General features: G+C 32.4%; 4 protein-coding genes, 1 long non-coding RNA gene and 1 other non-coding gene across 10 annotated transcripts; 5 read left to right on the forward strand and 1 right to left on the reverse strand.

The window, feature by feature from the left end:
- Positions 1-5,142: 5,142 nt before the first annotated feature.
- Positions 5,143-8,762, forward strand: Nup58 (nuclear pore complex protein Nup58). Of its 3 annotated transcripts, XM_035870574.2 has the most exons (8): positions 5,143-5,335; positions 5,446-5,762; positions 5,840-6,047; positions 6,128-6,501; positions 6,579-6,803; positions 6,873-6,947; positions 7,272-7,304; positions 7,900-8,040. In XM_035870574.2, exons 1-7 carry the CDS (start codon positions 5,265-5,267, stop codon positions 7,280-7,282), a joined length of 1,281 nt encoding a protein of 426 aa, XP_035726467.1. In that variant the 5' UTR covers positions 5,143-5,264; the 3' UTR covers positions 7,283-7,304; positions 7,900-8,040. The 3 variants fall into 3 exon arrangements, with proteins under 3 accessions (XP_035726467.1, XP_035726465.1, XP_035726466.1); XM_035870572.2 differs by lacking the exon at positions 7,272-7,304 and having other exon boundaries at positions 7,900-8,762; XM_035870573.2 differs by lacking the exons at positions 7,272-7,304; positions 7,900-8,040 and adding an exon at positions 7,075-7,158.
- LOC118443483 (protein FAM114A2) lies at positions 8,280-11,470 on the reverse strand. Of its 2 annotated transcripts, none has more exons than XM_035870548.2 (5): positions 9,973-11,243; positions 9,287-9,885; positions 8,902-9,225; positions 8,680-8,757; positions 8,280-8,411 (listed from the first exon to the last, which is right to left on the reverse strand). In XM_035870548.2, exons 1-4 carry the CDS (start codon positions 10,985-10,987, stop codon positions 8,683-8,685), a joined length of 2,013 nt encoding a protein of 670 aa, XP_035726441.2. In that variant the 5' UTR covers positions 10,988-11,243; the 3' UTR covers positions 8,280-8,411; positions 8,680-8,682. The 2 variants fall into 2 exon arrangements, with proteins under 2 accessions (XP_035726441.2, XP_035726440.2); XM_035870547.2 differs by lacking the exon at positions 8,280-8,411 and adding an exon at positions 11,308-11,470 and having other exon boundaries at positions 8,618-8,757; positions 9,973-11,100.
- A 375-nt stretch (positions 11,471-11,845) lies between these two features.
- LOC118443498 (uncharacterized) lies at positions 11,846-14,752 on the forward strand. 2 transcript variants are annotated; one of them, XR_014983131.1, is made up of 5 exons: positions 11,846-12,073; positions 12,160-12,253; positions 12,516-13,250; positions 13,344-13,609; positions 13,930-14,752. It is a non-coding gene; the product is annotated as an uncharacterized LOC118443498 (long non-coding RNA). The 2 variants fall into 2 exon arrangements; XR_004838700.2 differs by having other exon boundaries at positions 12,787-13,250.
- Positions 14,753-15,664: 912 nt separating this feature from the next.
- Positions 15,665-15,827, forward strand: LOC118443619 (U1 spliceosomal RNA). The gene has a single exon (XR_004838751.1). It is a non-coding gene; the product is annotated as a U1 spliceosomal RNA (small nuclear RNA).
- A 7,589-nt stretch (positions 15,828-23,416) lies between these two features.
- On the forward strand, positions 23,417-33,991 carry LOC118443494 (uncharacterized). Its single transcript, XM_085662191.1, has 6 exons — positions 23,417-23,824; positions 23,960-24,372; positions 27,955-28,158; positions 28,454-28,532; positions 31,272-31,345; positions 32,796-33,991. The coding sequence occupies exons 2-6, from the start codon at positions 24,084-24,086 to the stop codon at positions 33,311-33,313; spliced, it is 1,164 nt and encodes a 387-aa protein (XP_085518317.1). The 5' UTR covers positions 23,417-23,824; positions 23,960-24,083; the 3' UTR covers positions 33,314-33,991.
- An 850-nt stretch (positions 33,992-34,841) lies between these two features.
- PPO (phenoloxidase subunit A3) lies at positions 34,842-40,156 on the forward strand. The gene is made up of 9 exons (XM_035870546.2): positions 34,842-35,112; positions 35,238-35,430; positions 35,515-35,738; positions 35,926-36,128; positions 36,480-36,897; positions 36,974-37,102; positions 37,535-37,862; positions 38,040-38,272; positions 39,265-40,156. Exons 1-9 carry the CDS (start codon positions 34,996-34,998, stop codon positions 39,508-39,510), a joined length of 2,091 nt encoding a protein of 696 aa, XP_035726439.1. The 5' UTR covers positions 34,842-34,995; the 3' UTR covers positions 39,511-40,156.
- The last annotated feature ends 31,933 nt before the right edge of the window (positions 40,157-72,089 follow it).

Below are 72,089 nucleotides of genomic sequence, written 5' to 3' on the forward strand. Positions count from 1 at the left end.
TTTCTACATACATATATACATATGTATAAATGTATGTATGTATGTATGCATCTGTGCATGTATGTATGTATGTATGTACGTACTTCGAATATAGAAAAATTGTCAAAAGCTCTCTCTAACGTAGTGAATGTGACAATATAGTAATCGCTGTGATCAAACATCGACGACGACGACGACGACGACGATGACAATTTAGTTACGAAAGAATGTGTCTAAACGAGGGATCTTCGACGAAAAACAGGCAGCAGTTCTTCCGAAAAATTAAAAAAAGAAAAAAAAAATAGAAGAAAAAATAAAAAAAAAACAAAAAGAAAAGAAATTAAATAAAAATAATTAAAAAAGAAAAGAAAAAAAATAGTACAAAATGCTAACTTGCTATGCAGAAATTCGCTTAAACTTTTTTTTTACCGCGAACGAGGAATACATTTCAAGATAAAGTATGATGATGATGATGATGATGATGATGATGATGATGATGATGATGATGATGATGATAATAATGAATGCTAATAAGCGATTTGGAAAAATGTCGAACATATTAGAATTATTTCTAATTGCCAAGCCTTTTTCGAGTACCCAGATTATTAGAGTGTATGTAGCGAAAAAAATGATGAGCTCGAATTACAAAAAATAATTTAATAAATAAATGTCTTTGTTGTATACTTCGGTAGAATTCCGGTGCTAAATAAAATTAATTAATTATAGGCTCGTTTACACACGTGTACACTCCAATTGTCATATAAATACATACTATTTTGGCCGATGTTTATAGAGGAAAAAAAAAAAAAAAAAAAAAAAACAAGGAGAAATGTTTTATTTGAATTAATGATCTCAAAGATGTGAATCTAATGGATCCTAAACTGGCCTAACAATTAATGATTATTTAATTATTTATGAATGTGAAAAAAATTCAATGGAATATACCATTCGATATTATAATTGGCCTTAGAGTTGGAGTGTTAATTATATGTAAAAATATAGTTAACAACAACAAAAATTTCTTTTTATTATTTTCTTATTTATTTATTTATTTTTTTTTTCTTTATATACTCATGAAAATCTTTGTTTTTAACACGTGATCTCTCTCTCTAACACCATATATATCGTACGATTTGTTATTAAATTATAAAGAACACTGCAATTCTAATTTCTAAGAAACGTGTGTGATAAAAAGAAGCAAGAAAAAAATGAATAAATTGAGTGCAAAGGTAATAGTAGATAATTAAAGCATATATTATAAGAGTGGCCTAAAAGAGAGCGAATATGAATTTATAAAAATTCAATAATTCGATTATATAGATCTAAATTATAATGAAGAAAATTTTGAAAAAAGTATATGCTTTAATCTACTTTCATAATCACATTGATTCATGTAAAATATATACATAGATATATATATATATATATATATGTATGTATATGTATATGAATTATCAAAAGACATTTAATTATTAACATAATATGAATAAATAATAAACAATATTATAATTGGAGCTAGACGTTTTAAATTAAAAAGTTGAAGTTGCAAAAAAAAAAAAGAAAATCATAGGCTCGTTCCACCGAAGTGTACAGCAGTTTTATTGCATATACACACAAAATATATACATAAGAGCACGCATACACAGACACACATATTACACATAGGGAGGAGCAGAAGTATGAAACTTTAATCCAGTAACAGATAATACGATTTTTAAACAAAGTAACAAAAATACGATAATAGATCTGATTCTTTCGTTTCGCTATTGTAAAAGCTGACCTTTAGTGCCATGAATTAAATCGCGATTGAAGATGATGTTGCTGAGAATAATGAGGAGGAAGAAGAGATTCATAAAAAAAGAAAAAAAAAAAGAAAAAAAAACAAAAGGGGGAGAAAGTAATAAACAAATAAAATGAGAGCGATTTTTAATATTACAATCGCACCCACCAATCTGTCATGGTATAATATTTTCTAATGACGATTTTTCTTTTTCTAACCGAGCGAAAGAAAATGAAGAAAAAATATACTATATATTTTACATATTGCATATAGTATCGAGCGACGATATTGTACGTAGATTCTCGATAATTCATTACAACAACAAAAAAATGAATAATAATAATAATAATAATAATAATATTAATAATAATAATAATAATAATAATAATAATAATAATAATAATAATAATAATAATAGTAACGATCCAACTGACAGAGAAGAAAACTCGACATTGTTCGTTTTTCTCGAAAATATTAAAAAAACAACAAAAAATGAAAAAAAGATAAACATTCTTTGGCAGACGTAATTTATTAAGATTCGTAAATAATATTAAGAGAAAAAAAGAGAGAGGGATAAAAAAAAATAAGAAATATAAAAAAGAGATGGGCGTAAGACAGAAAAATAAAAGAAATTAAATAAATAAATAAATGAATAATTAAAAGAACGCGTGCATTTGCTGGATATAATCCTCGACAAATTATCTTAACGTTCGAACGGATTTAAACGTTTTAGAAAAGAACAAATTCTGTATGTAAATATACGTCGAAGAAAATATAAAAAAAAAAAAAAGAAAAAGAAAAAAGAGCGAAAAAAGAACTAAAAGAAGAAAACAAAAACAAAAAAATTACGAGAAGAAAAAAGAAAAGGTATTTATTCTATTTCGCGAAGCGAAAGAAGGAAACGGGAGGAGATGAAAATTCGATATAAAGAAGCAAAAAAAAAAGTTAATATTTATACAGCTTGCGTTTTCGCACACACGTACATATGTATGCGTACGAATGTTTATTTGTATGCGCTTTAATTAAACCCCGTTATTTTTATTTGCAGTTTTACGACGACGTTCAATAACGTATAAAATGCAGAGAGCACGCAGTGATATATATATTACAGATGTCGATATATATACGCTGTATATATACGTGGTGTATATATATGAAAAATTTATATATATATATATATATCGTCTACATACGACGGTGACGTGCGAATTAAAATTATTTCTATAAATCCCCTTTTTCAAAATTATTTTTAATATGCAGTGATAATTAAGAAAAAAAAAAAACAATACTGCATCGTTATTATTCGTTAATCGAAAGGAAAGTTAGAGATAGATAGTGGGGGGAGGGAAAGAGAAAGAGAGAATGAGAGAGAGAGAGAGAGAGAGAGAGAGAAAGAGAGAGAGAGAGAGAGAGAAAGAGAAGGAAAATAATTTGTTGGAAAAAAATCGAAACTTAAACGTAAAAATATTATAAGCCTATATCGTTGGTATTAATATTAGCACGGCATTGTTGATATCTTTACATCCAATTAAATATTTAGAATAATCGCACGGCATCGCAAAAGTACCTAGGAATAATATATTCTTTAATATATGAGAGAGAAAGAGAGAGAGAGAGAGAGAGAGAGAAAGAGAGAGAGAAATGAACCCCATAAAAAAAGGACACAAGTACATAAAAAAAAAAAAAAAACACAGGACATGCATAAACATATAACATACATTAATATTAATACATACATAAAATTCGCGCACACGCTGTCTCATTGTATTTGTATGATAGAGAGAATAATATTGTCGTATCAATCATATTTCGTGATCACCGGAGCGACTCATTTTACTCTGTAAAAATGTTTTACAGCGTAAACATTATACCGGGTGTCTTCTAAAACTGCGTAAAAGTCTTTCCTGTTTTTTGTTTCTTTCAAACTGAATCGGATTATATGCTTTTATTTCTTGGGGTACGATAAAGGAATGAAAAAAAGAAAAAAATGAAAAAGAATAATGAAAGAGAGAAAGGAAACAGAAAGAGTTATGTGCGAGATGTGTTGAATGAAAGTGATTTATAATGGTTTGTACTGTAGATTGTATAATATAAACAAGTTGGAAACGATTTTATTAGTGGTCAGAGAGCCCGGAATGTTACAATAATGTATAAGTCTAAAAAAAAAAAAAAAAAAAAAAAAAAAAAAGAAAAAAAAAAGTCTATCGGATATAATCTGGCGAAATTCTTTTTGAAAAGAATAAAAAAAAAAGAGGAATAGAAAGAAAGAGAGAGCTCTTTTAGTCTTGTTCAACACACGACTGTGATCATTTTAGAAACGCCCACGTACGAACTCAACGCCACGTACGAAATCGAACCAGCAATCAACTTTGTGATAGTCTACTATGTACCGATCTGGTAAACTTCGTTGAAATAACCCCATTTCCTATAGATAAGCTGTATAATTAATTAGAACTTTGTCACGTACACGCAAGAAAGAAAAAGAAAAAAAAGAAAAAAGGAAAAGAAAAAAAAACATATTTAATACATTTAAAGATGATAATATGAAATTGTGTTGTCCCCTGATTTGTATCACGTAGGCACGTTTAATAATAAATCGAAATATTATCTATATTTTTTTATATTATCGTATATCTCCCTTACGTTTAATCAACTCTTAATGGTATACTATATATATATAAAATTGTGTACATGTATGTACATATATATATATGTATCTAACTGATTATAATTATTATAAATCGTTTTTCTCTTTTTCTAATCATCGTATATAATGTCGAAGAAAGGTAGATAGGGATATTAGATTATTTTAATTACCTCTAATTATGATGAAAACATTAACTTGTAACTGCTTTATAATTTGTTGTATCTAACTGCGTAATAATGGCGTCCAGGACAAACCGCCAAAAGATCTGATGATCGTTCGCTTCTGTAATCGTTGTTACGTTTATTTTACCTTTTTTATACTTCATTGAGACTAGACTTATGCATTTATTTATTATATAGAAATATTATATGGGATAATCTTTTTATACCTTTTACAATCGGGAGAAGAAAAAATTAAAATCATTCACCTGTATGTTTTCCGTACGTATTAAACGACTCAACTGATTCTCGAATTGAAAATAGTTCCTCGATAAAATTGTATTATTGCGCAAAAGAAAAAAGCTGATTGGCTCTTTGCAAAATTTCGCGAATAACAAGTAAAAATATATATAATGATCATATTATTTCGAAATTATTGTAATCGTATTGTTTCCGTATATACAAATAATTTATTATAATTAATCTTTTCTTTAAAATCGTAGATAATATGTATTTAGTATGTAGTAACATTTAAAATTTTATTTCTATGAATTTCCTATAGAGGGCAATACTGTAGACTAATGAAAGTACACATGATTTCAAAGAATTCAAACTACTCGAAGTGACAAAGTGTTTTGTATTATAGATTTATAAGAAAGATTAATTATTTATACATTATATGTAAGTTTAATATTTTAAAATGTCTTCGTTTACATTTGGAACGCCTACTATAACATCGAGCAGTTCAGGTTTTGGATTAGGAACTCAGAGGTATATGATTTAACTAACCTCTTAATATTATAACCTTTTACATTCTTATGTATTATCGTATAAATTAATGATATTACGATTTATATCGGTGATGATGTTGGCTTAAATAGCACGTCCTTTACTTCAACGACTCCAGCAACTGGGTTAACATTTGGAGCATCAACTCCAGCTACTACTACTGGCCTAAACTTTGGTTTTGGGGCAACACCAGCAACTTCTGCACCTAGTCAACCAGCTACCACTTTGTTAGGAACTGGAACAGCCACAACAACGGCAGCATCTAATCTATTTTCAACTCCAACCACTTCTGCCCCTTTATTTACAGGGCGTAATTTTGGAACACCTGCTCAAAATACAACATTAAAGGGACCTTTAAATACTACACCTGCAACGGGAGGTTTAATGTTTGGGAATCCTACCAGTACACGTAATATTGCATAATAAATTAGGGCATAATAATTAAACAAAAAATAACCGTACTTTATTGGCAAATAATATTTACAGCATCCTTATTTGGTTCTATTAGTAGTGGTGGTTTAGCTGGTACAAAATTAACAACCACTACGACTACAACCTCGACCACAAGTAGAGGATTAGGTGGATTAGATGTTTCTGTTAATAATAAAGGTCTTTCCCAAGGAAGCAATAGTCCAACAGCTGCAAAGGAAAATTTATTACCAAATGAACTGATGCAAACCATAGATAAATTCAAGTAATTAGAAATGAATTATCTGATTGATTATATTACTATAGGGAAATGTATATAACCTTAAATTTTTCTATTTTAATCAGAGAATTTGTAAAAACTCAGAAGGTTTTATCTTCTGATATAGCAAGGGGTTCTGCAAGACCATTAAACCGTTGTGCAGAGGATACTGCATCATTAATGGAAATTTTAACTACATTAGCAGGATCCGTTCAACGAGATCGTGCTTTTGCCGATAAGTTAAAACAAGATACGGCAAAGGCATTACAAAATGCGGAAATAGCTCAGAGAACAAACGACACACCACCTGGCTTGCAATATGAAAATAATGCTCCTCTTTTATTTTTCATGGAATTAACTGAAAATTTTGAACATGACTTAATGTTATTTAGATCTCAAATTGAAACAACAGAAAAACATATTCAAACTATGATGACACCAAAGACCTTAACTCCGCAAGGTATAATAATATTTATTAATAGTCTAAAAGTAACATTGTTTATAATACAACATAAAAATCATACAATTACTTTGTAGAATTAACTATGGCTATGAGTAAACTTCATGAGTCTTTAGTTGCTGTTGCTGGAAAATTACAAGGTGTACATTCAAAAGTACAACAACAAAAGGAACAATATTTAAATTTTAGAAAATATGTGTTAAAAGATAATACAAATGTTTTTGATGATGTTAAAACAAATGAAAAGTCATTGCGAAATACTATAGGAAGAATTACTAGTGGGCCAACACCTTTTAGTCCAGGTTAGAATGTTATTTTTATAATAAGAAATACGTATTATATTAGAAATTTTAATGATTTAATTTTGATAGGCAATAGAAGTTTCCTATCTTCAACAGCATTGAATTCTACTCAAGCAACCAGTTATGACGCGCGAAATCCTCTAGGTAACTAATTAAATGATTGATTTATAATATATTGCAATACTAATTTAATTTCACGCTAAAGACAAACTCCCAAGACAACGTGTGTTCTCGTTGTTACAACTTTCCCATAAACATGTCCTACCTTCAGGTCTTGCGTGGATCTAGTGTAAGGTAGAAATTACTAACATTTAACGTCCTTATTAAGTACTGTAGAAGTAATGTATAAAAGACATGAATCTGCTCTGTGATTTGTCTTCTTTATATATGATACATATATATATATATATTTTTTTTTTGTTTGTTTCTACATATTTTTATTATTTGATTTTAATTTTGCGTTTGCAGGGGAAAAGTAGAGGCTGTATTTTAGTTATTGAGGTATTGAATTTTACTTTCTTTTTTGTGTTATAAACTATGGGAAAAATTATGGAGCTTTTCTATTTAATATTTTGGGAGCAAACTTGTGTTTGTCAAATATAAAATATTATATTTGGGTATATATATATATTAACTAAGTGAAAGAAATGAAAAGTTTTGTCTTTTGCTTCTTAAGGAATGGCTGTGTATTTTATGTATGCTTTGAGTGCTCCTGCTTTATCATCGAAGTTGATATAATAATACTTGCATTATTCAAGAAGTGGTGGTAAAATTTGTATGTAAAGATAATATTTCTGCTAGTATCTTTTAGCTAGCAGAATCTTTAGCGTAAGTGCAACTATGGGTAAGATGTAGTTTATGTCATTCAGGAATTATTCAAGTCTAGGAAAAAATTGTAGTAGTTACATTAGCAATTTTTGCTGATTATTTCTATTACATATCAATTATGGATTAAAGCTGCAGATAATGTGTAACACTCATTAATGATTCTATGAATTCATGGAAAACATCCGTCAGCTTCAACTAATGTACGTGCATTTAAGTTTACCATGATCTTTCAATGAATTCATTTTCATTAGTAATTATGTTGTTGCAGTTTGGGGTAGTACAACACCAGTCCCTTCTGCTATAAATACAACCATAGATTCGTCTGTCAAACCACCAACAGCAAGCTTGAACTTCAACGCGCCGACAAATCTTACTGCACCTTTGTCAACAATTGAATCAAATTCGAGTTTCCAACTACAGAAACCACCGATCGGAAATAAAAGAGGGAAACATTAATTTTATTTTTTTATTTTTTCTTTTTTATTTTCATAATTCATAAAAATATTAAATATAAGATAAATTTTCAGATATCTTTTTCATTATTGGAATATGAGTTTCATACATGATTATCTTTGTTAATAATGAATACAAAGTGCATAAGAAGATCTAAAAAATAATATACATATTTATAAACCATCACCTTAATGCTGATATATCAAATAATTGAAATAGATATTTTATATAAATTCTCATTATATTATATTTACAATTAAAAATCAATGCTTATATACGAATCTGCATTGATTTATTTAAACAAATCATTATCACAAGATAATCATCCTGAAAATGAAAATATTTTTATTGCTTTTTAATATAATATATAATTACTACTTATTAATCATTAATAGGTTAAACACAATACAATTTATAAAGTTAGAAAATTAGATAATGAAAAAAAAAAAAGATCAAATTTAGAATTCACCAATGAATTCATAATTTTGATCCATGTTATTTGATAAAATCATTACATTAATTTATTGATTCTTTGTGTACTTTATAGTTCTCTTTTATTACATACTTTTTATTTAGTAACAAATACTGCATTTACCATTTAAAGAGCACCAACTTGTAAAATTGGAATTAGCAATTTAAAAGCATCTTGAATGTACGAACTTGCATTCTCAGCCTGAACGAATAAAAAATAAATATTAATAATGATAATATAAAATGAAGTATTTTATAATAAATAAGTGAATAAATAAATAAATAAATATATAAATAAATATATATATATATATATATGTATACATATATACATATACACACTTACTTCAAAAAAGACTGTTGTTATATTAGCATTAATATCGTCTGCACTGTTAGACATTTTAATAAATTCTTTTAATACGTCGGAGAAATGTGTAGCTAATAAACTAATTTCATCTGTTAAGATATGTGTTAGACGAACAAGTGCTTCTGCTTCACTTGCGGTACTACGTCTTTCTTTAATTAAAAGTAATTCTGCAGTTTTATGAAACCTTTCCATACTAACTGCTGTAAACTTTGCTATAGTAGAAATAGCACACTGAAAGATCTCCAGATTTGTATGAGACATGGGAGAGGTAACAAATGAACTAGATCTAACTTCTTTCCAAATCTACAAAAGATATTCTTACTAAGTACATAACAATTTTTATATTATAATAATATATACTTACATCTTCGAGTTTTTCATATGTAATAATAATTTCTAATTCTTGGCAAGCATCGGCCAAACGACTTTTGAGATCTCTTTTATTTTCTGATTTATTTTCTTCATCATCCAAGTCACATAATTCTTTAACTTCTTCTAATGTTTCTTGCAGAGAAATCAAATCTTCTGCATCAAGATTTATCAGACATCCTTGAATCTTTATATTGCACTGCTTTGACAACATTTCTAATGCTTCTAGATGAACCAGGCCTTGATAATCATCAAACAAAGATTCAAAATGAATCTTCCTTGCCAATTGTTTCTCTTCGATCGTTTTTTCTTCAGATTCAGCTTTATCTTTTGCTTCTCTAAGTATTTGAGATAAATTTGGCTTGTTTTCTTCTGGCATAAAAAATGCTCTCTTTTTTTTTAAACCAGGATCACCTTCTTGCAAAACTTCCATGGTCTTTTTACCTATCGCTTCTAAAGTATCCAAACCACCGCTCATAACTTTGCTACCAGTTGATTCAACTAGTTTTGTAATGGATGAAACTCCAAGTAGAAAACTACTTAAACCAAAAGATCCTTGCGATAAACTAGATACATTTTCTGTAAGCTCTTTTTCTATAAACACAAATATACATTAGAAATTTATTAACTTATAATATAATACGTGTGATATAAAAGTAATGTAATAATAATATATAGTACCAGGAATTATAACTTCTTCTTCCTGTGTAGTATCTTGTATCATTTGTAACTGTGAGTTATCCGGTAAATTTATTGTCTCTTCCAAAAGCGATAATCCTTGACTAACATGAGTTGTCAAAGTAGATACTCCAGCAGTAGCGGTGTTAATCAAGGAACTTACGCCCCAACTACCCCAATTGGCCCACAAAGAATTTTCAGTATCTTTATCGTCTATGGATAATCTATCTAATACTGGTTGTATTTTTTGTTCCGTTAGATCTTCATCTAATTCTATATTATTACCAATTTTTTCCCATCCTTGAGGTTTGAATATCTCTTTAAATTTTTTATTTGATTTCAATTCTTCAGGCATATCAACTTCTGAAAGATCTGCATTAGAAGATATATCAGGGACAACATCTATCTCCATTGTAGATTCTTTAGAGATTACATTCTTCGTAGATATATTTTCTTTTACATTATCAATCGTATTAGATGTAATATCAGACTCTTTTTCTATCTTTGTTCCTAGCTTTCGAGCACCAAGTTTTCTAGAACCATCACTTGATTTTTTAGGTCTAATCAATCTTTCCTCTTTAGTACCAATGGCTGTTATACTTTTAGAAATAACTTCTGTAGAATTTTCTTGATTCATAGTAGAAGTTTGTAATGTATTGTCTTTGACTATTGTCGTTTCTGTTGCTGTATCTGTCGAGGGAACAATTTCTTGAATTTTTTCAGTAGATACTTTACTTTCTTCATCGTTACACTCTTTAGTAGATATATCCTTTAAGGTAATAAGCTTTTCCTCATCGCTAGCAACTTCTCCTCGAAAGGAACGGAATCTAGGCTTCTCATAAATTAATATATTTTTTCTTGGTAACTGTGGAATGCATTCGGTATCGTCGTCCGATTCAGAATCAACGACCGATTGCATACCAGACCATCTCGTATCTTCTACATTAGTTTTCGAAGTTACATTATGAGCCAATTCCTCGTCAGCACTCTCAAAATCATCACTTTCTGACGTTGCCATATTAATTTTTCATCGAGACATTTACTATTTATTTTTCATATATCCTCTTAATTTGATCTGTCGTTAGATATCACATATCCGTCACAGCAGAGACACACACACGTGCACGTATACTGAAATGCAATATTTAAGTTTTTAATTGATCACGTGGACGAATGAAAATTTTCATAAATATCTATATAGAGGATCATAAAACGCGAAATAACGTCTTCGTGGCAGTAACAAGTTCATTAAATTCAACTGCGCATGCGAGAAGCAAATTATTCAAGCTCCATTAGAGCCAATGAGAAAAATAGTTCGTTCATTTAACATATTCTTACCTATTTCATATTTTGTTAGCTTCGTTAATTGTTCTTTAACATATTAATTAGTATATTTATTTATAAATAGTATATAAAAAGTAGAAAATAATTGGTTTTTCTTTTTTGTTCTTTTTTCTTTTTTTTTTCTCCCCAAAATTGTACAATTAAATATTTTTCGTATCGTATAAAGTTAATATTAAGGTTAGTCTTCAATCAGCCAATCAACAACGTCTTCCTCGCGCATTAATACCAATTATATACTTTCTCGAACTATTTTCACTTTGATGATTTATATTATAAGAAAAAGAAAATTTATCACAATAAACTTTTATACAATCTCGTAATTATCCTTATTATTAACAATAGCAAAGAAATATTACATGTATTATTACTTTTGATATTAATTATCGTCGAAAATGATTCATTATAGAAAAGTATTAATGAAACGTTGGTATTACATCGTTGGGCGCATGCGTGCGTGCTCGTCTTTTGTTTCGGCTTCCCGCCGTACGTTGTTGCCGTGCAATTCATCAAGCGGGACAATGTACTCGACAAGTTTAACAAATTTGCAAATGATTATCTCATTTTTGTATTGTTTTCTCTTTTCGGAATTATAAATATGATTTAACTATTGTCAAAGACGGTGATTTATCTGTATTCATATGTTATATTTTAATTTACGTGTAATCCAATGATCATCATTGTGACTGTTTCGTTCTTTAGAATCTAATTCGAGAAATTTTCTATTCAACGTTTAAAAAATGTTCGAAAACAAAAAAAGAATGTACGTTAAACTTATTCTCTTTTATTTGAATGTAAAATCAAATCGAAAATAGGATATTTTTGTAATTACATTTATTTCTTTTATAGAAAAAAATTTGCCACTTGAAATCAGGGATGGCGATAGCAGATTCGAGGCCCTACGATCAAATATATCTTTTACATCGAAAATTTTTAATCAAAGGTAAATTATTTTCTTTTATTATTTATCTTATATTAATTGATCTATCGCGCATTTTAATAATTATCGTTGGATACATCATAAGTATATAGTGGAATTAATCGATTTTACACTTTATTATATTCCACGTAAATTGAATTTCTTATATTCAGACATACAACGATCGATAATCAATTAAAAAGAAACATTCGGATATAATTAGTAAGAAATTTGCATTCGATTGTTATGGTTCCATTAATTTCGCAAATATTATTATTTTGATTAGAGTTAGACCGAAGATAAGATAATATAACGAAAGACCCCAATGAGGAACGAGATGGCGTAGATAGAAATGAATGCAGTTTTAAACGGAAACCATTGGACCATGTCAATATCGTTATAGACTAACTGTGAAACCTCTTGGGACAGTTAGAATAGAGTAAATTAATTGCCGTCGTCGTTGTTGTTGTATGCGTCGTCGTCATCGTCATCCTCGTCGTTTGCGTCCTCGGTGCCAGAATGTCTTCAATCTTTGAAATGCTTCTGTGTGTTAGCAGTATGGAAGAGGTACATTACAAACACTGCTTGTTCTGACAGAAGCAAGATTAATCAACGATACCAACGATCCGGTTGTTCCGAGTTGAGCAAGAATTCAATTCGACTCGTCTCGTCTTTGTCACTGTCTCTTTCTCTTTCTCTTTCTCCCTCTCTTTCTCTTTCTCCCTCTCTTTCTCTTTCTCCCTCTCTTTCTCTTTCTCCCTCTCTTTCTCTTTCTCTTTCTCCCTCTCTTTCTCTTTCTCTTCCTCTTCTTCTTCCTCAACCTCTACTCACTCACTTTCTCTCTCTCTTTCTCGTTTACACCTCGCATTCACACGCAAGGGAGATAACTCTTCCCACCAACCTTCTATTTTCTCCTCGACGAATCCTTTACGAGCTACCGACGAATTTACTCAGAACTATTCAACAATGGCACGCAAAATTCAAATTGCTTTGGAGCAATTTGTTCGGAGTAAATACATGAGTATGATTTTGAAATAATATGAATAAATTATATTAATATATTATTATGAACAGACAGGAATTTTTGATATATATATATATTTTTTTTTTTTAGTTGAACGAGTAAGAAGGGAATTCGTGAATAAGAATATTCAGAAAATAATGGTGAACAAAGAATGCGTTAGCTTAACGATGTGGCTTTAGTAGACGAATCTCTGGTTAAATATATGAATAAGGGAGAGAGATTAGTTTCATGAAATATCGTATGTAATTTCGACTAGGAAGATGTCCTTGGTAAGCCTGCCACTTCGTGTTACAACTTAATGAGACCTCTCCAAAGGAAGCATCTGTCCTTTTCATTTCGCGACAATGTATATATATGTACGTATAATCTTTTCCATCGTTTCTCCGTTAACAGTGAGCAATACTTTGAAATTATTTCCTCTTTATTACTCGTGAGAAAACATTAAAGTTTTCATCCAAGGAACATTAACTTTTTTCATTTTTACTTATTAGAAATTTTTGGAAACAATTTTCGCTTGGAAATTATTGTATAAAATTATTTCAATTAAATAATTCATAACTTTACTTTTATTTTTGTTGTTGTAACAGATATACGAAAGAGTTTCAAAGTTTTATTGTATATTTGAAATGAAATTTTGGAAGTAAAATCGCGTGATATTAATAAAATTAACTTTTAGGAATATACATATCTATATACATAAACGATGCCATTACGAGGATGAGAAGAAAGTAGAGAATAACGAGCAACTTTTTCCACCATACATATAACGTCAGGAAATTACTATAGTATTATTATTATGATTTTGAAAGCATGTAGAAAATTTATGAAACTATTTCATACGATAGGCGAGTATCAAAGGACAAATGAATTTTCTCGTAACTCTTTAATCGACATTTTGATTATCGATTCCCGCGTTATCTCTCTTAATGATCGTTAGTCAACGTATACGTACATATATACGTTGATCGATCGAAGTAACGAAGCATGGCATTTAGAGTTCGTTAAAATTTAACGATTCCAATGTGTGGAATGATAGGGAACTTTCATAAGTCATTTTTCATAGCTCGTTTTACTTTATGTTGACGAGGACATTTTGCCTAGCTATAATAAACGCTGTAATAAATAATACTTTTGATTATTTTATAATTATTCAAATAATCTATAAGTACACGGAATATACTAAATTATCATTTTAATAATAGTACAATCTAATATTACATTCGCGTAATATTAGATATCTTGTAACACGTATTACATATAAATTAATTTTAATATAATTTATCCTATTTGATGAGTAATGATTATTAATTGTTTCATAAATAAAACTATAGAAAAAATTGCAAAATGAAACAAATTACTCTTGAACAATGAGAAATTAGAATTGCGAAATAACAGTATGACGGGGTAGAGGAGTAAGGGAAAAGTAAGATTATATCGTTTGTGATTATGAAGTACTCTGAAACTTTTGCAATATCTGCCTTACAAACCAGCTTCTTAGAATATTGTCCTATGTTAGTTTGTAACTTTTTCTTTCTTTCTTCCTTTCTTTCTTTTTTCCTTTACTTTTCCTTTTTCTTTTTCCTTTTTAATAACTTCTTCTTTTCTACTACATATACTTATAAATATATATATATATATGTATACATAAGATAAAAAAAGTATATATATACACATTTTTCACTGAGTATACACATTTATATCAAATATATCAAGGAAATATTGCTCTAAACTCCCATGACATTGCACATTTTCATTGTCTACTAGATGATAATTGGACGTATACTCATGGGAATAACATTTATTTATTCGGCAAAAAGAAATTAACTCGTATAATTATCAATGGACATTACTACGCTTGGCTCTCTTTCTCTCTCTTTCTTTTTCTTTCTTTTTTGTGTTCTCTTTCTCCAAATATTATTAAAAATGTAACACTTGGAACATACTTAATCTGATGAAACGTTACGCCTATTATGTTCATATATAATTATTTCATATGTAATTTAATTTCTTTAGATGTACATACGTACACATACATATGAACACATAGATATAGCATTATATATATAATAATGAAAAACATCGTTGGCAATTTTTGTTTTAATATTCTAATGTACTTTATTGTTTAATTAAATAATCTAATAATAATAATAATAATAATAATAGTCACTTCATAAAGGATTCTATAACTATGTTACATCACATATGTATGATGTACATATATATATGTATATATATATATATATATATATATATATATATATATATATATATACGTATATATATCACTTGCTCGTATACGTTAGTTGTTAGTACTAGAAACCGTCGCTAGTTTACGCATAGGGGTTTGATGTTTCCCGCTTGCGATACGGCACTGTTACGATTTTATCTATGTTGCAGGGACGGCGAAAAGCATACTTACCTGGCGCAGAGGTTACCGTGATCACAAAGGCGGTTCCTCCAGGGTGAGGCTCTTCCATTGCACTTCGGTTGAGCTGACCCTTGCGAATATCCCTAATGCGGATATCTCGGGCGTAAAATTTTTGATAGTTGGGACTGCGTTCGCGCTATCCCAAATAAATTTATTTTCAAAAATTAATTTCTTATCACGACAATATATTAATATATATATATATTAAACAATGTTGAAAGGGAAGAAAACGAAAATAATATTGGACTTTTTATAATTAATTTGCCATTTTAGTCCTTTTATTTTATTTTTATGTAAATTTTAAGAGAAGACTTAAAAAGATCTCTCTCTGATTTTCCATTCATCATATTTTATATCCTTTCTTGTTTAAAGGACAAATAATTATATTATAATAATATTTCTCTATTTTGATGCGTTTTAAGAAAATGGAAATAAATAAACTAATTGATAATAATTTTATCCTTATGAAATTTTTCAAACGGGACCTTATTTACCGCTTTTTATCGAGAAAGGGAAATGATCGATTCTGATTAGTGGATTTATTTACATATTACGCTTTTACGTATTTACATTTCTTATGTCTTCCTAATAGAGAAGTAATGACATTTTCTATTCAATGGTTCCTAAAAGTGTGTTTTCTATGATATATTATTCGTGAATCGTGACAACGGTACTGAAAAAGAAATAACAATGAAAATAAAAGTGGTGATTGTATATTGTTTTTTCTTTCTTCTTTTTTTCATACTTTTTGGCATTATTTATTTATAGATCTTCCTTTTCTCTTCTGATTAATTGATTCTAATATATTTATGATGTATTTCGATGATTCGTATAATCTTATATCGTATTTATAAAAATTTTTTATTTTCGATTATTAGATCGAGAAATTATATTTATTCCAGACGACATTAATCAAGATGACGTAATGTACGTGCAGGATGAGAATCTTTTTACCACCGAAGTCAGTTATCAACTAGTGACAGAATATACATCGTTCTTCTTTTAATTACAGGTAATAAGAATTTATTTTTTAAGATATATTTTCTTTCGATATATCAATCGATTCTTAAAAGTGTGTTTTTTATGGTGTATTATTCGTAAATCGTGACAACTGAACTGAAAATGAAATATTAATGAAAATAAAAGTGGTGATCGTATATATAGCGTCTTTTCTTTCTTTCGTATTTTTTGGCATTATTTCTCTACGTATCTTACTTTTCTCTTCTAATTATTTGATTCTAGTATATTTGTAATGTATTCCGACGATTCGTATAATTTTATATCGTATTTATAAAAATTTTATATTATCGATTATTAGATCGAAACATATCGTATTAATGGACTAGCAACGTATCTGCGCATGCGCGGCGCGAATTGTTTAATCGCCTTGCCGGTGTATATGACGCCATTTTGTGTTCGGTGATCATTAGTTAGACAGGGAAGCCGTATCGTCCTCATTAATTTCAGGTAATTAGTATATTTTTTCTAACGTACATCCTCTTCCTATATATCAATCGATTGCGAAAAACACGATTTTCATGGGTGAATGTTCGCAAGTCGGGGCATTGTCGCGTTTAAAAGATATTCGCGAAAATAAAATATGCGTCTTGGCGTCCTTTTGGAAGCTATTGCGTCATACCTTTTTTTCGAATTTTTTACTCTTATTTTTACGATATCGATATTTCTCTCGTTTTTTAATGATGCTTTTAATAATAATTTATCATTAATTAATCATCATTAATCGTATTTCGCGTTATATTCGATTTTTGTATTTATATATATATATATATAATATGTATATATATATATATCATCGCATATTCATATATGTATATATGTACGTGCATGCTTGGATATCCCCTTACTTATATATGTATATATGTACACACACACAATGTATTTTTTTTCTTACCAATCGATCTTGTATTGTCCAGGTTTCCAAGAATTCTATGGACTGAAACAGACGGAATATTTTGGCTTTTCTTTTTCTACACACACTTTCTCGTCGTCCTGTGTTAGGTAAGTCTCTTTTTCTTTTTAAAAACAAAACGAGAGTGAGTGAGAGAGAGAGAGAGAGAGAGAAAGAGAGAGAGAGAGAGAGAGAGAGAAAGAGAGAGAGAGAGAGAGAGAGCATGCTTTCGGTAAAGTACACAATCGTAGATCTGCGAATTTCCAAGAAAGTCTCCGATCGAGCGCGTGACGAAAACAGTCGAACGTTCGAGCTCGTCCAAGGACAATAGTACAAGCATTAGTCTTATAGAATCTTTCGGTATGTACGTTCGTACGTAATTAAGAGAACGTCGATTAAAATTTTCCTCCTTAAATTTATTTTATTCCAGAATAGTTTTATTTCTATTTATTTGATGTCATAGGAAATTTTATTATAGCACAACAAACTATAGAAATTTATATACTTTATAATTTAGTCTATTGGTCCACTTATTATTTTATTTGAAATGTATTTTAGGATACAAGCGTGTCTCACCATCGGCTATGTATTTTGATACATCTTTAAAGACTTTATTTAACTTTGAATAATTTTATTTCAAACATTAATTACATGTCATTAATTTAATAATAATTTTTAAATATTATACTTTTTAATTTGCAAAATCAAAAATGATTCACAGGACATGTGCTTTGTAAATGTTGTGTTTTATATATATTTATATATATATATATGTATATAAAGTTTATCATTTCGTATGTTTCAGCTTTTTGGATTTTAGAAATAATTTGTGATCGTGTGCAAAGCGGTCTTAGAGTCAGTGTTTGCTCGTACCAGTTTTAATTTACTTTTTTATACTTAAATAAGCTGATCAAATATAGTTAGATTCAATAGAAATTCGCGAATTAGAGTCATACTTGGATTAAATCATCATCATTCTTCATTATCTTGGGGAGCAGGATGCTCATCGTACAAAGGACTGACAAGGGCTTCGGTAAATTTCTTTTTTATTTCTCCATAAATTTACCAATTTTTTAATATAACAATGATACTAATAATGTGTTTTTTGTTTCTTTTTCAGCTGAAATGAAAGAAGAATCATCCTTTTCATAATCACGGGGCAGGATGCTCATCGTGCAAGGCTCAATGAAGACTTTAAGTAAGAAAAGTTTTTTAATTAAACAATTCTTCAATAATTTAAATGATTTTTTTATTACAACAATGATACTAATAATTTTGTTTTTGTTATTTTCAGAACGTCATTGCGATCGTGCGCGAAGCAATGGATAAATCGAGTGTTGTATCGCTAAAATAAAAAGCAAAAAGTCGCGAAGTAGAAGCAGTGTGTTTGTTCGTTCGTGTTTCGCGATTTAAACTTGTGTGTGTTTTTGCTTCGACTGCGTGCAATGCAGTCATTAGAATCAGTGTTTGTTCTCGAAGTTTTTTCACAGTCGCACATGATTGTATTTATAAAAGACAGTAGAATTTCGTGCATTAACTTCAGTGAACGTTCGTTAAAAAATAACTGTCGCGTATTAGAATCAGTGCATCATTGAAGAGGATCTCGACCAACTTCGATGTCGACTTACTACCTCATTTTCAACCAACTACAAATCATCCACCCTCAATTTCGACCTAAATCGCGGACGAGTGTTTTGGAGCCATCGCAGAACTTCTTAAGTAGTAAGTGAACAAATTTTAAGTTCCTCCAGTGCTCAATCATGCCGAGGACGAATGGTCCGAATCGGCACGAGTTACTGGTTGTAATTTTTTTTAGATGAATTATTAACGAGCATGACCGAGAGTAATTCCCTTTTTTGGATTTACTCACGAGTACAAAGATTTATTTTTAATCGTTTATTTGCTTTCAATTGTCCATGTTTGTTTTTATTAGCTTAGGCTATAGGGTTTTCTTGTTTCATCAGTTTGACCCGTTTAATTATCAATGCATAAAATTAGTTATTTCTTTCGCGATATTAATTATGAAATCGGGCATTCATTTACCCGATTTCGTCAAGAGAAAAACATGTATTACGGTTTAGATTACATGCATTGCTTGTTTCGTACTTACTATTAATCTATTTAATCGCGGTCTATCACGTCGATGTATCGATATAAATGTATCAAAATATGAACAAGAAGACAATCGCGACGGATAGATTTTGGAAAACAAGTGGTAAATATTCATGATACTTGCTCTATAATTGAAATAACCACTTGTTAAAAGAAATCGTCCGAGGTTTTTCAATGAAAAATTTAAATAAATATTCAATGAATTTTCTTGATGAATGAAAAGTCTCAATAGAGTCATTGTTTTTGAAAGGAAAAAGTCGAGTAGAGTAATTGTTAAAAAAAAATAAACAAAGAGACTTGTAAAGTCATAGCCCGTAGAATCAAAAATAAATTAATCAATTTTTAGATCAGGATTTTCAGCTTCTAACAAACTAATTATCTCCCCTCTCCCTCATGCTTTCTGCGTTCCTCACTCATGCATGTGCCCAGGTGTTACTCGTATGGATGAGAAACGGGATTAGTATGAATTTAATTTTAAGTTCTCCCTTATTGGCGGCTGTCAATGTGTTAGTGATTGCGCACGATATACTTTTCACCTGTGTGTGCTTGCTCGTATTAGGTGGTGGATTGTACATCGTTTTGCGATAACTTTTAAATAATTACATATCCTATAAATTCAATATATTATTATTAATATCGTTTTGCATAGTAGAGTTACTACATTTTCTTGAAATATTCAAATACTCATATATTACTAATACCGGTTTGTAGTATATCGGTATGTACTAGTATCTTTTTTTTTTTCCTTTAACCATTTACGCAATTAATAATCATTAGCCTTGACAGCCGATTACAGCAATTGGTACGTATCCCCTAATTAATTATGAATTATACGTGTATGAGCTAGGGTGTCGGAGGTGCCCCGGGGCATACTCTCTAGTGTAGGCTTTTGCACCCTGGCGGTATGTGAGAGAATCGTGGAGTGTATGTGTTGGAACGAATGTTTTGCAATTTTTTAAATATAGGTTATAGGCAGGCAGGTAGCATATCTTTTTCTGTGTGATTGTCCGTTTAATTTTAAGCAGGTAGGACCGAATAAGACACGCAGGGTATAATTTTCACTCAAAAGTGAAAATTTCCGTCTCCGGATATTATACAAAGTTTCAGTAAATTTTAAAATTTTTCACCATATCCGCCTTTTTCCATATTTTGCTGATACTCTGTATTGCGAGATATAACAGTATCAAACAGTTTAAACAGTCTTTGCATAAGACTTTTCAACATGTTCGATATTTAGTATTAAGTGTATTAACAGTTTGCACTTTCGTGATATCCCATAATAATTTCTAATATCTAATATATTATATATTTGTAGTGAAGTAAAAGTAATGAAAGTACAAAATTGTGAGAGGAATTTCTGTTGGAAATAAATACTTTGCTATTTTTTTAAATATAGGTTATTGGCAGGTTGGTTAGAGTATATATCTTTTTATGTTTAATTTGAAATAAGTAGGACTGTTTTTTGGATATTAAAGCGCCTAAAATGGCTGCTATTTAAATTCTATTATATGCATATATGCATTTCCGAAAAGGGAAACATATTGAAAATTAAATATAATTACTTCACCGTTATTTTCTATGATGAACATAATTTCGTTGGAAATATATCGAAGAATTTATTAGATTTCTTGAATTTAAAAAATTTTAAAAATTTGATACTATTGAATTATTTATTTAAACTCCTATCGTAGTTTAATTTATATTTAATTAAATTCATTTCCTATTACTGTAATAATAAATTTTATATTTATCTCTACAGTAATATTTATTAATAAAATATTTAATTATTGAAAATGTATATTTCAGGTGTGTGGCCTTAATTGGCACATAAATTTGATTTGCTTATTTATTATTAATATTTATAGGAACAGAACAAAATTGCATATTTTAGCATATTAATGCAATTTTATTCCACTTGTTCTTGTGATTTCTTGTTAATATACTATTTTGAATTTTCCAGATATTTAACGATGAGAATGTATGATTGTATGTATGAAATGTAAAGTTGCACAGAAAGAATTAATATATAATGTGAACATTGTTTTATCTTTGATAATGTATATATATGTATATAATAATGTATATAATATAATGGTAGATACTTATTTTTTTAACATTACCTATTCCTATTGCATGTTAATTTATTTGAATATAATTATAAGGCATGATGCATGTTAAGATTCTTATGCTTTTGCATGTTTAGCTTAATAGTACTATTAAGAATTCTACTTTTAAGGTTAATTTATTTTTAAGATTAATTTAAGATAAAAAAGGCAATTCGGTCGATTGTCTGTCGTTTAGTAATTAAGATAGTTCAAAAAGCGTGGAACTATTTCCATCATATTTCCAATTAGCTTCATTAACTTTTATTAATCTCCAACTTTTAATTCAGCAATAATGTAATATATTAAAACTTATTAGAAATGTGTTAATTATTGTGAATTTAATTGTTCAATTAAATTTAACATTGAATTCAATTTAACGAATTGAATTCAATTATGTTAATATAACAAATATAAAAATATAATAAATTGATAGTAAGTGTAGCTTCATGGTAATTATTAGAAGATACGCATATATACTAAGGTTATACAAATTATACGTAAAAATGACGTCAATTATGTCGAGATAATTTTGTATTATTTTTTAAATAGACATTTAATAAAAAAAAGTCCACGCTTTTTTTCTCGGGTAGGTTAGGACAACAAAGTCATGATTGATGCATCCTCAATCGACTTCGACCGGCTCGACTGAAGGTTCATTAAACTCGACTAATCAATGTTTTCTTAGCCCGTGGATCTTCGGATGCAGCAACCTCCACGTGGTAAGATCTGGGTCGGTATTACTTGCGATTCCATCGATCATCTAAATCTAAATTATGTGACGCAAGTACTACCGGGCGAATGGCTGCATAATTCAGTGCGTTTCTAAAACGTTTGTCTTTTTTCTTCTTTTTAATTGTATTAAAAAATTATAATTCTAAATTATCACATGTTGTTAATGTTAATTTCTTACTTAATTAAACGTACTGGATATCTTATAATTAGAATTTCAATGATTTTGAATTTTATTTCCATCAAAAGTTATATTATGATAGCAATGAATAGGATTGGGATAAAGTTATCAGCTGTTACTAATGCATAGGAAGTTTTCAATAAAATTGAAATCCTCTGTAGCGTATTGATAACTTTGAAATAGATATACAACTGTGAGTTACGCATCTGAAATATTAATCTCTGCTTTTATTCTCCGATTTTATATCTTTATTAATCATCGCTTGGCGGTTGCGAAAAGAGAAATTCGTTTTTCCTAATAGAATATTTATCCAATCTATATTTCTGCGAATCACTTTATACGTATCGCCAATATTCCGAAGTTTGATTTATTGGCTTGATTGACAAATAATTACCATTTTATTGTAACAAAATTTTATAATTTATTAGAATACAATGGTATTTTTATTTATAAATTAATGAATTCAATATTTTATATTATTAATCTTATCATTTTATACAGCTGTTGGATTAATTCTTATAAGAATTTATGATGATTATCTATTTATCTATGAATTCGTTAGATTTTAGAAGAGATAGAAAAAAAACTTTTATTCGATAAAATGTGAAATATTTTATTATAGGTAGCGTTGTCGTAAAAATAATTAGGTTTTTTTTTCTTTTTTTTTTTTTTTTTTTTTTTTTCTTTTTCATGCAACATTTATTCTTGAGACAATACTCGTTCGTCATTTCATATAATCACAAGATTAGGATCAGATGGAGCAAAAGGGGGATGGGGGAAGGGGGTGACTTTGGAATGAGAGGATGAGAAGCAGGTTTAAACGCTAAGTGGTCGTACGTTGGTAATTCAGGCATGCGCTCGTAAGGTGGCGGCTGGTTTAACCTGGTGAGGGTTTCGCAAGAGGGCGAAGGAAGAAGAATCAAGGACGAGAAGGCGGCGGCGGCGGGAGTACGACAAGAGTAAAGCGAGTAAGCACGCGCGCGCAGCCCTGATGTGTTAAAAGGGAGTTGTGTGCTCGCAATACGATGCTGTGGTACCCTCGTTCTCGTTGAAATCGCCTCAGTTCATTCGCGACTCTCTTGACACGAGGGTGAATGAAAAACACCGGTAGGCTACACATTATTCCTTTTTCATATCGTAATTCGCGATCGCGTTTTATCAGTGAAAGTGTATTTCATCGAATGAAAATACAATAATACGAGGAAAAATCCATCATGTTGATTAGATATTTTTCATTATCAGGATTATTATCATCATCATCATCTATCTTGTCGTTCGATGGAGACGATATTAACGGAGAAAACAGTATTAAGAAAAGTCATTGATCAATCGGCGTAGATTAGAATTTTTGAAATTATTCAAAGGGATGATGATAAAGAATATTACGATGCCAGTGAAGATGGATATCCTAAGGAAGCTGATTCAACCTAAATTGAAGCTCGTCCTATTTGCGTTGATTTTTTATATGGACACAGCTCTGGCCGGAAGTTGCAGTGCTGCGAAGCTTTGTTGTCAAGGAAGAGACTCCGGTTGTGTCATACAAAAGGAATCACCTAATGCCATTATCGAGAGTCCACGAGACAAACCGTGTTATTGCGATCACGCGTGTCTCAAACTCGCTGATTGTTGTGACGATTTCAAGGAAACTTGTGGCGGTATGTTTCTGCGAGAATTTTTTTTCTTTCTCTCTCTCTTTCTCTCTCCGTGATTCCTTCTTGACTTTTTGAATTTTCTTCGCTTTTTTTCTTTTTTTTTTTTGTAATTATAAGTATTTATTCATTAAATATAGATATAGGTAATAACGAAGTATAAGACGATAAGACGAATTTGTAGCAACTTTATATGATCTCTCCAATTAAAACTTTTTTCTTTCGACGAGCTTTTTTTTTTTTATTATACTTTTAAATGGACTATATAAAAAAAAAGTTTTTTTCCTTTTCTTTAAGGATTATGAAATATAGCGATATTATGTTATGCATTGATGAACCAACGCGAACCACTTTGAAAATTTTTCATTCTTCATAAATTATTTCGATAAAAGTTATTTCGATATCCAATAATTTTCAGATAAAATTATACCGGTTAATTTTGAGTAAATTTATTTTTTTATTTCGAAGTTGTATAATTATGAAGCAATTTAAAGGTAGTTACCTTAGGAAATTTTATTCGGTATAAAGCGATGAATTATAGAAAATTGTTGGATTTTCTTCTATAAAAGAGGAAAGTTATAAACTTTTTCTAATATATATATATATATATATATATATATATATATATATATATATATATATATATAAAAGCGTAATGCAGTAAAAGATGTAAAAGAAAGTAGATAATTTCCAATGTTCAATTCAACGTCGACCATATTAATTTTGCTTTAGGGCAAACGATCTCGAGAAATAGAAATAATAAAATAGACATCAAACAAATGGATGGATAGACTCAAGCTCGAAATTGACATGACAAATGCGATAAATTCAATTTGGTGGTGGAACGTTTTCAACGCGTACGAAGTTTCAATCGTAATCTAGTTTTAACGCTTTCCGTACGATTTTTACGATCGACTGTCTATATAGTATGCATATATGTATATACATATATAAAAAAAAATAGATAACTTAAAAATATGATGCATTTAGTGATCTATAAAATTTTTTTTATTAGATATGTGTCTATTGTACAGATGTGTCTTATGAGTTAGAGCTACGAGAAATCGATATTTCGAATTAATAGGATTTGATTTCGCTCGACCTAATTTTTTTTTCTTTTTCTTTTTTTTTTTTTTTTTTTTTAGAAAGGAAGAGAGAGAGAGAGAAAGAGAGGGAGAAATAAAGAAAAAAGAATTGTATCGTTTAATTAAAATCGTGAAATCGCGTTTTAAACCAGCGAGTTGATGAGAATAAAAACGAAAGAACAAATGATAAGGTAATTCTATTAATGGTTTTTCATCTGGCGATTATAATTAAAGTTGAAAGTTCAAAATTTTACTCTAAAGGCTTATTATTACTTTTCGTTGACGTGTTTCCGTCAAAAGGGAAAATCCGAATTGAGGATTTTTCTTCTTCAAGATTTATCACGACGTTTTACGACTATCTGAGGTGAATTTGATAAAGTAAGAGAGGGAGAGAGATAGAAAGAGGGAAAGGGAGAGACTATAAGTACGGAAAAGGAACGATAGTGATTTGCGAAGGAACGAGGAGGTGCGAAGCTCTGCCGGAAAACGATTATCTTGCTTCCGGTCCGGACGTAAAGAGTCTTCTGTCATCTCCCAGACATAAGAAGCTACCATCACGTTCCTCGTATTATTTGTTCTTACTGTTAACCAAGATGAATCGAGTATTAAATAGAAAAATCGATTCGATTTGTTCTTTTTTTTTCTTTTTTTTTTTTTTTCTTTTTATTTCTTTTCTTTTCTTTTTTTCTTCATTTATCTGTCTCGAAAATGATTATATTCTTATAATATTGGATCTATCAATTTTTACTTTTTTTATTCTATAATGTTTCAAGATATAATTGCATTTTATTTAAAAAAGATATCTATCGATTTATATTTGATTTTATTATTACTGTTTTTTTTTTTTTTTTTTTTTTTTTTCTCTCTCTCTCCAAACACACGAAAGTTACTTCTCAATTTGTGACAATTCGAAAACAACAACGTGAAAAACTGTGTTTACCTCGATGTACGCACGTACGTATGTAGATATGTACATATGAATGAAACGATTTGTTTATTGTTCTGGTAAACGATTTTTAAATTACCTTCATATTTTGACATATAATAGAGTTTTAGTGGCTATCGTTATAGTATTTGTCTCTTTGTTAGCAACGAATTCTCAAAACCCGAATGGATGAAATAATTTAGCTTGACGTATACAGAATCGATCGATCACCGCGCCCTGTTTAGGGATCGAGGTTAATATAAAGGGAATAGGTTATCGAAGGATGGATGGGTTCGTAACACAACACATCTTTCTCTCACATATCACGTATCATAGGATTTCAATGTATATATGTTTACTTTTTTATTTTTCTATTAAATTTTGAACAATACCTACAATTTTTTTTCTTTTCTTCTCAGCTTTTATATATATATATTTATTTATATATATGTATTTCGATAGCGATTTGATTAAGGATAGGTCTCTTTGAATATTCGTGAAATCTTTCTATTATTCTCGTATGATACGAGTTCGATGGATCTATTCACAATGAGAAACGAAGAATTCATCGTGAATGAATTGACGCATCGTATTACTCGCGCATACGTACATATGTATGTACATATGTATATATCCACGCTTTTCTATTGGTTCTATTGAATTCAACGTCAAAAAAATAGGCTTGAGTTGGTATTCATAATCCCTTTTTCTTTTTTTTTCTCTATTTCTCCCTCCCCCCTCTGTCTCTCTCGTTATTTTTTTCAAGTCCAACGATCTAAATGTCTCTCTTTGTATTTATAAATCACACAGAAATCTACGAAGCATTCACGTGAAATGAGCTTTAACGCATATTTCAACGTTCCTCTTTTAAACAAAAATCGTTTGATTGTTCTTCATTTCAAAGCGTTTAAATGCGGATAATAACAAATCTTTTTGGAAAAATACATCTATGCATTTATGCCATGAAATAAACTGCGAGTATTTTCGGAAGAGTTGTTGCACCGCGATGCAATAAATAATGTCAGTTATATAAAGGGATAAAACGGCTACATTTCACCAAGAAGATTATATTGCACAAGCGACAATGAGAAAAAGATATACGAAAAGCCGATAGCCATTTTGTCGGTAACATAGCCGAACTATCTATATATAGCTATCTTATAGTCATGATTTTCTTCTATTCAATATTCGTTTCAGATTTAAAATTTTAACATTTTTTTCTTCTCCCTTTTTTTTTTTTTTTTATCTCGATTCATCTGCATTCGACACGTACGTGTACGTACGATGGTGATCATGATGAAAATAGCCTAATATAAATATATATATATATTTATATATTTTATTTTTTTCAGTTTCACGTTATTCTAATGCAGATCAACGTTATAATGAATAATAACAATTTGTATTATTATTATTATTATTGCTATTTTAAAGTAATATATTTTCTTCTCAATTATCCTTCTTTTTTTTTTCAAATATTTTAATCAGGCCACTCACATAAAATTATTTCCGCATAATTTCTTGTATAGAGAATTTTCTGTATGCATATAAATTGTAGATATTTCTCCTCTCTTGCAGTCGTAGATTGCATAGTGAACGAATGGAGCGAGTGGTCGGCATGCAACACCGGATGCGGTAGTGGAATGCAAAAAAGAAGTCGCAGCGTACGGATCTCGGAGAAAAACGGCGGGAAGCATTGTCCTAGACTGGATCAAATCAGAAGCTGTCGAAGCTTTCAATCTTGTCACTCTGGCATTCTTCGTCCTCTACTTCACGACAGGAGTGAGTGATCACGCGTGTACCACGAGAAAATTGCTTTCGTTTTGCTCGCTTTTTCGCTTCATCTCACTTGCTCTCGTTACTCGATACTCGTTCGATTTATCGTTTTTTTTTTTTTTTTTTTTTTTTTGATTGGTGGGTTGGTTGGTTGAATAGGTGGGTGGAGGTTTGTTGGAATGGGATGGGCTGGAGAAGGGATTTTTGTTTATTTTTAGTTTTTTTTTTAATTTTTTCTTTTTTTTTCGGTTATGCCGAACATGCTCCAGACGATCGACGATTTTCGATTGATCTTTCGTAGGTGTGACACTACTCTCCTTCTTACCTGGCGACTACAACGATACAGAAGTTGGCATTGGAAATGAAATATCCAGAATGAGGTAAGAGACAGAAAAAACAAGAGAAAAAGCGAGAGAGAGAGAGAGAGAAAAAGGAAAAAATACGCCCTTTTGCTTTATATACTTTTTTCTTTTTTTTGTTGCTTTTTTTTTCTCTTTTTTCCTTCTCGTTCTAACCTTCTTTGCAAAATGCGATTTGCTCGCACTTGTTTGCACTCACGCGCTTATTTATACAGCTACTCTTTCGTTCGTTCATTCGTTCGTTCATTCGTTCGTTCATTCGTTCACTCGCTCTCTTACGTTTTTATTACGAGCATACCGTTAAACGAGACTCTTTTCGCTGCGAGAATCCTATCTCTTTATACAAACGCAAACATTTGCAAGTAGATTTATCTCGAGAGAAAACTTATTTCCCTTCGTTATAGTAATTTTTTCTACGTGATTTCGAAGGGATAACATATTTATTTGCCCAATTAATAGAATCGACGTATATACGTTAGAATGATAATTTTCGAGCATAAATTTTTTTGCAATTAACAATATCTATTTATCTTGTATGAATTTAATAATGCAATCTTGAATGAAATGATGTTAATAATTTATCTTATCATTATCAACCGACACGTGTCATTCGTTTTTTCGTACAATGAAATCGTCCTTAACATTCCCCTTTCTCGTATATACATTTTTTAATAATGTTTCATTTACGCTTACATTTTTTATTCAAACGTCAGAAGAAACGAATTCTGCTTTGGTTACACGTCATGGTATTTCATCAGATTTCCCAATGACAATTTCTATTTTTCTTTTTCTTTCTTTTTTTTTTTTTGTAATCTTGTTTTTTTCCAATTTATACGCTCCTTTTTTTTTTTTTTTTTTTTTTTTTTTACAACGGTCGTCTAACAGGTCGACAAAACGAAATTCGATGCTGACAGCACGCTGAAAATTGTCGCACGCACGTACGTACGCTTTTGGACATTTTCGCGCCACATCGATGTAAACGAGAGAGAGAGAGAGAGAGAGAGATAAATCTACAAGTCTATCGATCGAACATATACATATGTACATATTCATTCATATATACATATCTATCTATCTATTTATCTATGTATGTATGTATAGATGTATGTATGTATACATACAGACAATACGAGCTACCACATCCGGAAAATTTTCCATGAAAAATCCATCGACAGACCGAGATACGAGGTGTGAACAAAACGTTTATCGTTATTGATAACTAATAAAGCTCATCGATTGTACATTGCTTTTAATTCGAGCTTTAATACGAATGAATCGAACGCGTTCTATAGAAATATATTATCTATTTATACATTATGTATTAATTTATATATTATAAGTTAAATGTTTCCTTTCGTTCGTTTTGTTTTCAATGTATTTATTTTAGAATAGCTCTTTTCCTTTTTTATGACAAATGCGAACAGCAGTAATAGTTATTCATTTACGAACGATCAATTTTTTGTGCTATAACATGAATTCTTTTCTTTTTTTCTTACCTCTTCTTCTTTTCTTTTTCCTCTTTCTCTCTCTCTCTCTCTCTCTATCTCTCTCTCTCTCTCTCTCTCATTTTTTTTTTCTTATTTTTCCGTGACGTACGGTAGAACAATTTCAAATATCACATCGTATAATAAACGAATAAGGTTGTGGTACACGTGAATGGGCGTGTCTCCGGCGGCAATTTACTCTCAAAGTGGTTGGAAATATACGCGGTCACACACATTGCAAACATTATTTTTCGAGTGTATACATAACTACGAAAGTAGTGAACGGAAAATAAAAAAAAAAGAAAAAAGAAAAAAAAGAAGAATGAAAAAAAAAAGAAAAAAATCATTCTTCAGACAGAACGTAGGTGGAGAGAGGAAAAAAAATTGCTCGAGAGAATGAGGAGGAAAATGTTGTTTGTATAAGCGACATTGATATGGACATGCAATATATACCTACATACACACGTATAGATATATAATTTCGTTGTTGATCGAGTTGTATACATGTCATTGAAATACTTTTAAATCTGTGTGATTGACGTCTATCGAAATAAAATTCATCCTTTAAAAGAGTTAAAAAGATGTTTCGATGACACATGTGGGTCACACAAAAACCGATGATTCTTCATAGTACGTAAGTACTCCCGCGAAATTGTATTTTCTTGTTCGTTTTCTCTCTTTTTCTTTTTTTTTTCTTTTTCTTTCTTTCTTTCTTTCTTTTTTTTTTCCTTCTTGCAAATTCGGACTAGACCATTTTCCTACGTTCCATATATTTTCTTTTTCTTTTTGCGTATATTAAATTTTAATGATTTAATACGAAATATATAGAAAATAGTCGCTCGTTTGCATTTGAAATTCTTGAATTCATTTTCTTCTCTTAATGATTAAATATTTTAACAATTTTCATGCGAACGCGTTCGTTTAAATTTAAAACATTTTTCTTCTCTTTTTAACATACAAATGTTAGTTTACTCGGTTAAAATTTGACAGCTTGAAAGATTTTTTTCTCTCTCTCTCTCTCTCTCTTTCTCTCTCGCATGTACAAAAGAAAAAAGAAATAAAACGATTTTCTTTTCTCCCAAAATATTTCAAATTTTCTAACATTCGATAATATATTTGTCAGAAAAAGAAGTGTCATAGTAAAAGGTTTATAAATTTTTAAAAGCTCCATTTCGAAAACCACATTCTCTGCATTTTCACTTCTGATCCTTTTCGTCTGTCAACTCGGATACGATATCACGATGTTACTTCTAATCGAATCGTTCCTACCTTTCAGCCAGAGATGTGTCGCCTTCACCATCGTGCGTGCCTCTAGAGCTTGCAAACGGATATCTTCTTTCTTGGCCGAAGGTGAGGATGAATATCGTAGACATGTATGTATGTATGTATATATATATATATATATATATATATATATATATATATATATATGTATATATATGTGTGTGTAAGAAAAATTGATACAAAAGAACACAACCAAATAAAAATCCACGTATCTTTGACACGTCATATTATGTACTATCGTCAAATGAAAAAAAAAAAGAACAAAGCAATCGAATGTTTACGAGGAGAAAAATAGAAAACAAAGGTGAAAAACAAAACAAAACAAAACAAAACTAAAAAGAAAAACTAAATGAAAATTAAAATGATCAAAAAAAAAAAAATATCGAAATTGAATCGATCGGCGTGATGAATTTTTTTATAGAGTATTCTTGTTTGTTCTTGGTTTGTTTGTTTGTGAAATCTCTGCTTAGCGAAACTTTTCATCAATGTCACTATGATATTTTTCTTTGTATAAAAAACATCGATCACGGAAAACGCGTCGAATCTCGTACGAGAAAGAACAGGAAGATTTCTCGATTTGAATATAAACTCTTGCGTCTACTTGTTCTCTCTCTCTTTCTCTCTCTCCCGCGCTCTCTTTCTATCTCCCTCTCTATTTCTATCTCTATTTTACTCTCCCGCAATATACGTAGTGTGTTCTGGTGGTGTATGTTCTCGTTCTCATCACAGCCGTCGAATGAACGAGCGACATCACAGTTTTGTTTGTTTTTTTTATCTCGGTCAAATCGGCCCTCCACGACGATTTAGAACGCGGCGTTATCCTTATCGAAGAATCGTGGACACCAGAGTCGTGTTTCCGGATATTGCGGATACGCGGTGAAACGTAGATAACCGATCTTTTTCTTCATACATAGTATAACAGTACACCCATTCTCCGATAGATTTACCGCGAAAGTGCTGATCGTGTATTACGATTGTACCAGAGAGATATGATTTTATTTTTTATTATTCTTTTTGTTTCTTACTGGTTTCTCTCTCTCTCTCTCTCTCTCTCTCTCTCTCTCTCTCTCTCTCTCTCTCTTTCTCTCTCTCTTTTTCTCTCTTTTTCTCTTTTTCTGTCTCTTTCTCTCCCTTTTTCTGTTTATGAAAAATGTTATTTTACGTGAGAGATTTTTTTAGCTGATTCTATAACAAACGTTGATTTAAAAGCTAGTATATCAATGTAAAGCCTCACATCGGGATATAGAGAGAACGAATCTATGGTGAAAAAATTTGACTTGAAAACAATTTATTATTTTTATTTTTTTTTTCCTTTCATTTCTCTCTCTTTCTCTTTTTTTACTTTTTTAAAATTTTCTTTTTTTGTTTCCCTTAATAAATTCATCTTTCCAAAGAGATATCACATTTTAGTTATACATTTCTCTTTATCGATTTCATACACTTTTCAATAGTAAAATAGTCGGATACGTTGTCCTTTGTTATTTTTTTTTTTTTTTTATTTTATTTTCTTTTTCAGGTACGAGAATATGCGTTGAACAACACGAGGATGACGAGGAGGATGAGGATGAGGAAAGTGAGGAGGGAAAAGGAGGTGGTGGTGGTGGTAGTAGTAGTAGTAGTAGTAGTAGTAGTAGTAGTAGTAGTACTAGTAGAGGTAGAAGAGGAAGAGATGGTAGAAGAGGGAACTTGCTCGTGGGTATTGGCAGATGGAAACTATCGACGTCCGTCGACGGCGGAAGTGCTGCTAGAACGGCGATGAATTCGAGCTGCCACGGGAAATGGATAGGCGATTCAAGGCTCCTCATCGATTGCGACGATCCAAGTTGTGGAGAAACCACGACGACGCGTCTACGAGTTTCTAGACGCCTACGGAGAAGCTTGGAAACTCGAGATGATCTAAATGAGGATTATGATGACATGGAGGATGATTTTAGGTGGACCAAACCAGTCGGAGAAAGATTCAGAAGGTGGAGGAGAAGTAGACGACGAAAGAGGAGCAGAAGAAGAAGAAACGACGAACTTCTTAAATCTTAATCACGATAATGATGATGATGATGATGATGATGATGATGATGATGATTTTTTATTTTCTTTTTTTATAATATTTCTCTTTTTTTTTTGTCCAAGTGATTTTCGTTTCTTTCCTCCGCACTTTCTGTTCTTTCTTCTTTGTCCCTTCGTGATATTTTTTTTCCTCTTCAACAGTGTTTGTTGAACGCCTAAAAGTTCCCATTCCAAACGAAGTTTTGTCCTTAGAATAATTAATTGTCATTGTTTTCTTTCGTTCTAATTAACTAAAAAATACTATTTACGATACGAACACTAAGATAAAGATATCTCTTTGTCGATATGGAAATTTATGAAGAAATTGAGTATATAAATAAATGAATAAATAATTGAGTGTACGATCCTGAAACACAGAGGTATCATCGTAGTACCATTCTCCTTTGTATTCCTTCTTTTTAATGAAACTATGGGATAACGAATACATCGTTGCGTGATGAATTGTTATTAGGTTGAAATGATTTAGGCGATGTCTCTAATTTAGAGATGGAACAAAGTGATTAGAAATTTGGTTAGGTGAATGGACCAGAGAGGAACTCTCGGAAAATTTGAAAGGGTAAGCCAAGTTACTAGATACTATATATACATTTGTCGATACACGCCAGCTCGCGTTATCGAAAGAGATAGATACATAGGTAGATAGATAGATAGATAGATAGATAGAAAGCTCGACGACGAGATGAGCAAAATGTAAAAGCAGATCCCGTCAATAAAGAGTACTTGCACTTACCAGCAAGCACCATTTCGAGATTATTTTGACAACTGAAATGTTCTTGAAACTTTAGCTCGTGTGTATGTCCTCTCTTTCTCTCTCTCTCTCTCTCTCTCTATATATATATATATATATATTTCCACTTTTGTATCGCTTTTTATTCGACTTTTGTAACGAAAATTTTTCTCTCTTTTTTCTTCTATATATACTTATTCCTTTTTATTTTTTAACCGTCTCATGATCTCAATACATCTACAACCGCGAGGATAGAGATGATGATACTGAAAGCAAAAGCTCATTGCATCGAAGAGGTTGCTCCTTGATTGAATTGCTTTTTTCCTCATCCGGTCGTATACACATCGTGTGTCATTAATCTTGAAGCTAAAAGATTGATAATGAATGAGTCTGTAAAATGATCGTGCAGTTTAGACTTTTTCTTTATTCCGAATAAATGTGCGAGGTAGTATGTGAAATGAAAAAAATCTTATTAGAAATTATAATCTATCGGGGATTATTAAGGAAATTAGAGTGGTTAATTTTTGGAAAAAGGAAAAAGTATTATCACAGTATTATCATTAGAAGTTACCGATTATAGAAACAGGACAGTTTTGAAAACAGGAAGAGATAGTGAATGAAAAAAGGAAAAAATAAGATAAGAATCGTCACGGTTCTTAAGCATGAAAAATATTTTTTACAAATGATTTTGTGGTTACAACGTGCCGTGCGGTACCATTCTGTTGGTTTCTTTTTTCCTCAACGAACGATATATAAAAGGAAAGAACCGAGTTCTATTTCTTCAGAAGAAATCGAAGAATCGAAGGATTTACATATAGTAATAGTTGCTTCAAATTTCTGCCGATAGTATTATCGTTTTCGACGTACCGTCAGCGTTATTTCTTATTATATATAAAATTTATTTCGACATTTACACGGCTTCGACATGTCGGACAACGATTCTAAGTCAGGAATTCTCTATCTTTTCGATCGGCCTGCCGAACCAGTTTATGTGCCTAAAGGAGACAAACGTGTCGCTTTTGACATACCACCTGATTACTTGGTACGTACAATTCGATAGAAATCACATGATATATATATATATTTTTTTTTTCATTTTATGCGATCTTTATTTCATGTGTTTTTTTCGACGTGTTTCTATATTTCATTTTTATATCGCACATATAGCCCGATCAATATCGCCCTGCTGCTGTTGACATATTCAATCGATTCGGCGAGACAGCTGATTCGAAGATATCCGTGAAGCAGATTAGTTTACCAGATCTTACTATTCCCTTGCAACTTGGACGTAGAGAACCCTTTTCTTTGTTCATTCCGGCTCATCGTAAAGTAGCTGCTCGTCTGATTGATATATTCATGGGTTTGTTTGTTTCCCTTCTTTCTTTTTCAATAAAATCGAACGAATCGATGTAGTTTTATTTATGTAGTACTTTACGGACTTTAGGTATGAGGACCTACGAGGACTTCTTATCGGTATCAGTTTATTGTCGTGATCGAATGAATCCAAATATGTTTATTTACGCTCTCTCAGTCGCTATACTACATCGTCCGGATACAAAGAATCTACCGATTCCTCCACTGCACGAAGTATTCCCTGATAAGTATATAGACGGTGGTATTTTTTCTCGTGCTAGAGAAGAAGCAAACATATCGTCCGCTGGTCAAAGGGTAAGGATCGAAATAATTAGACTTTTTTTTTCGACTTGTAACGTTAAGGTCAATCAACGAGAGAAGGATGAAGATTAGTTGCAACGTGTTTCTTATTAGCTATAGTAATCTCAGTTGATCTCATTTTGATAGAAGACGAAGCTCCAACATACATAGGTACGTTTAGTTCGTATTACCTTGCATTTAGATTCCCATCGAAATCCCACGGGATTATACTGCTTCCGATCTCGATGAGGAGCACAGAGTCGCTTACTGGAGGGAAGATATCGGGGTCAATCTTCATCACTGGCACTGGCATCTGGTATATCCATTCGAGGCCGACGTCAGGATCGTTAACAAGGATCGACGTGGGGAGCTCTTCTACTATATGCATCAGCAGATCCAAGCCAGGTGCGCCAGTAGCTAGTCATAAGCCGGATAGATCGTACGTTCTCTATAGTATACTACTACCGTCCCTAGCTTCTACACATTGAGCTAATTAACTTTTCATCCCTTACACTATGAAAGCCCTTTGATCGTTGCTAACCGATTGTTCGGTTTATTGAGCATGTATCGGTTGTGTCCGATGATACGAGAAATTTGTATTGATCGATTGATTTCTAAGATCGTTAACTTTCGAGAAGAAAAGAAAAAAACGATAAAGATAATAGAAAAAGGAAAGATAGCAAAAACGCGTCGATAAAAATTAATCTAATTATAGATAGTAAATGAATTGGTATATATACATATATATCTATCCAGATATAATTGCGAACGTCTGTGCAACCGATTGGGACGCGTTACACGATTGATAAACTGGCGAGAACCTATTCCTGAAGGATACTTCCCAAAGTTGGACTCATTGACCGCAAGTCGAACCTGGCCGGCTCGTCCTACCGGTGCCGTTCTCCGTGATATCAGCAGGCAGGTCGATCAATTGGACTTTGACATTCAGGATTTGGAGAGATGGCGAGATCGCATTTATGAGGCCATTCATACCGGATCGATCATCAATATCAAAGGAGAAAGAATACCGCTTACGGAAAAAAGTGGTATTGACGTTCTTGGAAACATCATGGAGTCTAGTATACTAACTCCTAATTCGAATCTATACGGTGATCTTCATAATCTTGGTCATGTATTGATCTCTTACGTTCATGATCCGGATAATCGTTATTTGGTAAGGACAACAACCTGTTGAATGAACAAATGTTAGCCTATGAGTATGAGTTAGAACATTGTCTATCGTTGTTCAGGAATCTTTCAGTGTTATGGGTGAACCTGCTACAGCTATGAGAGATCCAGTATTTTATAGATTCCACGCATTCTGTGATGATATCTTCCAAGAACATAAAAATACCTTGCCCGAGTATAGCGTACAACAAGTAAGTTTTCTTATTATTGTAATATATATCATTAATTTAATATCCAATTGGTACGTCAAACTTTTATTCGAAAAAGAAAATGATAAATGATATCATTTCTCGATTGAGTTTATTTTTTGATATTTATATTTGTCGTCTTGTTTCCACTATCGTTGTAAAATTGAACGCTCATTAATGAGTTTGGAATATTATTTACTTCTTCATGCACGACTTGTATCTCTCTTTTTATTTGGCGTTCATTAAAAATTACAAGTACATAGTTAAATATTAAGAAATCAAGATTTAATATTTCTGAAATTGAAATTCTTTTTTCTTACACTTTTCAAATATATGTATAATAATATATCCCGAGTTAGAGAACATTTTCAATTGAAATAAATTTTTTCATTTTTCAATGGATTTTTACGTTCTTTTATTTCCCACTCTTTGTAGCTAGATTTTCCAGGAGTAGAGATCACTGATATTCGAGTGACTACAGCAAATCAACCTCCAAATAATCTGTACACCTTCTGGAACAAGAGCGATATCGATTTGTCTCGTGGCCTCGATTTCACGCCACGTGGTCCAGTCCTCGTCAGATTTACTCATCTCAACCATTCAGATTTCACCTATAGGATCGTTGCAAACAATCGCAATAATTCACCTAAAAGGGGTACCGTTCGGATATTCATGTCACCTAAAGTAGATGAACGTGGCTTGCCATTCACTTTCAGGCAACAGAAAAATTTGATGATGGAAATGGATAAATTCACGGTTATGTGTAAGTGAAAATAATTATTATGATTTATTCTTTGAATTTTACGTGATTGAAGATTTTAATGTAAAAATACGAATACATTATTTACAACAAATGGAAAACATTAATATTTAACAATGAACATGTTCTTAATGAGACAATTTTTATTTTATTATTTATTATTCTGTTATATGTTTGTAGTACGTCCTGGCCAGAATAATATTGAGCGTAGTTCGAACCAATCCTCGCTAACGATTCCCTTCGAAAGAACCTTCCGTAACGTTGATGAGAATAGACCAATCAGTGGTGACAGTCTCGAACAGTTCAACTTCTGTGGTTGTGGCTGGCCACAACATTTGCTTATACCTAAAGGAAGCAAAGCTGGATACACTATGGATCTCTTTATCATGATATCTGATTACACTGGTGATGCGGTAGGTCTCTTTTATATATATATATATATATATTTATTAATTGGATTTATTACACGAACGAATCGATATTATTTTTGATATATTTGAACAGTGACAATTATGCAAAATTTACAAAGCTAATATTCATTTATCGTAAGGTAATTATTTCGATTTTTGGAACACTATATATATATATACATACATATACATATATATGTCTAGCCATCGCTATTTAACGGTAAGAGGTGGTCAAGCGAACGCAGCATTATTATCATTGAATTAATAACCGAATTACAACGTACCTTTTGCGTGCACAATGGAGTTCCACGTTTACCTTGATCCTTTCGATTGACGGAGTACGGTAAAATCCTTTGTGCGAGTTCATCAAACGGGTATATTTAATCGTTCGTAAAATGCCTTCTATCTCTTTCTCTTTATTTCTCTTTCGTTAAGCTATATTTGAAACATTTAACATTTAAAATCGTAGACAATATAGTGCAAGTTTATATGGCGTATAGATAAGTTTATTTATCGATAGGATTAATCCAGTTCTCATTTCGATCAAGAGAAAAGTTGATGGGTATTACAATTGGGAGTTGTACGAATACATCGAAAATTCGATCAGCTTTAATAATCGCTCGAATCTTAGTTATTGTGTTTGCTCCTCCTATGTCTATATTATAGGAGAAAGCTATGCCCGGGGTATTCGATAACCGATATTCAACAACATTCCGTTGTCCGAGTCCGTGCACGAAGGGAATATGTAGTTATCGAAACGTTGGAATAGTCATGCGAGTTACCCTGTTTAAACTAGTATTATCCGGGGATATTACTTGGGTCTCTGTGTCTCGTTTGTTTAATAAGATTTGATTGGGATTGTCTCTTTTAACGTTGAAACGTTTTTGCTAGGTCAAACTTATTGAAATATTATCGGAGGATTGTATTTGAAAGGAATAACGAGATCAAAGGAAAAAGCGCTCATAATTGAATTTTATTCACTTTGATCATTTTAGGTAGAACAGGAAGAATCTAGCGGTTGCAAGGATGCCGCGAGTTTCTGCGGATTGAGGGACCGCAAATATCCGGATGCACGTCCCATGGGTTATCCGTTTGATCGTAGACCACGTGCTGGCGTTGATAATTTGACACAATTCCTCACCGGGAATATGGCGGTCACTACGATAACCATAAATTTCACCGATTCGGTCGTACCAAGGACTAGATCGGGCAGCATGAGTAATACATTGAACTTCGCTTAAATTGGACTCCTTCGATTATTTTTTTTTTTCTTTTCACGCTACTTTCGTCTCTATGGCTTATTGGATGGGGATACTCGTGATTTCACGATCTTCATGGGATGAAACTAATCAAAGGGAAAACGGAGAAACGATTATTCCCCGTACATTTTTTTTATTTTTTGGTTTGTTTGTTGTAATCGAACGAGAAAGTCGACGTTCATAGAAGACAAAAAAAGTAAAAAAGAAGACAATTTTATTTTCTTTCGTAATCAATGATTGTAAGCTTAGAAGTTCGTATATTCGATTTAGTAATCTCTTTTCTTGATACTATCTGGATCTTCTATTCTCTCGGATTTATTTTTCTAAGAGAGATCACTGAAAGATCCTTGGTTGGCAAGATGAAAACACGGAAATCGAAACCGCGTAGAAAATCGAAACATTATCCGTTTTCCGTCTCTCTATCTCTCTCTTTTTTCTTCCTAGTCGGTTATCATCCTTTTATTCTATGTTTATTCGTGATAACGATATCCTCGTTCTTGTTTCTCATCCTTCTTGCATTATTGCACCGGAGGAACTAGATTGTAGAAAGCAAATGAAAAAGGACAAAAAAAAAAAAAAAGAAATACGATGAAATAAAGGCAAAGGCGATTATGCAGATTATTTGACGTACTTTTTGAGTTCTGTTTCTATCTCTTTTTCTTTCCCTCTTTCCTTTTCATATTCACTTATTTGCCCTCTTTCTCTCTCTCTCTCGCTCTCTTTTTTTTTTTTTTTTTTTTTTCTTCTTTTTTGTGAAGGTTCAAGAAAACATAAATTGTCCCATCTTCCTTCATCTTTCCTCTTGTAACAACATGATATAACGACGTATTATAATCCCAAGTACATATCTGATGTTATCCAGAGGAACATTATACGACATTTTCTTCCCTTCGGAATGCATTTATTCCCGCACGTTTGTTTCTCTCTACGGAAAGTCCTGCGGCGACCAGACGAATGCGGATTTACGCCCGAAGGAGAAAAGAAAAATATATCTATCTTATATATGTATGCATGTATGTACCTACCTACGTGCCGCGACGACGAAGATGGATATACGCTGTTACCAACCCGACTTGAATTTTCCTCGTGGAATAATCCTTCATTTCTTTTTTTCTTTTTTTTTTTTTTTCTTCTTTTTCTTTTCTCACTCGTTTTTATTCCTTTCCTTCCTTTTCGTTTCGTAATTTCTTTCTTTTACACACATCCACTTTATACGCATACATACACGTACACAATACTCTTTCTCTGTCTTTCGAGATGAGGCCATTAGCTAGCATGAAGATAAATAGAAATGCTGTAACACTTTATTATTGAATTAGCATGTAGTATTCGTTAATTAGATTTTATTTTCAATAAATCTTACGACTGATCATTCAAGATTCTTTTTAATTTCTTGCTTTTATTTTTATCTAGTTTGACGTTTTACGTTCTCTTTTTTCATTTACTTTTTCTAGATAGATTTTTCAGGAGTAGATATCACTGATATTCAAACGATTACAGAGGATTATGCTCCAAATAATCTGTACACCTTCTGGAACAATACCAATATCGATTTGACTGATGGCCTCGATTTCAAGACAAGTGGTCTAATCCCCGTCAACGTCACTTATCTCAATCATACAGAATTCACCTATAAGTTCGTTGTTATCAATAGCAATAATACACCTAAAACAGATACCGTTCGCATATTCACATAGAACAGACAAACTGCGTGGCAAACATACCATTCAATTTTAGCGAAGAAAAAAATTTGATGATAGAGATGGATAAATTCACGATTATGTGTAAGAGACAATAATTATTATTATTTATATTTTGAATTATCGCGATTGAAGATATTAATTATAAAAAGTATAACAATGAATATATTATTTAAATCAAATCATGGAATTCATTAGTATTTAACACTTAACATATTAATGAGACATTGTATTTTATTATTAATTATTTTATTGTATGCATGTAATACAACCTGATCAGAATAATATTGATCGTAGTTCGACATAATCCTCGATAATGATTCTCTTCAAAAGCATTTACAATAACATTAAACCGAATGAAATAGTCAAAAGTCAGATTATCTTCTGTGGCTATGATTGGCCACAATATTTGCTTATATCTAAGGAAAAAAAACTGGATACGCCATGGATCTTTTTATCATGATATCTGATGAGATTGATTATGCAGTAGGTTTTTTTTTTTTTTTTTATATGTGCTTATCGTCGAACATTTATTAATCGTATTTATTGCGCAAATGAATGGATATTTTCGATATATTTAAACAGTAATAATTATGGAAAAATTACCAAGCTAATATTCATTTATTGTAAATTAATTGTTACATCATATATAATTGTTACATCATCATATATGTATGTATGTATGTATGTATATATTTAGCCATTGCTATTTAACGATAAGAGGCGGTCAAGCGAACGCAGCATCATTATCATTGAATTAATAACCGAATTACAACGTACCTTTTGCATGCACAATAGAGCCCTACGTTTACGTTGATCCTTTTGATTGATGGAGTACGGTAAAACCCTTTGTGCAGCTCCATCAAACGTGCATATTTAATCGTTCGTAAAATGCCTTACTATCTCTTTCTCTTTATTTCTCTTTCGTTCAGTTATATTTGAAACATTTAACATTTAAAATCGATGGCAATATAGGACAAGTTTATGGAGTGACTTTATTGATGAATTTGATCTAGTTTTATATCACTTGGATCTCTGGATCACGATTCTTTAATAAAATTTGATTGAATTGTCTCTCTTAACGTTGAAACGTTCTTGCTAAGTTGGTTTCTATTGAAATACTATCGGAGGATTGTATTTGAAAAAAATTTTATTCACTTTGATCGTTATAGGTGGATTATCCTACTAGTTGCAAGAATGGCGTGAATTACTGCGGATAGAAGAACAAAAAATATCCGGATATACGCTCCGTTTGATCGCAACGCACATGCTGATGTTAATTATTTGAAATCATTCCTTATCGTCGATATGGCTACTACTACGATAACCATAAACTTCAAAGATATGATCGTACCAAAGAAAAACTAAATCGGTAAGCATTGAGTAACACATTGATCTTTACTTAAACTGGACTCCTTCGATTATTATTTTCTTTTCGTTCTACTTTTGTTTTTATGGGTTATTGGATGGGGTTATTCGTGACGTCACGATCTTCATGGGATGAAACTAACCAAAGGGACGACGGAAAAACGATTATTCCTCGTACATTTTTCTTTCCGATCTTATACATTTTTTTTTTTTTTTTTTTTTTTTTTTTTTTTTTTTTTTTTTTTTTTTTATCATTTTTAGTTCGTGCAATTGAACGAGAGAGTCGAGTCGACGTGTAAGGAAGACAAAAAAGAAGACAATTTTCTTTTCTTTCGTAATCAATGATTGTATGTTTAAAAGTTGGTATATCCGATCCACGAATCTCTTTTCGATACTATGGGAAATTTTATTGTATTGGATTTATTTTTCTAAGGGAGAATACTGAAAGATCCCCTCGGTTGGACTAGATAGAAACACGGAAATCGAAACCGCACAGAAAATCGAAACGTTATCCGTTTTCCGTATCTCTTTCTCTCTCTTTTTCTCTTTCCTAGTCGGTTATCATCTTTTTATTCTATGTTTATTCGTGGTAACGATATCCCCATTCTCGCTTCTCATTCTTCTTGCATTATTGCACGGGGAACTGGATTGTACTGAGCAAATGGAAAAAGACAAAAAAAAAAAAGAAAAAAAGAAAAAGAAATGATAAGATGAAAAAAAAGAAATATGATAAAATAAAAACAGTGATGATTATGCAGATTGCTTGACGTAATTTTTGAATTCTATTTTTATCTATCTATCTCTCTCTCTCTCTCCCTATCTCTTTCTTTCTTTATTTCCTAATGGTTTAAAAAGAAAAAACATAAATTGTTCCATTTTCCTTCATTTTTCCTCTTGTAAGAACATGATATAACGACGTAATATAATCCCAAGCACATATCTGATATTATCCAGAGAAACATTACTCGACGTTTTCTTCCCTTCGGAATGCATTTATTCTCACGCGTTGGTTTCTCTTTACGGCAAGTCCTACGACGACCAGACGAATGCGGATTTAACGCCCGAAGGAGAAGAGAAATATATATATATATATATATCCTATCTATGCATGTATGTGATCTACTTGACGCAACGACGATGATGGGTATACCTTGTTACCAGCAGCACGACTTAAATTTTCCTCGCGAAATAATCCTTCATTTCTTTTTTTTTTTTCTTTTCTCAATTATTTTTATTTCTTTTCTTTCTTTCCGTTTCGTAATTCCTTTCTTTTTCGTACATACACGTACGTATTTACATTCTCTCTCTCTCTCTCTTTCTCTCTTTCTTTCTCTCGTTCTTTATCTCCCTTTCTCTCTCGGCGATTATTCAATGACGACGTTTATGTTCTCCTGTCGTCCCAATTCAGGACGTTCATTCGAGTAACTCGTTTCTTGTAAATGAAAGCTCACCGAAGGGTGATAACTGCATTAATGCGTTTAATTTCGTAAGGTGAGGAATATTTCTCTTTCATTATTAATGAGAAAGACGAATGAAGCAAGAAAGGGAAAGAGAAAATCAGTAGTGAAGTCCTTTACTAATTAGAAGCAATTATAAATGGTCATGCCCATTTGTATTATCTATGTATAATAATACAGTACGAACAGTCGACGTCTATTGTTATATAATGGTGTTATATTTGAAATATATACATACGTATATAGTTACATATAATTATACTATTGCATACATAAGGATAACGAAGGAAAACACGATTTAGTTACATTATATATGTATAATTGACGTATACGAATTATTGACTCCAATTAATTTTATTAGTAATTTCTAAAAGCCCGAGGTTATTAGTATATTCTTTGGTTATTTTAATATATATATATATATAAACAGATATTGATCTTTATTCACTGGTAATAATAATATGTTGATTCAGCTATGCGCTTGAGTAAATAACATGTTACGTATATATTCTCTGACGATATTTAATTGTTGAAAATTTAATGAGCAACTTCTTTTCTTCCCGTACATCTTCGCATATATATATATATATATATATATATATATATTAAATTAATGACTCATAGTCTGTTTTTCTCTTTGTCTTTTTTTTTTTTTTTTTTTTTTCTAACAAAGTTTTATTGAAATTAAGAAGACTATTTCGATGACTTCGATATTTTCCATGGCATGTTTTTTCTTTTCTTTTTTTTTTCCTTTCTTTGTTTCCTCTGACGTAATGTTCGAAATGAATCTTATAAAAGGCACACCCTATATATATATATATATATATATATATATATATATATATATATATATATACAAAAGCTACGCGCGAGATCTTTCGATTGCAGTAACGCGTTCATTCATTTATACGTGTCAGATCTTACGATAGGGACCAGAGTAAGGGTTCGGTATCGTGAAGAAGTTAAAGTAAGAAGTCGAAGTTCGTGGTGAAAGAATTTCTTTCTCGATGGGAAACCTTTTTCAATATCGCTCGCTAACGTAGGCTCGATAACCCGAGGACAAAAGAATCGAATTACTTAGGTCAACGACTTTCTAAAGTCTGGAAGCGGAAAAAAGGGTCTTCAAATTAAATAGCAAGAATTTAATATGGCTGCTTCGTTCGTTCAAGATTGTGTTGGTGGGGTCGGAGGGGTGGTCCACAAAGGGCCGTAGTAGGATAAAGAAGGAAAGATGAAAAGAAAAGAGAGAGAGAGAGACAGAGAGAGTATATGTGTATGTGTATGTATATGTATATGTATGTATGTGTGAAAAGAATGTCGAAGTAGCTAAGAACTTCTGCTAAACTTATTTGAAATTAATTTAGAATTTTAAGGGATTTACACCCTTCCTCTCCTCCTTCTCCTCCTCCTTCCTCTACTTCTTCTCCCCGTGTAATTTAACAGCCCATTTAAAAATTAATTCATTTCCTTGATTCCTCAAGAATTTCTACTTGAATTATTTCGAACGACGAATCGACTATAAAGGACAGAAAACGGAGAAACATTGAAAATCTAATCTTGTCTACTCTTTATCCTTTACGAAATATTTTATCCGAAACATCCTTAAAGGAAAAAAAAAAATAAAGGAAGAAAAAAGAAGAAAAAAGTGAAAACTATTTGGATAGACACAATAAAGACAATCTCGTCGTCATCATTGAGATCTTCCGGCCTACCACAGGATCGATAATAAAGTAGAGAAAGAGAAAAAGAAAGAGAGACAGAGAGAGAAATTTTCTGGCACGAGTAGGAGGTAAAGGATGAAGGTTTAGAGAGGCAAAGAGGAAGAGAAGGAAAGAAAGAGAGAGTGAGAAAGAGAGAGAGAGAGAGAGAGAGAGAGAGAGAGAGAGAGAGAGAGAGAGAGACATAGTGTATAAACGTAGCCACGTTAAAGGAAATAACGAAGGTCGCCGTAAAAGCTCGCGTAACTTGCGGGCATGGGGTCGCCGGATAAAAACGAAAGAAAAATGGAGGAAAAAAAAGGAGAAAGGAAAAGAATAAGAGAGGGAGGAGAGAGAAAGAGAAAGAAGGGAAGCAAAAAAGCAGGCACGGTATTGAATAACGGGCGTCATAATTAATAGCCTCGCGACACGTATGCATGACGATAAATTCCCGAGTTATATTGAGCGTCTCGTGGTGAGAAACTATGCAAATAACCTGCTGAGTTTAACTTTATAAGTTTAATGATTAACGGGCGAGAGGTCAAGAGGGGTGAAAGTTAGTGGAGGAAAAGGTGGAGGAGGAGGAGGAGGAGAAGATGTTTTGGCCGAATGGTCAAACGAAAGGAAAGGTTCTCGGTGCAGGAAGTAGGTGGTGACGTTGCGAGTCTTTTTCTCTTTCATAGCTTTCCTAGAACGAGTAAGATGGTGTGATGAAGGATGATGGCTAGAGGATGATAGGGTTAAGAGGGGTGAGTTGATGATGGTATGCTAATTTTAATGGGATAATTTGCCGAGGAGTCGCGCAAGAGATAAGAGCATCCTTGGAGAAAACGGTTCGCGTTCCATGACTTCGATTCGTCCTCGTACGTTCAACTTCCTGTCCAATTACGTTAATTAACGTAATTGCAAAAGGGTGGAAAGGGAATTAAAGTGCAAAGGTGCTCGAACGAAACGCTCCACGACGTGTACGATGACGTTTAAATAACGACGAATGTAGACGCAGAGACGACGACGACGACGACGACGACGACGACGACGACGACGACGAGGACGAGGACGAGGACGAGGACGACGACGACGACGACGACGACGACGACGACGAATGGGAACGAATGGGGACGATAATTAATCTTTCACAGTCCATAAAAGAGGCATAAACTTTGCTACCACGAGTTACGACGAGGGCCATGCGTATGTAATTACCGGTGAGAATATATATATATATATATATATATATATATATATATATATATATGTATATGTATATATATATATAGAAAAGAAGTTATCCATGTCAAATGTCCTCTCTCGATTCACTTCACTTTTCTATTTCCCTTTTTCTTCTTTTTCTCTTTTTTTTTTTTTTTTTTTTTTTTTTTTTTTATTTTTTTTCCACTTTTTTTTCATTTTTTTTTTCTTTCAATTTCGTGATGCTTATGAAGACTTTCTATTTTTACCATCCCATATTTTTTCTTCTTTTTTCTTTATTCAGAATGAGTATAAATCAAGCTCTCATACAAACGGTACGATATATATATATATATGATAGGGGTGAAAGAGAGAGAGGGAGGGAGGGAGAGAGAGAGAGAGAGAGAAAGAGAGGGAGAGAGTTAGAGTTAGAGTTAGAAGTTTCTATGTACCAAAGGGGAAAGCTTTCCGCGATTCAACGTAAATTGGATCGTCGAACGGATCGAGAGATCATTCGAAAAGATCATATCTAAACGTCAAAGCACTCTCTCTTGAGCCACGTGACTCTGGATTCGAGTGGACGTGCTTATTGGTCGTTCGATGTAGTACAAGCAGACTTTTCTTCTTCTTCCTTTTATTTTTTCTTTTTCTTCTTCTTCTTCCTCTTCTTCATGGACTCCCCAACTCTCCTCCTGGGACGAGGAACGAATCAAAAGTAGGAAAAGACTTCGTACTTACGAAGGAAAAGATTCTCGTGGGAGTTCAAAAAAGATAGAGAGAGGGGGAGGGAGGAAGGAAAATCGGTGAGAATTTGTCTATCAGCACTTTTGTTTTTTTCACTCGACGTGGTACTTGCACGAAAAATATAGAGATGAATAGGTTTCTTCTTCTTTTTCTTCTTCTTCTTCTTTTTTTCTTTTCTTTTTGAAAACAACCTAATTCTTTTAGTACATTTTTCTTCTCCTCCTCTTTTCTTTTCTTTTCGTTATTCTTTTTTTTTTTTTTTTTTTTTTGCTGAAGAGCAATCGCAACCGTCAAATAATTCTTTAGAAAGATTGTGATCTTCGATTAATCTTTTAAAAAGAAGGAAAAATAGTTCGACATGATCGAAGTTCACCGATCGTCTTCCTTCTTTCTTTCTTTCTTTCTTTCTTTTCTTTTTTTTTTTCTTTTTTACTTTTTATTCTTCGTCCATCGCATAACAAAAAAAAAAAAAAAAAGAAAAAAGGAGAGAAAAGAACTTCGTTGCGGTCGTCATGCTGTCGAAGATAAATCAAGTTTGTCCGCAGGTACCGCGGTTCAGGACAAAGTTATTATAGTTTCGATTCGATTACCTCGTCGGTACTGACGGTTACGGGCGGAGAAAACGAGAATCTTCCTTCCTGCTCTTTCGCTAACCTTCTTCTTTTTCAACTTCTTCCAGTACTTTTTTTTTCTTTTTCCTTTTTCTTCTTCTTCTTCTTCTTCTTCTTCTTCTTCTTCTTCTTCTTCTTCTTCTTCTTATACTTTGTTCTGCCTACGTTTCTTCATCTTTTTCTTTAGCACCTTATCGTTCTCGTTTGAAAGTTAGCTGAGCTGGTACCTCCCACGCTGCTTTTACTATCGATCCAAATATATTCTTCTTTAAGGCGCTTTTCAAATTTATATCGACCGCCAGAAACTCTTTTTCTTTTTATTTAAGACGATCTTTCTTCTTTTCTTCTCTTTCTATTCTTTTTCCTTCTTTCTTTCTTTTGTCTTTTTCTTCTTCTTTTTTTTTTTTTTTTCTTTTTTTTGCAAAGAAAAAGTTCCGTTGAAAACGAAAAATAAACGTAAAATCTTGGGAATTTTTGAAACGGAGGAAAGAAAAAATAAACGAGAAAGAAAGAAGATAAAAGAAGAAATTTCTTTTGGATTTTTTTTCGTTTATTCCCTTTCATCGAATTCTCGGCTAAATCATTCTAATTCATTCCAATTTGTTAACGATCGTTTCTCTTCTCTCCTTTTTCCTTCCCTTTCTATCCCTTCGTTCGCGTAAACGAGTCACCAAGGACGAGTTTTCGCGAGGATAATGGAAAAACTTTGGCCCTCGTTGCATCGTCGTATACACATAGCTTTTCTATTCTTTTCAACACGAGCCCAACATCGGTGATAACGCCGTAAACGTTGTCGAGAACAATGTCTGTGTTTCAGGTTGGCATTGATGTAGGAACTCACGACGACGACGGGTGCGCATTCCATTTTCTAACGCTTGACGGAAAGCGGAGACAATCGTGTACGTCACCCGATATTTTACACGACACGGTTGTGTCTCTTTACGAAAGATGTCTTTTTCCACCAACCATATAAATATTCTACCCGAGGAATTTATTTATTTTGCCTTTCTATTCTTTTCTTTTTTTTTCTTATTTTTTTTTTCTTTTTTTTTTCTTTCTTTTTATTTTTTTTTTCTTTTTGTTTTTTTTTTTTCATTATTTCTTGCATCTACCAAAAATATATATATATATATATATATATATATATTCATACACACATACACATACATACACATATATTTGATACTATAATCAATTATTATCATTTGAATTCTAATTAACGTTTCACTTGTATATGGGGGAAATATTAATTACTATAAAATAAATTAACTTAGTCATTTATATATAGAATGAGAGTTACTAATTAGTTATTGAAAATTTGAAACAAAGTTTGAACTTTCATTTAAAATCAAATAAAGAAAAAAAAAAAAATGAGATGAAAAAGGCAAAAAAAAAAGAATGTCGTATATATTAAAACGTTGAATATAATGAACGAAGGTGGTCAAGTTGAAAATATGTCTGTATAGAAATATTGTTTTTTATCATGGATATAATTTTTCTTCAAATAACAAAACTAAAATATCGTTTCAGGTTATCGGTTCACCCTATATATCTGTTGTTACTCACGGAAACATGATGAAAAGTTGATAAAATTAAAGCGACCGGAAAAGGTGAGTAGCACATTGTATTCGAGAGAGAGAAAAAAGGAGAGAGAGAGAGAGAGAGAGAGAGAGAGAGAGAGAGAGAGAGAGAGAGAGAGAGAGAGAGAATTTACTTTCGGACAAGTTTTTACAGCGTCGACCATATCGCACAGTTTTCCACACTTTTCCCTTTGGAGCTCTTGGACCCTTTTTATTATTCCTTTTATACCTTTTTGCGGATCTAAATCTTAGCGGAAACATTCACGCTCTCTTTTATCTTTATCTAAGACTATGCTTTTGTTCGCCATAGGAAAAGTTTTACAGAAAGATTCTCATGCCTCTCTTGAATTTCTTAATGTCTTCTCTAATTTATTATACTATTTCGTGAGATTTCATTATTGGTAAAAAAAAAAAAAAAGAAAAAAAAAAAGAAGAATACGAAAGGAAAAAAAGAAAAGAAAAAGAAAAAAAAAAAAAGGAAAACTAGAAAACTGTAGTTCGATTCGATTTAAACAAAAATTTATATTTCCGATCGAACATTTATGAATTAATCAATCGTCGAAGTAATAATAAGAAAGAAAAAGAAAAAGGAAATGAATGAAAATAATAAAGAGAAGAAATAGGAGAAAAATGTTATACGCGTAAAAAGAAATACTTTTGCATCGGGTAAACTCAAGATGAAGTTGTTTAGTAGAACGATAATATTATACCAAGTCGTCCTGTATATAAATGTATATAAATTTTCTATAAAGCTCCATGAGAAAAGTTGTATCTACATTATACATAGACACATACATATATACATACATACATACATATAAACTTATGTATATGTATAATAGATACATGTACCTTGGTTCGCATCTCACTTTTCTCTCTTTTATAAGCGATGTCACGCAGCATCCTTCGTCATTGTCGTAACGTTGGCCTCCTTCTTCACGATCAAAGGAATGAATCAGGACGTGGACGAGGCAAAAGCGAGGGTAAAGTAAAAGAGGATAGGAGCTTTCCCTCCCTCTCTCTTTCTCTCTCTTTCTCTCTCTCTCTCTTTCCTCTTTTCGAGGACCAAATAGATGGTATCACGCCTTACGATGATAATGATACACCGAAAAGTGCAACATTGCATTCCTTTAAAGGGAGAACTTACTGAAAAGAGTGAAAGAGAGAGAAAGAAAGAGAGGATTTTACGATACGAAAATAGAGGCTTCGAGTTTGATCATCAAAGAAAGCATAGTAGTCTTATACCAATGAAAGGAATCCTCTTTTGGAACGATCTTTTCTATCTAAATTTTGTATTTTATTTATTTCTCGTTTTGCCGATAAATAACGAAAAAGTAATGAAAGAAAGAAATCGAATAGTTGATCGGAAGAAATAATTATTTGCATTAGACGTTTCTCCTCGTTTCGATCGATTAGAATAATTATCGTTAACATTGGAGGAACATTAATGTTCCGTGTGAGCGATATGTTTAATATGTTTTGTGATCTAATAATGTGCAATGTGTCATATGTTACTAGCTTATGTTACATGGAAATAGTGAATTTCAGTTTAGAGAGACAGAAAGAGAAAGAGAGAGAGAGAGAGAAAGAGAAAGAGAGCCATACAAATAGGTCAGTGATAATTATTTCTTTTTTTTAAATCTATTTCTATAAAAAAAAAAAAAAAAAAAAAAAAAAAAAAAAAAAAAATTAATTGGAATTTTTTTAATGAATATCGATGAATATTTCTTGAGAAATGAAATTTCTCGCGGTATATAAGATCAAATAGCTTTACTTTTCTGCAGAATTTATTTCTTTCTTCGAATGGAGGTACTCGATTAAGGAAAGTATCTGTTTAACATATTCACCATCGATCGACACAAGAAATTATTGCTTTACACAGTTATCCATTGATATATATATATATATATATATAATGTACACATTCACATACTGAATATGTGATAGGAAAAATAGAATGAGAGAAGGAAGCAGTTATACCGCGTTATCGAATTTCCAGGATATTTTTCTTCGGTCTCGATACCTCGAAAATGGTTCGTAGTTGCGTCAGTAATAGTGGTAGTACCAGTAGTAATAGTAGTCGTGAGTGGGTAGTAGTACTGGTAGTAGTATTGTACTTTTACGATTTACATCGTCGACAATGCGATTCGCCGATCGGATTTTCTCACGGGTCATCGCTCGTGGAACCATTGGAAGGGATGTTAAAACATGGCGTAGGATTTGCATTTATACCGATGCTGCTAGAGTCGACCGGCGGCCCTATCTATGGATCATAAATTTATCGTAGTGACCCATGGATTAAACGTGACTTTTCTTTTTCTCTTTATACACACACACACACACACACACATATATATATATATATATATATATATATATACACATTATCTATATCTTTTTCTATTTTTTCTAAAGTCTTTTTTCTTTTTTTCAAACTTAACTAAGTTTCATATAGCCGAAAGTCGAAACGGATATCTCCAACTTTTCGTAGGACGAATTTCTAGAAATTTTCTCTTTCTCTCTCTTGCTCTTTCCTTTTACTTTTAGTCCATTCCTTTGAACGACGAAAACTATTGATAGGAGTAAGTAGAGTACTAGGCAGCAGCAAGCAAGCAAGCAAGCAAGCAAGCAAGCAAGCAAGCAAGCAAGCAGGCCCTCGAGATATTTCGTGAGAACTTTGAGAAACGTACGAAAAATAGAGGATCGTTAATTCGCTAGTAACAACGTCGAACACCGATTTCGAATTCCACGAAGGTGAAGTTTCGAGCTGTCGTCGCATTTCGATAGATATAGAGAGAGGATGAAACGACCTGTTACGATTCAACTACTCGACTCACCCGTAGTAACAAGATTTTTATCGGTTTTTTCTTTTTATTTTCTTTTTCTTTCTTTCTTTCTTTCTTTCTTTCTTTCTTTTCTTATTCTTCTTTTTTTTTTTTTTCTTTTTTTTTTAACATATCACGATTCTACATTAGTTAATATTATAATTAACGATAGAAACGTGGTCAGTAATAGGATGAACCATACTGACGATAATCATAATAACAATAATAACAACAAAATCAACAACAACAACAACAACAACAACAATAATGTTAAGAAAAAATATATCTCTGATAATGGGATGGAACGTGACATGTTACCGCATCAATTCATATCGCGTGATGCGTTTCCTCAATGTCCATTTTCTTTTTTTTCCTCGTTCCTGGAATATTAAACGCTGATTTTGCGATAGTGATCTTAAGAGGAACGACATTGACGTACGATCGCATCGAATTTTCTCGTGCAAGCTGTTCTCTCTTTCTCTTATTACTTCTCTTCCTCTCGCTTACGCTTTATCATGAAATATGTGCCGGAAGAAATCTGCTCGCGTGGTTCGCAACTCGCGAAGAATTTCCGCGGTTCTTCGCTCTATTTAAGAGATCTTTGAGAGTTCGTGCGACATAATTCTTCAAAGTTCATTCGGAACAAACGGAAAAATGAATCTTACCGAGCAAATATCTATCGTGAGAAGTACCACTAGCGGCGGATGGGTGGGTGGGTGGTTGAGTGATGGGGGTGAGAATTCTCACGGAAATGTTTCTTCAATAGAAATAAAGCTAAGAGAACACAATGATCGATTTTCGAGTACGTATGTACACAGTACGTTGTGAATTCGTGTTATCGAAAAGTTTCCCTTTGCGAGATGGGGTTACAACAACCACTACAATTATTTTCGAGAAACAAACTACATATTATACGTAATTTTTCCGTCAGTCAATGTGCCACTTGTTACATTTCAATATTTATGAACGAATAACTTCTAGGAAAGTTCGGGCCAACCGAACGGCATGAATATTAAAACAAATGCTTGTGTTCTCTCTTCCTCGTTCCCTCTCTCTCTCTCTCTCTCTCTCTCTCTCTCTCTCTCTCTCTCTTGTAGAAAAGCTAGCAAATTCTCTTTGGACTACGACGACGACGACGTTCTGAAGAAAGTGAAAATCGATCGAAGAAGAACTGTGTATTCGTTGTTTCCACTCTGAAGTTAAGTAAAATCCTCGTACACGCGCGCTCATATACACATACACACACACACACACATTCACACATAATATAGTACATTTTTTTTTATAGGACCAACCAATCGATCTCCATCTTTTCTTGATAATAATGAAAAGGAACGTATAAAAAGAGGTACACGTACATGTACTCGCATACATAATGAAGAAGAAAAAATTACTTTTTCTTTAGATAATTAATTGTATTCTTTTGTTTTTAAAGATCAAAATCAATTTTTTTCATTGAGAAGGAAAAAATTAATTCTTCTAAGCTCCATATCGAGAGTATATGTATCATAGTACGTCCAAATTATAATTGTATTTTGAATGGATATCGCAAAAGAAGGCTGTCAAAGATTTTAGATTCTTTTAGATCGAAGTGAATTACGAATGACTTTCGAACATCGACAGACAATTCGTCCATTTTCGATTTGAGATCGAAACGTAAAGAATAAAAAAGAACAGTAAGAGTGATTGAACGAAGGGGAATCGAGACACGTATATATATATAATGTTCTATATATGTATATATACTTATATATAGGGTGTTCATTTTAATTGATCAAGAAGAATATCATTAAAAAGAAAGTGTTTTTATTAAAAATGAAGAATTTGTATGTCAACATTTATTCGAAATGAAAATGGCTGATCATTTTGATTTTTATTTGACAATTCAATGTTTATGTGAATCGATCAATAGGAACACCTTGTATATATGTGTATGTGTGTATATATATATATATATATATACTTATATAGAGCAGACTGACCGGCCAGTTCGACCGCTCGGCAAAAAGGCAGGAATGTACAGGATACCACCTTTCTCTCTTTCTTCCATTCTTTCTCTCCTTTTATTCGTTCGTTGGTACGCGCGTCAGCGCTCGTATTGTCCGCTGCTTCGTTTCTTTCTTTCTTTCTCTCTTTCATTCTCCTATCTCTTTCTCTCTCTCTCTCTCTCTCTCTCTCTCTCTCTCTCTCTCTCTCTCGCTCTTTCACTCCCACAAGAGAATCGACCAGGCTTTATTCCGGGTGAGTTCTGTGATTCAGGGAATCTGCCAATTTATCTCTCATTCTCGCAGGAAACTCGAAGGAACCTACCTTGTTCGCTTTTTCTCACGAAACCGATAAAAACATCTTCGAATTCAAGCCAATCAACATTTAAAATATATGTACATAAATGCATGCATAATCTTTTATTATCTTAATTAGTGATATTTTATTTATCGCTGTTTCCCCCTTTTTTTTTTTTTATTTTTTCTTTCTATTTTTCTCCTTTTTTTCTTTTTTTCTTTTCCTTTTTCTATCTTTTTTTTTTTTTTTTTCTTTAAAGTATCGATTCATCTTTATTGCTCTTTTCTATTACAGAAAATTAATAGCCAGTTTTGTAGTTCGTTCGGCGAGAACCAGTGGAAAATGAAGCAAATATTGCGCCTGCAGATATGCAACCCTTTACGCAAGTCTGTATGCACCAGCCGTATGTGCGGTTGCATATTTCCGGGCGCTCGACCAAGCACGAAAATGTGGGAAAATCAAATAGAGAGAAAGATATTGCTAATCTTTATTTTCTGCATATCCCGGCGATACATATATACGTGATGTAACGACTTGAATGTATAGTAACGCATACGAAGTTGAATATAAAAAGTTACATTTAAATAATTCAGCAAGATGTTCGAGGACACTAGTCATATGCATACAGGTACGTGGAAAGCGAATCGATTGAAATATTTTCACAGTGGGTTCTAACATATACGATTAAAATTCGAGGTCACTAACTTGGCCCTACATTCGACTAGAAGATGATCTATATCGGTTATTTCGTTTGCTAGTTCTTGGTACTTTGCCAGACGTATATTATGTATTCCTTCGAGTTAGCTCTAGTGAAAATCCAGAATATTCTGAATTGCAGACTTCCATGGAGAACACGAAGGGAGGGGGAGAGAGAGAGAGAGAGAGAGAGAGAGAGAGAGAGAGAGAGAGAGAGAGAGGATGTTTGGAGGCTAGGTTTTCGAAGATATACATGTATATCTTGTATATTAATATTCCTCTCCATTTTCGTCTTTGCTAAGGCTAATTATAAAAGAGAAAGATACACAGAGAAATTATTTTTCAATTTGTTCCATCTTCATTATTTAAATATAATTTTCTTAACGATATAATTGAATTCTTTCCTTTTCTTTTTTTATCTTCTTTTTCTTTTTTTTTTTTCAATATTCAATCATCCCACGTAATTTCTTTTACTATTCATTAATCAGTCATTTAACTGTCAAAAAGAGATAGATAGAGAAAAAGGATATAATTATAAAGGCTCGAAAGACTTACACTGAAGAACGAAAATCACACCGTTAGGTGAGAAAACTTGTTCGTGATCATCTTCGTAGGAAGAGAGTGATTAATATTACTCCAACGGTATGAATATTTCCAAAGAGCGAGAGCGAGAGCGAGAGAAAGAGAAGGAGAGAGAGAGAGAGAGAGAGAGAGAGAGAGAAAGCGAGTGTCTGCAATTAGTTTGAAATATCGACGGGTATGAAAAGCAAGAGCACGCGTGCGTTTCTCGCGTCGACATTTTCGCAAAGTACGATGGCTGAGACAGGGCAAACATCGACGGAGGATGGTTGGTCGCGTGCCGAGTATAATTCAATGCCGTTATTCTATAATTAATTGGCACTCGACGATTGATCGATCGATCGATCGATCGATCATTCATTCCTGCGTGAATGAGGGAAGTACCCTGGAATATTAGCGATAAAGGAAAACTTAGGAAGATCGTTTGCGTGATAGAGAACAAAGAAAGGTGAAGGAAGGAAGGAAGTAGAAGAAAAAAGAAGAAAAAAAAAGAAAAGAAAAAAAAAAGAAAAAAGAAAAAGAGATTGCGTGTTAACACAATCGTTGTTATCTTCTACTCAACAAAGAACTACTAATTCTCTCTTTTTCTCCTCTTCTTTTCCTTCTCTCTCTCTCTCTCTCTCTCTCTCTCTCTCTCTTTTTCTCTCTCTCTTTCTCTTGAGAAATCGAGAACGTGTCACTTTTCCCTTGGGAATCAGTTCCCTTTATACGACCACTTTGCGGAACTAATTCGTATCTTCTCTCTTAAAGAACGAAATTAACGTTGTCTCACGAAACTTCCATTTCACTCTCCCTTACTAATTCCCTTTTGTGAGATACGTAATTAATTCGAAATCTCTCGTTGAGTCATTTCAATCGGTATACTCCTTTCTTCTTTTGTTTTTCTTTATGTTTCTTTCTTTCTCAAATCATCGATCCCCTTTCCCCTCAATCCCTTAATTTTTTTTCTTTCTTCGTCCCTTGGTTTTATCATTTAAAAAATCGTGCTTATTTTATATTCATTATATGTAATACGAATAGAACTGCAATGATATTACGGATATATCGTCGATGCACGTGGATATATTTACACAGGTGACATTTTTTAATACTTCATCCCATTAAAATAACACGCGAGATACGTTTTAACGATCAAACTGATTTCATTCCTTTCAATAAACAGAATTCACAATACGAGGAGCAATATGTGAATTGATTTCATTACTTTGACGACGAAGTAATCGGCCACGGTCAATACCATTTTCGAGGGGCCTTCGATTATGTTTGACACACACACACACACATGTATAGATATACACATACACCCACACATATATATATATATACGTAGCATGTATGTGTATATATATGTATAGGTATCATTTGTACATATATACAATAGTCGATACGAGACGTGACCTCCATCAGAGAAAATTGCAGGGCGGATTCGTAATTTCATTGAAATACTCAACGATTTATCTAAATGCATTTTGATTGACGAAATCAATTAATTAAGTAACGAGGAATTTTTTACTTCCTTTGTTAAAGGTGAGATAGAGTCAACGATATAAAAAGGATTGAAAAAAGAAGAAAGAAAGAAAAAAAAAAAAGAAAAAGACATAATAGAGTTTATTATTGTTTGATAATAATGAAATTAACTTCACGTAAATTACCTCCGGGGTTGTTGGAAGAAACGATTAATTGTTGAGATAATACGCGTCTAGGGACAACGTTTTCATGAAAATTGGTCGTGTAAGTTACACGCTCCTTTAAGAATGGACACTGCAAGTCATGTTCTCTCAAGGATATCATCGTGAAGATCGATGTAACTAGGAAACTTGAATGCTATGGTGCTAAATGTCTCTAATTAATTTTGCATTACTGTCAGCTCCGTCTGCTCCGTGTATAACTAACGTTGATATAATTAATCGCTTTCCACCGTTCAATCGATTATGTCACGTTCTCTTTCTCTCTCTCTCTTTAACACATACACACACACACACACACACACAGAGAGAATAGAAATTAATAGATAAGAATATACATATTAAAATCGTCCTGATGAATCCTTTCATTCGACAAAAGAACAAAAGAAAGCAAAAAATAAATAACTAAGTAAACGAAGAGAAATAAAGAAAATAATTACTTTCGATAATAATTGAAATTTCTTCGCTTTGTTTCTAATCAATTTATTAATAATTAACTCGTCGATATTAATTTTCTTATTTTTCTCTTGAAAAATAAATTGCCATTATCGCCTTTGATTTATCAAAATGATGGTAAAAGAGAGAAAAGAGGAGAACGGTTTTTGTTATCGACACATTCGTATAACTAATTGAAAAATTAATTAATCATCTTTTCATCGATCTATGCAATTTTATTTTTATTATGCAATCGCGCTGGTTGAGACGTCAAACATTTTTCATAATTTCTTCTTTCTCTCCTTCTCTCTCTTTCTTTTTTCTCTCTCTCTCTCTCTCTCTCTCTCTCTCTCTTTCTCTTTCTCTTTCTCTTTCTCTCTTCTTCACTTATGTTTCCACTTTTAATTACTATCCTTGTTAGCATTCTTCCCGTTATTTTTCCACGTTGCCCCAGGTCGCCCAGTTCTTCTCTACCCAACTTACGCGCCTCTCGCGTGTGGCCTTTTTAATTAAACTTTTTCTTATAGCGATAATATTTGCCTAGATAACGACAGATTCTCTCGGTCCTTAATTATAACATTTAAAACAATACCCATCTACGAGCTTAAATTCTATTTCGATATTATATCCATCTCTCTCTCTCTCTCTCTCTCTCTCTCTCTCTCATAGCTTTTAATAATAATAAATATAAATATGTTAGAGAAAAATAATTAATTTAATACGTGATTATTTTTAAAGGAAACTTGATTTATTCATTACATTGTTGGGTCAGATTAATATATTTGGGTCTTCTTTACACGTTTATACGTATCTATACGTGTAAGTAAATATTTTATGTATATATATATATATATACACACGCATTGAGCCGGAGCGATAAATGACCTTTCTGTTTATTTACTTCTACTCGACGGCAAGCTTTTACCAGCGCAATCTCTTTCCCCCTAACATTTCTGTGGAGTACCTCATTAATAATAACGCGGTGATCAAAAGCACCAATTATTAATGTTGGAATAACCACGACATATATCATTGAATCGAACAGGCGTAGATATGTACTCTTGTCTCTATCTATTCATCTATCTGTCTCTTCATTGCAATCATTAAATATATATACGAATTGTCATTGCACTTAAAACGTATATAATTATAAATATATATATATATGTGTGTGTGTGTATGTGTGTCTGGCCGTGTGTATGGGTAGTAGTTCTCAATTAGTAGAGTTCTTTTTATAAAAAATTATGAAGATTTTTAACGAGAAAAGAATAAATTGGACTGTCAAAAACAGATGACAAGTTAATCCGAATGAACATGAGTCATTTGATAATATTCGCTTTATGAAAAAAAAAGAAGGAAAAAAAAAAAAGAAGAAGGATCAAATACAAATGAGTTTCTTCGTTCAATCGATCAAATTAATTATTTTCAATCAACGATTTATGCATACTTTCACGTACTCGTACGACATGTGTATATTTAATTTTTTCATTTTCCCTGTGCTTTTATGAACTTTAATCTACCTTTCAAATACGTCCAAGAGAACAATGAGAGAAAATTTCGATAAAATATTCCAAGTCGTTGATAATAAAACGTGAAATAACCCGATAATTTTTCCTTCATACAGGTTATGCCAAAAGTTTTTCTAAATGATTTAACAAGAAATATATAAATTACTTTTTCTCGAGACTTTATATATACCAATTTCTTTTCTCTCTCTCTCTCTCTCTCTCTCTCTCTCTCTCTCTCTCGCTTTCTTTCACAAATTGTCACTTGATTACGAGAATAGAAACGTTTTGTATCACCCTGTGTATTTCAAATGTGTAACTACATAGATAGAGAAGAGATAGGTAGAGAAGCCTAGTAGTTGTATGTTGTACGGTCGTAAGCACAATTTCGAATAGAATTATCGTCGTGGTCAGGAGAATATGTCGAGTTCATAATGCAAATGATAACGACAATGACGATTAGAAGTTGTGTCATGTTGTGGTAGTGGGATTGAGAGGATGATTCAACGTCGATTAGAAAGCCATGAACTATAATTTATTTTGTCATTAAAATCAAATATAAAATCAAGAAAGGAATGAGATTCCTTTCAAAATTTCTTTCTATCGCTCGTCAGCAGGAACCGTAAAAAAGAAAAAGAAAAAGAAGAAAAAGAGGGTGGAGGAAGAGGAGGGAGGAGGGAGAGAAATCTTCTTTTACTTTTGACGAATGAAATCTGACAAAACTTTTCCCATTTACATACCTCTCTTTAAATTTACCACGTTCGAAGGATTCTCTTTCTCTCTCTCTCTCTCTCTTTTTGTGTCCCTTTCATATCTCCCTAGGGATTCCTAAATAAACCAGACACTTTTCGTTTGGAGATACCAGATGATATGATAACTTAAAAATTCCTTACGAAATTTTCCCCTTCAAAATATATAATTTTTTTCTCTTTATTTGATTTTATTTTCTTTTCTTTTTTTTTTTTCTTTTTTTTTTTTTTTCCTTTCATTAATATTTACAAGAGATGCATCAAAATTCATGCTGCGAGGTAGAAGAGAAAAAAAGAAATAAACAAAAAGGACAATAAAATAATTCGTGACTCTAGACTTTATTGTTTGCAATAAAGAAGACCCTTTTTTCTTTTCTCGTCGAGACGAGGCCCATTGTAATAACGATTTGGATTTTGGTTAGGTTCGTTCGTAACCTATGCGTATCGTTTCCTATCAACAAGATCGGATTTAAACGCACGAACTTACTAGTATCGATTTATACCAAGTTTCAGTATTATCGAATGTGTGTGTGTGTGTGTGTATTTGTGTAAGTTAGAGGTATTTCTATCCATCTCTTTACCTTTATCTATATTTCTCACACACAAAGACATTGTATCATGCTCGTAATTTTATCCTCGGGATCTCTTATCGTTCCATTTCACGTCATATTGATCCTGAAACGCCCTTTTCCCTTCTCTCGTCATTCGTGATTCCCTTTAAATCTCTACTTTTCTTCTTCTTCTTCTTCTTCTACTTCTTCTTTCCCTCTCTTTCTCTCTCTCTCTCTCTCTCTCTCTCTCTCTCTTTTTCTCTCTCTTGCTATTCGAATTGAGTCAGAAATCCGTACGACCTCGATTACTACGAGTAATCCTAGACGATGAGGATAAAGTCGTGAAAAACGCACTAGTAAGTACGACCGCAAATGTAATATCGTATACGTTTTCTCGGGGAAAAATATTCCGAGATGAGGACGTGGTAATGATTTAAACGAGATACGTAACAATGCCTTTATTGCGTAGTTATTTCTTTTTCTTTCTTTCTTTCTTTCTCTCTTTTTTATTATTATTTTTTTTTTATTTCTTTTTTCTTTTTTTTTTTTTTTTTTTTTTTTTTTATTTATTTCTTAATCAAACTCTGTTTCACGATGAAAAACACGAGTTATGAAAATATGTTCTATAAAACTTTCTGCTTTTTTTTTATTTTATTTTAATTCCATTTTTGTTCTCTCTCTCTCTCTCTCTCTCTCTCTCTCTCTCTCTCTCTCTCTCTCTCTCTCTCTCTCTCTTTCTCTCTCTCTCGCCGTTTTAAGTTATTATTATTATTATTATTATTATTATTATTATTATTATTATTATTTTTGTGAAATACGTACGTTTGTAATCACGTTATTTCTGTCGCTCAATGGGTTGCAATTAAATTTTTGCTCAATTTCTCTTTCCCCTCTATCGTATCTCGCAAATATTCGTGGCATAAGTTCATCTCACTTGTTTCTTTTTATTCTTCCTTGTGTTGTATATCTCTTTTATCCTGTTTATTATATTTCTTTTTCTTTCTTTTTATTTTTTTTTTTTTTTGCCATGTTTGATAGTCACAGATTAGATTTATTTGGTATAAAAACAAAAGCGCATTGATAGACGAATATATATTTACATCCGTTTCGTTCGGATCGAAGCATAGGACGGTCTCGTGAAATCGCACGAGATCTCTAGTATATATATGTATATATACTATATATATATATATATATATATATATATATATATATATATATATTAGGTAATATGTCTGAAGGCGAATAGACCAGGCAGGCAAAGTTTCTTGACGGAAAGACGTATTAATAAAATACGTTCGTGTACTTCGGTAAATCTTTCAGGCTATTGTGTTAGACCAAGATAGATATCGTGAACTAAGAAACACGATAACACGGAATATGGCTTAGATTCAACTTATAATTGGCTTAACTTTTGGAAAAAAAAAAAAAAGAAAAAAGAAAAAGAAACACGACAAAGAAGAAAGACATTGTTTATTTAAGAAAAATTAACAAGTGAAAATATATACGATTAAGAACAATCGAGGTATAATTTTTTTTCCTTCACCTTGAAGTTTTACTCTGACTCTTTCTCTTTTTTCAAATACAAAAAAAGAAAAGAAATAAATCGATAGACTACGATGTATAAAAATTTATTTATTTAATATACATTTTTGTTAAAATAACGTGAACGTGAATAACGATCGGATAATTTGTTGGCTCTTAAATAATTAAAGTATTCTTTTTTTTTTTTATAAGCTACAAGTATTTATAAAAAGTTTAAGTAAAAATTTTACGATAAAAAGAACATGTATATATATATATATATGTGTGTTATTTAGTAGCAAGTAGTGAATTTTGTAACTGGATACGTTTGTCTTTCTCTCTCTCTCTCTCTCTCTCTCTCTCTCTCTCTTTCTCTCTTTTTCCCCCTCTCTCTCTCTCTTTCTATCTCTTTCTATCTTTCTAAACATCGGGTATATCTAAATATCCCAGACTTAGCTAGTGTTAATTAAGATTAATGAGTTGCCCAAGAAATCAAGACCAACTTCCCGCGCAGTAATTAGCAGTCTAGCTTGGGTTCCTTGCTATATAACGTAGTCCAGGCTTGCTAAAGCAAAGTGTCGCGGAAGTCGGCCGACTATCCTCTAACCAACCTACCTTCACTCTTCCTCTCCTAGTCTAAGTACTTATTCCTCAAAGAGATTTTCCTCTCTCTCTCTCTCTCTCTCTCTCTCTCTTTCTCTCTCTCTCTCTTTCTCTCTCTCTCTCTCTCTCTTTCTCTCTCTCTCTCTCTCTCTCTCTCTCTCCCTCTCTCTCTCTCTCTCTCTCTCTCTCTCTCTCTCTCTCTCTCTCTCTCCCTCAACCCTCTCTTCTTCTCTTCGTTTCCTATCTTGCCTTTGACATTCACTTTCTCTACTTTCGTATAATTTTCCCTTGATTTTTTTTTTACTTTTCTTTTTTTTTTTCTTTTTTTTTTTTTTTTAATTCGCTCGAGTTCAAACAAACAAACGAATATTTTAAATTATTCGTAATCTATTTGATTTTGATTTGATAGTAAGAAGAACAAATTTGTCGAGATTTTTTTAAAAAATCAATGAACTTTGTTACAAAATTTATATATATTTGACTGGTAATATAAAATAAAAATATAATATGAATAAAATTAATGCATAATAAAGATTGTAGTAGATAATAGTTTTGACTCAGGTCAATTCATCTCTCTTTTTCACTTTCTCTCTCTCTCTCTTTCTCTTTCTTTATCTCTCTCTCTCTCTATTTCTCTCTCCCTTTCAATCTATTATATCGTATTCTAAGAGTTTCCTCGTTCACGTCCGGTACATAAGGAGAACTTAATCGAACTCCCCTGTTCAATCTTCCAAGCGCGTGATTAATATTTTTTTTTCTCTCTCTCTCTCTCTCTCTCTCTTCATTTTTTTTTCTTTTTACTGCATTCTAAATTCCTTCTCTAGCAATGACTATGAATTCCTATATGATTTATTCCGTCCAATTTCTTTGGACGAAGAATACATAGAACATATTAAAGAATTCTTTTTGAAAAAGTTCAACGAGTGGAATTAGGTATAATATATACATATATATGTTTATATATATGTGTGTATATACGAAAGTTGAATCTCGAAACATTTTTAAACTAGTTAAAAGAGTAGACGAGATCGTTAGACGAGGAACATATTTTACGAGTCTCCCGTAGGCACCTGTACACGTACATGTATATGTATGTGTTTGTGTGCACGTGCGTGCATGTATTCTTGGCATTTCGAACATATGCACACATACACATATATATATATAAGTATAGTACATATAATATATGTATATATTCACTTGAGTTTTGCTCTAGTCTGCTGCAGTCTGCATACTCGCATATTTAATAAGGTCTTACTAGCCTTGTTCCGTGGAAGCAAATTCACCCTCTTCTACTCTGAACCTTCTCCACTCTCTTCTTCGATGACTACGAAAGTATTCGCGTTATATCTAAAGCCAGTTTGCCTTAGGCTTCCAGAAGGAAATTCACGATCATACCTTAGTAGTTACTTACTTACTTTGCTTACTTACTTTACTTACGTACTTATTTACTTACTTACTTACTTACTTACTTACTTACTTATTTGTTTTTTTCTAATATCGAAAGAAAATTTCTTGCAGCTTCGATGAAAACTTTTTCCTACGTAAGGATATCGTACCAAGGCAAGATAGAAGATAACTGTGTGTGTATGTGTGAATATATATGTATGTACGTATGTACACGAAAACAAACAACACACATATATCTATCTATATAGATATGACGTAGATACGAGTCTCGTAAACGAGACCGACGATTTTCCTAAACGATACGATATTTGCTATGATTACTCGTCGAATACTTCCGAGATTTATCTTTCGATATTAAAGAAGAAGATGAGGAAGGATTTATTGGAAATCGATGAATGATGAGATCGATTAAGAGATTCGAAAGGAAATAAATCATCTTTTATATAAGAAAAGAAGACATATAATTTTGATGCAATACGTATCTTTTTAGAATAATAAAAAAACTTTACGATACTTGCATCTCTTCTCTCTCTCTCTCTCTCTCTCTCTCTCTCTCTCTCTCTCTCTCTTTCTACTTTTCTCGCCTATCGAGAGAAATAATAAGGAGAGAAGAGCACATTGGTTGATAGTCTTACCTGTACGATCGTGGTACTTTGGTGTGGTACCGTTCGTTAGTTGAAGAGCGTTCGGGTAGAAAGCCACGAATAGATAAAGTTGAAGAAGGAACTCTTGACCTCTTTCTCTCTCTCTCTCTCTCTCTCTCTCTCTCTCTCTCTCTCTTGTCTGAGTTGCTCGATGGGAGAGTACCGAGACAATGAAAAGAAAAAGGTTTTAGTCCGTCACACATTCTTTCATGCTCAATCTTTCTCTTTCTTTCTTTTCATGGATGACATTTTTTATGTTGGCTATGAGTCGATAGATCGTTGCTCTTGAAATAAAGAAAAAGAGAAGAAAGTCGGAAATTCTTAAGACAAATAGATAGACAGATAGATAGATAAATCAAAATGCGATATCTTTCGTCAAAAATAAAAACACAAAGATTTTTCTCCGTTATATATTTATTCAAAAATCTATAAAGTCTACCTTTAACATTATCAGACCCTACCTCCTCGAAGCGCGTTCAATTAAATGATAAAAGTAACACGCTTGCGTGTCAAGGGAGATAGAATGGGATGGTGAACGCGTACAGGGGGAAAAAAAGAAGGGGAGAGAGAATGAGAAAAAAGGGATGGTTCAAGTCGCTACCAGAAAAGGGATGAAAACGGGCCGAAGGTCGTCAAGGGATCGAAGTGAACCAACTCCTTCGTGATTTCCATATGAGAGAGAGAGAGAGAGAGAGAGAGAGAGAGAGAGAGAGACTGACTCTTTCTCTTCTTTTTTCACCTTTCATCCTTCTTTCTTCGTTCTTCCCTTGGGCTCTGACCCGCTTGCTACGTGAAAAAGATCTCTCCCACCATCTCGACTCGTTATCTGCACTTCCCTACGAGTAGAGTAAAGTAGAGATAGAGGAGGAAGATCCGGCTGAATCTTTTCTCCTTCTTCTTTTTTCTTCCACCCTTCCCCCTTCCTCCTCCTTTTTTTTTTCTTTTTTCAGCAACACGTACTACTACTACTATTGCTACTACTACTATTACTACTACTACCATTACTACTACTACCATTACTACTATACTACTATACTAGTACTACTAGTGATATTACTACTACTATTCTTCCCGATTGAAATACGAACGAGAATGTTATATCCTTTTTCCACTTTTCTCTCTCGCGTAAGCTTTATAAATGGAAGAAAAAAAAAAAAAAAAGAAAAAGAAAAAAAAAATGAAATCGAGCGACGCGTCGCGCTTCCTCCCGAAGCTAATTTTACACTTCCCCTACTCTACTCTACTATGAATTCGAAAAGACTTACGATATACAGGGTGTCTCGTTTTAATCCATCCGTCGAGATAATGAAAGATAATATCTTTCGAAATGAAAGGTATTTTTTTTTGTTTGATTGTAACGCGTAAACGAAATATTCGTATGATTATGATTTTTTTAATTTTATTCAAATCTTTTCTCTTTCTTTTTTATCTTTTTCTTTTCAAATTTATCGATAATTACGCATTTTGATGCTTAATTAGGATCGATTACACCATAGAGACACCCTATATGCGTTGATAGACATTTTCCATGTCGGAAAATCGAACGTGATCGGTCTAAAGCGATAAAGAGAGAAACAGAGAGAGAGAGAGAGAGAGAGAGAGAAAGAGAAGCATGTTCGTGTTTGGAGTATTTGTCAACGCGAAAGGCGCGTGCAAACGATGGTTGAGCGGTATTTAACGCGTTAGTCGACCGTCTCTAATCCCATCGAGATAGCTGAACGAGTTGGTGACGTTCGTTGACGTACTCAAATTTCAAATTCCAAGTTTGTTTCCCGCTTTGTGTCGACGAGCGCATTAAATTCTCGTCGTCGTCGTCGTCGTCGTCGTCGTCGCCGTCGTCGTCGTCATTGTCATCATCATCATCATCGTTATCATTATCGTCACGTTTCGTCTCGCCATAATTATTTCTGATACATCGAGGTAAAGAATAAAGAAAAGAAAAAAAAAAAAAGAAAGAAAAAAAATGAAGTGAAGAAGAAAGTAAAGAAGAAGGAAAAAAAAAGAGGTGCTTGTGTGTGTGTGTTTTTATGAGAGAGAGAGAAAGAGAGAGATCTCGAGACCGTCAACGTAAAGGGTTGCTTAACGAGAAAGCCATGCGTGTAGCTTACTACACCACCAGAGTTACCTTGGTAAAATTTAAAAGAGGTAAATTCCCAAGAGTAAAAACGCTTTTGAAAACGATTAAGCTCGAAAAAGGAGGAGATGGAGGAGAAGGATGGGGAAAGAGAAGGATGAGAGAGGGAGAGAGAGAGAGTGCAGCAGCTTGCGAAAACGAGTTTAAAAGTTGCCAACGTTTAAGCTCTGTCTCTCTCTCTCTCTCTCTCTCTCTCTCTCTCTCTCTCTATTTCTCTCTTTCGCTCTTTCGCCCTTTCCCTCTCTTCTTCTTCTTTAAAATGGCCAAAATTTATAAGAAGAGCTTTGCGATTAAGCCTTCGAACTTTTCCTTTCTATTTGCAAGCGAGCAAGCTAGCTACTACTCTATCTTTCCCTGTCTACTACAAATTCAGAAAGGAAAAGACAGAGAAAAGGGTTTGCAAAGTGGCCAAGAGATTCTCTTCTTTCTCTCTCTCTCTCTCTCTTTCTTTCTTTCTTGCTTTTTCTCTTTCTTCAAATAAAAAAACACCGAGACAAAGATAAATAAATGGACGAAGGGAGAAGAGAAGACGGATATGGATGGTTGCTTGTAGGAACACCGAACGAAAGGACGTGGAAATATACAGAGAGAGAAAAGTGTTGCCAACCACTGGACCGTTTTAACGATGCCCTCTTTCTTTCTCTCTCCACCTCCCTCCCTCCCTTCCTCCCTCCCTCTCTCCGTCCGTCCCTTCCTCTCCCTTTCCGTCTATTTCTCTTTCTTTCTCTTTTTATGTACACATGTACACAGCAAAGGGGAGGGGAGACAGGGGGAACAGGGAGAAGGGACCATACATGCATATACATGATCCACATTGCGTATACCCGACGGACATTGGTTTACGGAACGTGCATCAACCCCCTCTGCAGTCTGGCTTTCGTCTATAGAGCCACCGAGTACATTATGTAAGCTCGTGTAAAGCCATCGTGCGTTAAACGAAATCCGCCATAGTGCATGCCCGACGGACGATGAAAATCCGCCTTTTCTCCATTCACTCTATTCCCATCCCTTTTTCTACTATAACTTTTTTTTTCTTTTTCTGTCTGTCTCTTTCTCTCTCTCTCTCTCTCTCTCTCTCTCTCTCTCTGTCTATCTACCTATCTATCTATTTATCTATCTATACATCTGTCTCTTTTTCGCTCATAGTTGAATGTCCCTCGAACGTCGCTCGAATAATTCATATCCGCGTTAGTTCCACTCATCGACATTATCAAACCTGGTTCGTCGACCTTATCTTCGTCATAAGCTAGATTTCTATAACAATCGATTCGACCATGTGAGATAGTAACTTATATACTTACTTGAATAATAATGCTATCTTGAAAAAGCGGAAGAGAAAAGTAGCAAAGGAAGAAGAAGAAGACGAAGAAGATTTGCTAAGCCGACAAAGGCCTCCCCTGTTTTTGAACGCATTGTTAAAGCCGCAAAAGTGCAATAGGTTTTCTCTTTTTCTTTCCCTTTCTCTCCCTCTCTTCTTTCTCTTTCTTTCTCTCTTTATACATCTAAGTACACTTAGTACGTGCTCTGTTATTCGAGAGAAACGTGTAGCCCTGTTAAAGGATATATCTACTCTCTTATCGCTTACATTCCGTGCCCAGAATAAATCCTTTTATATATACTTATATATATATATATACACACATACTCGCGCGTGCACGCACAAACACACATGTATCCGTGTAGGGTGTACATACGTTCGAATGTAAAATTAGAATCTAAATATTACCCGTGAACGAAGAGACAGTTAAAATCATTTCGATCAGTGATAACTTTATAACCTTTTGTTTCATGATTGCGCTATGTATTTTATATAATCTATAGTTTATAAAGTTAACTAAATTCGCATTATTCGATGAAATCTGGAAGAGCATGGGGCTATGATAACGTTCCAATCCTCCTAACTTTCTTAACCTTCGCGAACGCATTCTCGTTCTAACGAAGACCTTAAGTTATCCACGTGGCCGGAACTTTGAATTGAGGTCGGCTAAGAGTAATCCTCGACGGGGCTTCCATTTAGATATTTAAGATACAGATCGGGAAGAAATTTTCTTTTTCTTCTGTATCAAATATTATGTATATTTATAGTATTATTAATCGTATTCATATATTTATTATATAATTAAATTAAAAATTAAATTTGAAGAAGAGATGTGGAGGAATCAACTTCTTCCTGTTTTTTTTTATCTTCTCCCTCTCTCTCTCTCTCTCTCTCTCTCTCTCTCCCTTTCTTTTATAAAGAAATATTTTTAAATATGCAAATTTTGTTATAATGTAATATAATTACTCGTAATGGAGAGACATTACGCGGAGACACACTTTCGAAGAAAATTTAATCCTTCGGGATATCTTCGTTCACGTCTCTAACAATTTTCTAACGTCGTCCAGGAAATGTTCCGTGATATCATTGAAGAGGAAAACCATATCATGTCAGAAGCTATAAATATCGAACGATCTTGGTAACGAAATCGAATTATTATCTATCATTTTTCGTTATCAACGAAATGACGGAATGATTTTCTTTACAAAAAAGAAATAATTTTAATAATAACAATAATAATATTGATAATAATAAAACAACAATAATAATGAAAATAGGATTATCAGTATTTCTTCTTTAAACTTTTAATTGGAATATTCAACGTCGAATATCTGAAAGTTTTTCTTCCTTAACATTTTGTTCTTTTTTTACTCGTTAATAATTAAAATAACTGAACGTTTATCTCTTAAAAAAAAAAAAAAAAAAAAAAAAAAAAAAGAATAAGAAGAAGAAAAAGAAAAAATATTAGAATAAATACTTATGTCGGAAATAAAGAAGAAAAAACAAAAAAGAAAAAAGAAGAATAAAGAAAGGAAAGAAAAAAGGAATTATCATCTCTGATGGTTGCACGAACGCGAAATATCAGCATGGAAATATCTAGCCGGTTAATATCGAAAGAGTATCCTGTTAGTTGATTTTTCGAAAAGGGTGCATCATGGATGCGTGGCTTGCGCACTTTGCTTTTAGCAAGGGCCTTTTAACCTATAATCTCGTGTACGTGTATATCGATTTATATACAGGGTGAGCCAATAGCTGTAGAATAGTATATGCCGAAGTAACCATTTTGCTATACCTTGATAAAACGTTTAACATTACATACTTTTTCTTTTTCCCTTTTATTTCATTTCATTTTATTTCATTTCATTTTCTTCCATTTCATTTCATTTCATTTCATTTCAATACCTATAGGTTATAATATTTTTTTAACGTCAATTCAAGTCCATCAAATAAATGAGAGATCGAAAAAGAAATTAATCTATGCGCAATATGTTAGCTAAAATAAACGTGTCGTTTTATAGTATCGTTTGACAGAAATCATTTTGAAAATGTACGATTTATGACACTTAGACAGTTTTTAAAAACGTTGCGAATTTGTAAAGTTTCATTTTTAAAAAGCTCTACCTCGACGATCGCATTACGCGTTTCGATCATGTCGTTATTTACCTTCTCTCTTTCTCTTTATCTATGTCTCTCTTTCTCTACATATATATATATATATATATAGACACACACAGGTATAACGACGAATATATATCTACATGTATATCCATATATAACTAGTCTGACATGATCGGAGTTCATAGGAACTTTTTCACGAAGCTTTCACGGTTCGTCAATTTATAAAGGGTTATTCATATTTTCCACTACCATTCGTTTAGTTTGAAAGATAAAATTTGTTTCAATAAAGGAACATGAAGTATGAAAGGAAAGAAATAAAGAAAATAAAGAGAATGGGGAAGGAAGAAAATGAAAAAAGAAAAAAAAAAAAAAAGAGAAAAAAAAAATATTAGCGAAACTCTACAAGCGTGATCGTGAGAATTTTTTTTCTTCTTCTTCTTCTTCTTCTTCTTCTTCTTCTTTTTATCTTCTTACTTTTCTTTTTTCTTCGTTGAGCTAAATTTGCTAAATTTTCTCTCTCTCTCTCTCTCTCTCTCTCTCTCTCTCTCTCTCTCTCTCTCTCTCTCTTTTCTTTTTCTTTCTCTTTCCAGGGCCAAGTCGAAATTCCTTCCATCTCGAGTTTCGTAGACTCGCCTCGCGTAAATAGGATTACATTATACACCCTTCGAGATTTTCACTTCGCCATAACCCGAAGGAACGTCTGCTCGTGAGAGTATTCGTAAAACTCATAAGGAAGTTCACGCTTGTTTTTGACATAAGAGGGAAAACTCAAGAGCCCTTGCCTGAATCTATTTACTTGTGTATACGATGATATATCTGCTCGACTGTGAAGACACAACCTTTACTTTATTCCCGTCAAACTTAGTAATTAATTGTATCAAAAGGAGATATAAGGGAGATAGATAGAAAGATAACGATAGGAAGAGAAAGAGAGAAATGGCATAGTTTATTTTCATGATAGACAATCGTTGAAACATAGGTAAAGTAAGAAGGTAGATGTGTACTGGATGAGTTTTTCCGGATGTTGCTTGTCTCCCTTTCATAAACTGAAATTTCAAAAGCATCGGGATAGAAAATGCCACTCTGTATTTGCTTTGGTCGTGAAACGAGAAAGAAATTCAAAACTTGAATTGGTATACCTGTGCATATACAACGTG

Source organism: Vespa mandarinia, chromosome 17 (genome assembly GCF_050613455.1).
Source record: "Vespa mandarinia isolate Hongniang chromosome 17, ASM5061345v1, whole genome shotgun sequence".
Lineage (NCBI taxonomy): Eukaryota > Metazoa > Arthropoda > Insecta > Hymenoptera > Vespidae > Vespa > Vespa mandarinia.

Excerpts from the sequence above, each read along its gene's own strand:
- LOC118443483 (XM_035870548.2), bottom strand. The coding sequence starts at position 10,987 with ATGGCAACGTCAGAAAGTGATGATTTTGAGAGTGCTGACGAGGAATTG. Across the intron at positions 9,886-9,972 it reads AGAAGAAGTTATAATTCCTG|AAAAAGAGCTTACAGAAAAT; the intron begins GTACTATATATT and ends TTGTGTTTATAG. Across the intron at positions 8,758-8,901 it reads TAACAACAGTCTTTTTTGAA|GCTGAGAATGCAAGTTCGTA; the intron begins GTAAGTGTGTAT and ends TTATTCGTTCAG.
- Nup58 (XM_035870572.2), top strand. The coding sequence starts at position 5,265 with ATGTCTTCGTTTACATTTGGAACGCCTACTATAACATCGAGCAGTTCA. Across the intron at positions 5,336-5,445 it reads TTTGGATTAGGAACTCAGAG|CACGTCCTTTACTTCAACGA; the intron begins GTATATGATTTA and ends TGGCTTAAATAG. Across the intron at positions 5,763-5,839 it reads TGGGAATCCTACCAGTACAC|CATCCTTATTTGGTTCTATT; the intron begins GTAATATTGCAT and ends TAATATTTACAG.
- LOC118443494 (XM_085662191.1), top strand. The coding sequence starts at position 24,084 with ATGATGATAAAGAATATTACGATGCCAGTGAAGATGGATATCCTAAGG. Across the intron at positions 28,159-28,453 it reads TCCTCTACTTCACGACAGGA|GTGTGACACTACTCTCCTTC; the intron begins GTGAGTGATCAC and ends GATCTTTCGTAG. Across the intron at positions 31,346-32,795 it reads ATCTTCTTTCTTGGCCGAAG|GTACGAGAATATGCGTTGAA; the intron begins GTGAGGATGAAT and ends TTTCTTTTTCAG.
- PPO (XM_035870546.2), top strand. The coding sequence starts at position 34,996 with ATGTCGGACAACGATTCTAAGTCAGGAATTCTCTATCTTTTCGATCGG. Across the intron at positions 35,113-35,237 it reads ACATACCACCTGATTACTTG|CCCGATCAATATCGCCCTGC; the intron begins GTACGTACAATT and ends TCGCACATATAG. Across the intron at positions 37,103-37,534 it reads CCGAGTATAGCGTACAACAA|CTAGATTTTCCAGGAGTAGA; the intron begins GTAAGTTTTCTT and ends CACTCTTTGTAG.